At 32.5% G+C, this 72,089-nt stretch overlaps 1 protein-coding gene across 1 annotated transcript; it reads right to left on the minus strand.

The window, feature by feature from the left end:
- Window positions 1-26,731: 26,731 nt before the first annotated feature.
- On the minus strand, window positions 26,732-50,329 carry hbn (aristaless related homeobox homeobrain). The gene is made up of 4 exons (XM_018511087.1): window positions 49,958-50,329; window positions 40,227-40,492; window positions 30,900-30,987; window positions 26,732-27,284 (listed from the first exon to the last, which is right to left on the minus strand). Exons 1-4 carry the CDS (start codon window positions 50,028-50,030, stop codon window positions 26,818-26,820), a joined length of 894 nt encoding a protein of 297 aa, XP_018366589.1. The 5' UTR covers window positions 50,031-50,329; the 3' UTR covers window positions 26,732-26,817.
- Between the last annotated feature and the right edge of the window lie 21,760 nt (window positions 50,330-72,089).

The following is a 72,089-nucleotide window of genomic DNA, read 5'->3' on the forward strand; positions in this document are numbered from 1 at the left end:
TTATATGCAATTTAAACTAACCACTCCCTAGATAGACCAAGAAACTCAAATTATTCTTCAAGTATTCTTCTTCTCTATAAATCTTCAGAAATTTATTTAAAAAATAATAAGAATACTTTTAATAAGTTACGTGTCTATGAAAATATCTTGGAGAATTTCTTAAAACATTCATTTACAGTTATTCCATATGAACAGAAGTATTCTTTGGTATGCACGAAGAACACTTCTGCTGTTAGGCCGATATTCGTAGTCGATTCTTATATTTGAGATACTGTCTTAAGTATAATCTTAAAATGTCATAAGCCAATCAGAGGACTTAACATTTTAAGACATTACTTAAGTTGGTCTTAAAATGAGAAAAGACTATGAATATCGTCCTTAGGAATAAAAAGAAAATCACTAAACGATTATTGTTGGCAGAGTGCAAAGACCAAGAACAGGCCTGAGGGTTAATAATTTGTTTTCAGCAACACATCTTTAATAATCAATAATTCCACGAGCTAATAATACAATAGTCTTGTGCCTTGTGAGAAGTTGAACGCAACATCTGTCAAATAATACACAAGCACGTGGTTTGTCAATACGTGACGCACATCCGTGATCCGACTTATGAAATTCTTGTTTCAGAGAGATAATTAAAGCAGTAAACTTCGGAAAAACTTATGATCAGTAACAAAATCATCAGCAAATCGATCTACCGATTTGAATTCAATATTCAAGCTTATTATCTATTTTTAAACTAATTGTTTCGCAATTCGTGTCCGACTGTGTTTTATTTTCCGCCTAAGGACTATTCTATATGTTTACGTATAATCTGATTGCGTATTTTTGTATCACTACAAATATCCAGATCGGGAAGCGGTAAAATCGCACACATATTTATAAATTTTTCTTAATTTTTCTTAATTTACACTTTTTTAACATTTCTAGCCGCAGCATCGTTTTATCGAAAAAAATTTTTTTTACCAATTTTATTTAAAAATGTGTAATTATATTTCACCGACAAGATTATACTTGCGATTTTATGAAATGTATTATTTAATCATATTCATTTTTATTTAAAATGTTGTAACTGTAATTGAAGATTGAGGATAATTTTTTATATAATAAGGACAAGAATTTGCTGGTAATTTAACGAATTGTTATAGTTATGATCTTTTCATTTACTTAACATTGTATAGTTGTACTTGTATTTATGATTTACCTTTGTAATATTGAAAATGACCTGATCGAAGTCGAAACGTTTGTAACTTTATGATTCTAATTTAATTTGATTCTAATTAAATTTGTTTGTTTAAATATTAGTTCTATGCCCTTTTTAATTATCATATTGTTTTATACATACGGGGAACCTTATAATTACTTATTTTATTTAAAAATATCTTATAAATAAAGAATCTCTTAATATGTGTATCAATATATGATACCAATATATTCATGCATACTCCTTTTGGCGGTTAGAAGTATTATATTATGTACAGTGTCAAAGCTATTATATAGGGTAACGCTAATATTAATTTATGCCGTGCGGGATTTACGCCGCAGAAGTAAAAAAAAATAGAAAAAGTGGGGGCAACCATTTTGTTATATGTATTTATATTATATTAATATTGTGTTAAGATTCAAGTTTTTTTACTATTAATATTAATAAAATCGCTGTCAGTTGAATCGATTTGTCAATGTAATAAGAAACGCAATTATATTATGAAATAATTATTACAGGGAGAGCAAAAGACTTAATAGTTGTTTGGTAATGACACAAAAGTGTAGAGAGATAGTAAAAAATGGAGAATAGCAAAAAGCTCAGCCCTTGTATTCTTTGTTCAGCTTGATGTGTATCTCCCTTTTTTGACATATATATGTCATTTTTAGCGAGCGAGATTTAAGCCCAAAGCACAAAGTATGCAGATTAGATTCATTGCATTAAATGCAGTAGATGTATTACATGAAACACACGTATCTAATATTATAATACTTGCAATATATGCGAAAGATTAGAATTATTATCTATTACTTTATACACATTTATCCTTATTTCTTAATAAAACTTAGCAAACGCATTTTGTAAATTATTGTGTCATTTTACGTATTATTTCTAAACATTATTTGTAAATTTTTCCTAACCGTACATCCCTCCTATGAGTATATTTTAGCCCTATAGGATATGCGGCAAAAATAAGTAATAATAAAAGTACAAAATATTTATTAGTATTTAGTAGTTTGTTTACGTTAAATATAGTAAATAACACTTGATAAATTAAATTTTTTTAGCTGAGACGTATATACCGGGGAGTTACTCTACATACAATGTATTTTCACCATCAGTTCTGAACCCTAATTAGTATTCGCGAGTCCAGTAAACATAAACATTTCTTTCAATTACGTCACAAAAAATAGTTTCAAACTTTACATTAAAAAAAACTTTTTAAAATTATATAAACTTATTCCTCAAATTTTGACTTTCGAAATAAAAAAATTTGTTCAATTTCGTTAACTTTAAGCAAAGATACATTAATTTGAAATACAGTAGACTCGCGAATAATAGTTAAGGAAATTTTGAAGTAAATATCGGTTAGGATTAAGTGCAAGATAAAAAAAAAATGCATAGATCCCAAATTTTTAATTTAATTTTAAAGTGAACATTGCAAATATACAGAATGAGAAAAAAGTATGGACCAGTAAAATATCTTGAAAACACAAGACATTGAAGAGAAAAATGTTTTGTACAAAAGTGGTAGAATTTTAACAAATGCATTAAATAGCGATATTTATTTGACCTTGAGTGTAAATACGGACGATGTCAATTTTAAAATTTTAAATGAAAACTCCCACCCCAGTATGCAAGAAACTTTTTGGAATATTTCAACAACATTGTAGCAACGTTATAACATTGCTACAATGTTGTTGAAATGTTCCAAAATGTTTTTTGCTCACATAGATATTTTTTATTTAATATTCTTGTATAGGGTAATTCCGGTATATATGCCGCACCTATCAAAAATTTAATTTAGTTAATTTTTTCAGTATTATTTACTGTGTTTATATTAAACGAACTATATCAGTAAAAAACTTTATATTGTCTACTACTATGAAAAAAATATTAGAGAAATCCGAAATATTTATTGTTCATATTAAAAAATAAACTTTTTGAAACCCTTGCATTTTTGCCATATGTCCCATGGGGGTGGGATATATGGCTACTCATAGGGGGAGGGGGGAGGGGGAGGGGTATGGCTCATGACAAATTTACAAATAATGCATATAAATAAGACGTATGACATAATAACTTATAAAATGTGTTTATAAAGTTTTATTAAGGAATAAGAATGATAAATATGTATATGAAGTAATAAATAATAATTACAATCTTCCTACATATATTACAAGTGTTATGACATGAGGTACATATTTCATATAATGCGTTTATTGTAATTAGTGCACTGAATTCAATCTGCGCTTTGTATGTTTTGGGCATAAATCCCGTTCGCTAAAAATGCCGTATATCCCAAACAGGTGGGATATATAAGACAACAAACTAAACAAAGAATACGAAAGCAAAGCACTTGTATTTTGCTGCACAACATGCTTTACTATTCCACCACACGTATGTATCACGAAATAATCATTGAGTCTTTTACACGCCCTACAATAATCATTTTATGTAGATTATAATTTATGATGGCGTTACTTATTACAGTAACAAATCCATTTAACTCACAATAATTTCATTAATATTAACAGTAAGAAGCTGAAATCATAACACAAAACTAATATAACATAAAGGCATGTAACAGAGTAGTTGCGAGAAAATTACCCCCACTCCTTCTATTTTTTCTGACTTCTGCGGCGTAAATCCCAGCGCGACGTACTATTTGCCAGAGTTACCCTATAGTGAATATTTTATTCAATATTCTTGTGGATCTTTCCAAAATACTACAACAAAATTTTTTTTGGTTAAATGAGTTGACAATTTTCAAGTACCACTTACATTAACATTATCTGAGGTATTTAATCAACGACTAAAACCTCTTAAATATTGTTCAGGATCATGACTTTGATAACATTTGTCAAGATCAAGGCTATTGAAAGTCATTCATCTTATTTTTATTTGTAACATAAAAATGTAAGGTAAGAACAACCTTAATAGCCTTGACCCTAAAAAATCAAGGTTATGATCTTGAACAACATTCAAAAGTTTTTAAACGTTGATCGGACATCTTGGATAATATTAATACCGACAGTATACTTAAGCTTTGTCAATTCAAATCCCGAAAAACACTTAACCGTAAGGAATTGTAATGTTTTGAAAAGGTCATGACATCAGTTAAAAGAATATTAAATAAAAAGTGGGAGTTTTCATTAAAAATGTTAAAGTTGACATTGAGAGCTCCTCCATACTTATATTTAAAATCAAATATGTAACGCTGTTTAATGTATTTATTGAAACTCTACAACTTGTGTATAAAATATTTTTCTCTCTAATGCCTCGTTTTCAAATAATTTACCGGTTCTATATTTTTTCCTTATCCTGTATATTACTCACCGTTGGAAGATTAATTTTAGAGATTAAGGCTGGATTGTTCCACTTTTCGGCAAACTTCAGCTCACTGTCTCACTCGCTTACTCTCTTATGCGTTGTTTACAATACACGGAGTAAGAAATAAAAGTAAGAAATTGACCACAGTCGATTATTCTTCTCACATTCGACTGTGATCGGTCAATTTCTTACTCTTACTTCTTACTCTTTATATTGCAAACAACACATTATACTTTTACTCTGTTACTCTTTTGTTTATCCAAACTAAGTAAATTACCACATAGTTTATCTGAAAATGGAATAATCAGCCCTAAAAGACTGATTTTAAATCTGTTAAGAAGATATAACGTATTCTGAAAATTGTAATTAAATTATATAGAAAAAATTAAAGACAGGAACAAAAAAATATAAAGTAATGCAGCTATTCAGAACAGACTCATTGTTCAATAAAATATTTTAAAAAATACGTATGAACCTAATTGTTACTATTAAGTATTAAAACACACGAAATCTGATGAATATTCTAACCGTATTCGATCTTCTATAAATCATATAAAATATGAATTATAATAAATTTTTGAAGAATACTCCAATATAAATTTAATTATGAATTATCCATTGAGAACTCTTTAGATATTTATTTTTCTAATTATGTACGTATACCGAGAAAAAAAGTCGCTGTTCAAAAAACTATTAGTTCAAAACTATTAGTTCAATTAAATGTAGCGGTCACGGGCGCTATCAAGCAAATATTTGTTAATTCAACCAAATATTATTAAATGTGTGTGTGTGTGTGTTAATTCGAACAAATAACATGTTTTGAATTACAAGATTTTGTTAACCTAAATATATAAATATTTAAACTAAATAATCACTACGAACTAAATGCATTTAGTCAAGTTAGCAACTTCTTTTTCAGTGCAGTAAAAAACACTCTTGTGTTGAAACTGGTCCTTGTTAAAATTTCTTGTTGAATTTTGAATATATTCGAGTATTAATTTTATACAACGTGACTGTGTTATTTGAATATTTTGTACTAAATTGACATTCAACATTAGCATTAAAATAACACAATTTCTTAATAAATAAACAATTAACATAAAAATATATCGTATCTTAAAACGTAAATTTTTAAATAAATAAAATATGTTAATTCAATATATTATATATGTTAATTTCCCGAACCGTGTTAATTTAACATGTTATAAATATTAATTTTACTGAAGAAATATTATTTATATTGCTTACTAATTGCATTTTTTGTGCTCACTTTTTACATAATTTGCGTTATTTTCTAACATATTCATCATGCATTAACACAATCTTAACTTAACACATAAAGTTAGGTGGATCACGTGAAACATATAAAATGTATAAAATTTAACACAAATTTCCCAACTGTGTGTAAATAGTCTTTAAAATGATTTCTCCTCGAAATTTTATTTACCTATGTGCTATCTAGGCAGTTTAAGATCTCGCTCGCTTTTCAATTAACGGATGAAATCTCCAGCATATTAATTAGATCGAAGAAAGCGAAACAGCTTCTCTTTTCCTCGCAGTTTGTAGACGAACAATCGGTAACTTCGTAATTTAATCAAGACGACGAGCCGACTAAGATTTGACCAAACATAGAGCGGCGACAGAGCCGTGCCATCGGTGACAGATATATTAGGTACGATTCAATAGAGACGTCTGCATTACATTATTCGACGGGTAGATCTGTACGACAAACACAAGATCAACTTTTCCCATGCCGTCCACGACAGGGGTTCTCATTGTCAATGAGACGAACGGAAGCGCGCGAGGGGTGGGCACGGCATCGTGTTTGTCTCTCGCAACCCCGCGGATCGTTCCCTTTAAATAAACCAACCGCGTCGTAAGAGAAATCGTTGACTCCCGCGCGCCGAGTCTTATAGTAGGGCATTTGGGCTTCTGATAAGCTCCCGTTATTGAATTTCGCGAGCATTGAGTTTGCGAGCGATCCCGCGGAAGCGTCTTTGCTAACTGGCAGGCACTGTTATGAGAAGGAATGGAAATTCACAAGAGACTTTTACCATTCGGTTACCGCGGTCACTGCGATTATTGCTTGCAAATCCCAGAAATTTTCTCGTGACTCTCAGAGATTTCGCTTACAATTACATACTTAAAAGATAGAAAATAAACTATAATACAGAATTTTATTTATCTCAGCAATAAGATTTATATTTTTCGGTGATACATGACGTTTTCCTTTAAACGTACAGGTTCTTCACGATGTAATCCTCGAAGGGGGCGGCAAATCCTGCAAGTAAGATAAATTTGCATGGGAAAACGCAAAGCGGCATGTATGCATATCTCTCTCGCAAATTGTACGCGTACGTAGTGTATCCGGCGTAAGTGAAAACACGACGAAAATGGGAAGCGCTGAACTGGTATAAACAAGGGTCGCATGCAATATTAGGGGCATTAAGTCGCCATAAAGAGCGCATTAGGGGCGCGCCCCGTGCCCTCGAGGGGTAGTTTAGCGTTTAATTGTCCCACTCCGTGTATCAAAGGTTTCGATTTCTGCTTGACTACGCGCGTTATAAATCCACGTACGCTCATACGTTTCGCACGTTTATACGCATCTCGCCGTTATTGTACACGGCGAGTACTTACGTTCGAGCGGACGTTAATACACCCATCGTTAATGAGATGAGATCGTTAAATGGTTAATTCATTCTACGTACGAGGCCCGAATTGCGCGTGGGTTTTGTAACGCGCATCAAACGGCCGGATAATACGCTGAATTATCCTTCATTGTTACAGATTGTTCCCTTAAACAATTACTAATGTTGAACGATCCATTATTGAAGCATCTCGGTTCTTATTAGCGATGAGAGTTACCGTTTATTCGATAATTTATTCATCTATTCATATCCTTCATAATTTTATATGTATATCTAAAATAAACAATTACAAAACCAGCTGTTAAAAGTCAGCGCAATAAACAGGGCGCAATATTAGAAATAAAATCTAATTTAACCTTTATTACATACGATTAGGTTATTCGTGTCCTGCATACATTTATTTCCTTTCTTTTTAAATACTAGAAGCACCTATAGCGAGATGCTAACTCTATTTATAACTTTATTTTAAATACAACTGAGCTCTGCTATACTTTAATATTTTTAGAGAATATTTATAAAATTGTATACCAAACAAAAAAAAAAGAATAGAGACCACACACATTATTTATCAGTAGTGGGATTCTCTAACGTCTTATTGACAATGTCGCTATCGTTAATTAGCGACAGTCAATGTCGAGAATTGTCCTTTTTTTTCTAACTTCGTCCTTGCCATTGTCTGTCACTATCCAGATAGACTTGTATGATGATCACGATATGCACAAATTAATTTACTGAAAATTTAGAACAATTTTATGATTATTTATGACATTATAAAAGCAAAAACGTTTATATTAAAGTAAATATAAAATTTAGATTATTCGAATGATTAAATTTTTTGTTATAAAATTACAGAAACATATGTATGAAAATATATCTTCAGATTTATAATATTCTTTCTTCGATTTCACTATATGAAATATTTACATCATACATAATTAAATAAAATACATCATATAATAATGCACATTTACAATTATCATGTGATGCTACAGAAAGCTTAAATAATTTTTAAATTTGTCTTTATTTTATGCCGCATAAAGTACGGTAAATATACTGTAAAATTTGGGTAAACAAATGTCGATTTTGATGTATCGAATTTTGTTGAAAGGATTCGTAATCCTGATGTGATGTCATAGTAAGCATAAATGATTTGTAAATTTTCCTTATTTTACCAACATGAGAAGATACGGTACTAAAATATTCTGAAAAAAATCTAAAAAAATTCTCACAATTCTATAAAAAGAAAATAAACAATTTTTGTCTCTTACTATTTTTTCGTAAAGTTAATAGTACTTGAGTAAAAAGTTATTGAAAACCAGCATTCGTTGATTTTTAATAATTAATATTTTGTTAACTTCTCTATTGCGAAAATTGTAAAATAGTACAGGACTTTTCGTCTCAGTTTAGTCCGCTCTACCTGCTTACGCGTGTTGTCAGGAGTTATCAGACACCCTATATATACATACATGTTTATTACATACATATATGATCGGTACGAATGTCAAAATAAAATTCAATATATGCCAAATTTAAAAGTATTCAGACAAGCGTGCGATTAGCTCAACGTTAGTGTAGGTAGGCTACCACACCCCAAAGAGATCTTAGGTTCAAATCCCGTCGATATTCCATGCGTTTTCAAGAATATTTATAATTGCGTTAATTATAAGAATTTGTATATACATAAAAATAATTAATAAACTTAATTAATAAATATATATTCTGAAAATAAAAAAACAAATTAAATTATAATTAAATTTTTTTTTCGTTAAAATATTCCCAGTAGACAAATGTACATATACTTTATAGCAACTTCACGTTTATCTTAGAATAATCCAATGCTTCATAGATGAGCCGATTATGATTCGAAATATTGCAGCAACATTTAGTAGACGATATATCATGATGCAAATATGAGACACTAAGAATCAGATTTTTGTTTCTCATATTTACATCATATTTGCATCATGGTATTTCATTTTCTGATCTACTAAATACGATTGCAATATTTGGAATCACAATCGGCTCATCTATGAAGCATTTGATGATCGAATACAACGTAAAGTTGCAGTAAAATTGATGTACATCTGTCTATCTGGGTAGTTAACGATGATTATTTTGAGATAATTTCTTACGCGAAAATCTTAATACAGAAAAATGTCCAGGTTACAATACTTTTTAAATTAATAGCGTCACAGAATTGATCTTTTTCGTATTAAAATTTTAAATTCAAAATTATATCTCAGGGACATATTCCTAAAAGGTAATGCGATAGTTACAGGACACCCTGTATTGATATATTTATTTATTACATATTTTACTAATAAAAGACAAGTATAAAACTAGATAATTTTACTTAACGTAATAAAGTTCCAGTTTGCATCATTTTATCTGGGGGCTTTCATGTTTGCTACGATAGAAGAAGAAGAAGAAGAAGAAGAAGGTGAAGGAAGGCGAGGACTTAAAGCATTAACATATTTAGAGCTTAAACTCGCCAGGCAATTTCTAATTACACGAAAGCGATTTCGATCTCCGAGGACTTTTCGCGTGAAGGATATTCAGTGACTTCCCACAAGCCCTCGGCGAGACACATGGCTCAAGATTCGCGCGGTTTGCGGTGATGACGAAGCGTGCACACACACACACACACGCGCGCGCGCGCACACATGCATATCAAACGAGCATACATACGCATCACCATGTAGATACAACTATCTACAACTACACACGCTCGCGTGTATATATTATACGACAGGGGTAGCCGAAACGTATAAGAGGAACAGGCGAATACCCAAGTTGCTATTGAACCGATTTTGAGCAAATATCACTCGGGGAGATTCGCGATGCCGGGTGGTGAGGGTGGTGCAAGTGGAGGACGAGAGAGGAGGACGAGGAGAGAGAGCCAGGACGAAGAGGTAAAGGAGCAACGTGGGGTTTGAGCGGGCGGAAGAAGAGGAATGGGACGCGAAGTGTGGTGGGAAAAGGACGGGCAGAGGGGGAGAGGGAGAGATCGGGACCGAGAGAGGCGGAGACAGGAGAGCCCGAGAGCTCGCAAGCCCTTCGGCAAATTTCATAACCGAACTTGTCGTATTTGCCCAGATTATTTCAATATATTCGACTCAAGCCGGGAATCTGTTTGCGAGCGAGTGTATGCGTGAATGGAACTTGCCGCCGCGGTCGCGGCTCGCCCGCGCGCGCTCGCGCTCGCGCTCACGCTCGCGCATATGTGCGCTGATGTGCGCTGATGTGCGCCCCGTGCTGCTGTCGCATGTCGCCGCGGCTCCACGGACGGGTGAATCAGGGTGGATCAGGGTGGATGATGGAAATGGGCGCGCGAGGATGCCCCCGTGCACACACGGCCGTGTAAACGCGCACGGTCCGCTCCTCGCCGCTCGCTTTTTCCGCGGGTAAGCGCAAAGTGACACGAGGACGCGTAAAAAGCGCGCGTACTCGCGCCAGTGTCGGCCCCGTCGGCCCCGTCGGCCCGCTCGCTTTCGTTTCGGCAAGTCGGGATGAAAAATCTCGCAGCGATGCTCTCAACGGACAGATTTCATACTCCACCCCTCTCCCTCATCCCTCCGGCCAGCCCGTGGTTATCGTGATTGCAAACATCGCGGTACCTTTTGATTACTGAAATAGCAAACATGATACTTACAATCGCGCAATGGTAAATCAGGAAGAGTACGTCGGAGATATTGAAACATAATTGTAATTAACATTAAAATAGTAATTGCAATTGTTATGTTAAACATTGATTTTTAAATCAAATAACACAATATCTTTTGACAATCCGAAAAGATTTGCCCAAATCCAATCCTATTACTCTCTGATCTATCATAAAATATGATGGGATATGAGAATACAGTGACGGATTAATATATAGGCAAACAAGGCACTTGCCTAAGGCGGCAAATTTTTGAAGACAAAATCTTCACACAGTTGAGATAAATTTTTAATTTGTTAACCTAACGTTTTTGCATAAATTACACCGAGCATATTTTATCAGAAACGATATCTTAAATATACAGTTAAAAATGTATTATATTTATATTATTTATTAAAGATTATTAAATATTTTTATCAGCTAATGCGGGTGTATAAACCTTTTTTTTTTATCCATCTTCCCTTTTATCAAATTTATAAATTATTGAAGCCACCTGGGGACGGATAGATATTGGTGCCTAGGGGTAGCAAAATGATTAATCTGTCACTGTTTATTAAGGTTTGTTGAATGTTTTTACCAGCTAATGCGGGGATATAAATCATTTTTTTAAATCCATTTTCCCTTTTATCAAATTTATAAATTAATGAAGCCACGTGAGGGAGACTAGATGTTGGTACCTAGGGGCGGCAAAATGCTTAATTCGTCATTGAAGGAATAATCATATTTATTATTAACATAGAAATATTACACTCTTAAATAAAAAATTCTGAAATGTAGAATAAATTGATGTCATTTCGTGCTAAATATACTGTGACATCAAGCATTGTGCTAAATATATACTATGACTAGCACTGTGCGTTGTATATATATATAATATCAAAAAAGGATTTATTCTTAACATAAGAATATGTAAACCTAAATTTATATGTTATTTATAAATTTGCAGGGATGAGAAGGTTACTTTGTAAAAGTAATTAATTACAATTGCAGTTTTTTTCTCTCAAAAAGTAACTAATTACCGTTACACATTATTGACTTTGAAAAGTAATTCGTTACAGTTACAGTTATTGAAAAAGTAACTTTCAGTTACTTTTAAGTTACTTTTAAGTTTTTTTTTCATCAGAATTTTCAACAGAACATCACGAGTAACATCGGTACCATTAGGATTGCGTTCAGAAACGTACCGTTCCTCGACTGTCTCCATATATCGTTTTATCCTTGTTATTCACGTAAACAAGGACGTAAACAAGGATACATAGGGTCATTTGAATGACGTAGTCTAGGACAATTAAAGAAAAAGACTGGTTTACGTTTACATTATATAATTTTATATAATTTTATTTAAAAAAAATAAAAAATATGAATATGAAGCAATAAACACATATGAATATGATTATGAAACAGCACACATATACAATTTTATGTTATTTTTACAAAAAGAATTTTTCATTTTATATTTGGATAAAAGTTGCAAATAAATTCCAGCAATGATCCAAAGTATTAATAAAAATTCTTATTAATTTTTAACAAAATTTGATTTTCGATTCTACCATCGTGTAAATTCCCTCTCTGTGGCGTTACTACGGGACTACCAATGCCGAAGAGTTTATTGAGCACTTTAGTTAAATTTCTTTCTTCTGATCGTAATCAATCAAATGTTTCAAAGCATTTGGAGCGCCAAGTGGACACTACCGCACACTAAATTGACAAGTAAGTTTGAAATATATAAAGTAAACTATAAAAGTAACTATTAAATTAGTTACTAGTTAGTTAAAAGATGTAACTTAAGTTAAGTTATAGTTACAGACGGGAAATAAATAACTAAATTAAGTTACAGTTATTGAAAAAAGTAACTCTAACTAACTTCATTACAAATAACGAGTTACTTCCATCCCTGTAAATTTGTATACCATATGTTACTCTTGTCTCAAGTCAATTATTATGTTATTTGTGATAGGAGAAATTATCGATCTAATCTTAACATTGTTTTATTTTTATGCTGTATAAGATTGCGATAACATTAAATATATGTCAAGATTCTTTTTTCTTGTTATCAGAAATTCTTTCTGAAAAGGTATATTGCATATAAAGCTGCATAAAGCTACATGCACAGACGATTACATTTTTCACTTAGCTACACTAGAATAATTGCTGTTTATCCGTTTGTATGTTTGTTTTTAGTCAGTGCGTAATAGAGAATTGTGTTTCGCGGATTAAAGAAGAATATTTTTTTGTAATTATTCACGATGCGTGAATAAATCGATTCCTCTAATGAACCGTTTCCACGGGGACGAACCGCTCCCCCGAGCTCGTGAATCAGGGCGATAGATTTCACTCGTTCGCGCGCGCGCGCGCGCGCGTCAAATTGGCAGGAAACGGAGCGTCGGCTAATATGCGAGGCGCCTCATAAAGTCGTGCTAATTAAATAAAAGGAGGAGGCCGACGAAAAGCGACGGTCCGCAGAGTCACGTGTCGCCACGTGCGCTCGTCTTTCGCCGGTCCAGCCCATCCTCTGACGACAGTTTATCATAATGTATTATTAGTTCGCGGAGAGCGGTCATATTAGTCCGATGCCGTGAACCGATTCGAGAATCAATTAAATAACAATACTAGCTCGTTAATCCATCCGCGAGACCGCAGACTGCGGCTCGGAGCGATCCGACCAATTCTCGCTGGGTGTTTTCCGACGGGTGTTGCGTGATGTGACTATACTTTGAAGATCTAACTACAGAAATCACTTACAATTACATAATTACATACAGGGATATTTTAGACAGAATTTACAAGATTTAAAAATTTAAAGCACAAATGTACAAAATATATAATATTAAAAAAATTTTTTGTACTATTTTATTATGTATATTATATATTTATATACAGATGTTTTTAAGCATCAATTCTATTCTTTTATTCTTCTAAAGTTTTACTACACTGTACAATGTGCCATTCATGAGCGCGGGAATTTTAGACACACAGTTTAATCGGCTAACTTTCAAAATCTCTCTTATATTTAAAAACTATTGTTAGAGCCTTAATATTTTGGTATTAGAATTTTCGTCCTAAAATAATCTCAAGAATCTGCGATTAACGATGCCACGTAAAGTCAGAGATACCTTGATATGTGTATTATATTTATATATTATAATAACGTTTTAGATATTTGTGTGTTAATACATTAATTCTTGAATTAATCTCTAACTATTTTGAATTTTGTAAATTTTATTCATTTAAAATATCTTCAATACAATTGTAAGTCATATCTGCAATTAAATCTCCGAAGTATAAACGTATAAATAATTATTTTAACTATTTGTTTCAGTAATGTGTGAATTTTAAAAACATTTATTATGAAAGACACAAATAAATTAGCTGTATTATTTATTATATTCATAAGACAAATGCATGTATATGGATGGACAGATGGGGACGAATATCTAGTATATAAAACGAATAATTATATTAAATTAGATTAAATTAATTAAATTTAATTATATTTTAAATCAATTGCTTTCTATATTTTGTCTAATTTAGTTTTGTAAAAATATTCATCGGGATCGGATAATGTATACGAGAACCAATCGCTATTCTGGACAGAGTAGTTCCGACAGATGTAGAAAAACAGATGTAAGAGAGATAATAATTGCTGACAGACCGGCGCGATTCGAGTTAAAATTAAATTCCCTCTCTCGACGACACGTTAGGCGGATAAGCAGGATTCGAGGATCGTAGTAGACAGAAGCCTCCATTGTTTCATTCGATTTACACCCGTGCTCTATACCCGTAATACAGAACCTGCAATTTACAGGAGAATGAAAAGTTAAGCCTGTGCAGGAAGCTCAGGGGTGGCGTGCAGACAATAGGCCCTAGCTTTAAAATCTCTACGGCAAACAAATGGGAAAGCCCGGCTCAAAACGTAATTGAGATATTGAGATCTGATTAAGATGAAATCAATAACACATTCTGATATACCGTCATGCCTCTTGCTTCGTTCTATATTTGATACAATAGAGATTCGCGTTAAAAACTGTCAAAATGCAATTATAATTTGAACGAATTCCAAGAAATATCATGGGAGAGTGGCAACAATAATAAATAAAAATTGCAAGAATTTATTATTAAAAATTACGTTTATTGCAAGCATAGTGTGATAGTCTATACGTGTATTACAATTATAATTGTCAAACATATTATTTGTTTAATATCCAACATAATTGAGATATAAATTCTAATCAACTTGTTACTCGGTTAGATAAAATTTCATTTGTCATTTAAGTAGATAAAATAATAATTCGTAGTTATTATTTTATTGCTAAATTTTAATCCTAATAGTTGATTAAATGTCTACCCTTTTAGAGATAAAGGAATTTAGTGTATGATTCTATATATATATATATATATAAAAGAAAAAACGTCAATAATAAATTTGATCACTATTTTGCTTTTCACACTACAGAGCCTGCCATAATATATCCGAGCTAATTTCTATTTTCACACTTCGGATCAAATACGTCGATGTTCATAGGGACCGTGTCAGAGATAGACCGGTAGCGTGTGCTCACAAACTAGAAACAGCCCCATAAACTTGTAAGCTTACACCTCTTTCTATCGTGGAATACCCGCCCTCCTTGGAAGATCCGAAGGGAGAAAAATCACAATAAAAGATACTTCTGTGGCCAAACATGGCCACGAGATTATTATTCGGTGCGGTTCTATACACGGTGTAATGTGTCCGCATCTGCCTGCATTCGCCGCGGGAGGTCGGCGGGGAGCATTCGATAGAAAGAAGCCCTCGAGAGAATCTCTCTCCAGAGCGGGGTCTCGCCGCTTCCGTACGGCTAGTCTCGTATCCGGGACGCGGTCGCGGATCAAGTCCTGGGCCGAAGCCAATGGACGATCCTGGTTCGCTCGTAGACGACCAATCGGCGGTCGGGTTGTCGGTGTACCGCGCATATTCTACCGTGTAATCGTGTAACCGACCCTCTTTGTCGCGGCTTTTCGAGAGGTGCGTACACCAGCGTACCCGCCGTGTCATAGCGCGGCGGCGCGGCGGCGACACTTCTCCTTTTTTTCCCATACCGCCGCTAATTATCCACCGAAATCCCCTTAAACGGCCATTAAATCCAACCCTCGAACACCGACCGTGAAAGCACTTTAGGGCTAAACGGATACAGCGGCTGGATTGCGAGAGCGGTTTCAATAATAACCGAGCCTTTCGGCGAGAGACTCTTTTGTAGCATCGCGACGGTTCTTGGGTATGAAATCAATGACCGAATAATTTGTTACGCGGACGCAAATGCGGCAATCTTGAGAGAGAGAGAGAGAGAGTAGAGCTGCAAATTTGGGACTGTCGTATTAACTCTAGATTGTAGAAAAGAAATATATAATGTAAAATACAATTTTTATATTTAAAATGCAATGTTATATGTATGTAAAATACAATTTCTTAAATATTACAAAATTAATATTAATTAATTAATCTCTCTAACCTCAATTAAATCTTAATTAAAACCAGGAGCTTTCCTTATATATTTTAATGTAAAATATAGATGATTATCAGAAAATTATTGTTTGCAATTCAAGAGACAAATGTGGTAAATTTACTTGGAATTATTTAAAGCACTTAAGATCCAGATTTGACGGGTATAATAGGCATTATTTCCAATTTATTTTGTATTATATATTGTCTATAATTAACTGAATGTTAGTAAATAGAAAGCACTTTATGCGATCAGAGCTGGATTTCATAATTAATGTTCAATAACATCTTGTGCATAAATTTATATATATTTTCCATTTTTTTCAAACTAGCATCGAGGTCGAGGACAGTCGAGATCTGTTTTTCTTCGAAGAAAGTTTTGAATTGGTGTACATACACTGATGCAATAAGTTAGAACAAAACAGATATAGTTTGTTTTCGCTCTAATTTATTGCACTAGTTTAGAATTAGTTGAAAACTAAGAAAAAGAGCAGATTTTTGGTCTTGAAATACAGTCAAACTGACGCTAGAATAGTAATATCATAAATTGATAATGAATTTAATAATAATAATGTTAATAAGCATCTATAAACTATTACAAAGAATTTATTCACCTCGATCAGGGTTCAAAGAACCTAGACTTTCTTACTAAGGCCGCGTCTAGCGTAAAAGACAAGTGTCTTTATAAATTTGACGCATATGATGATATTTATCATAGTTTGAAGATCTGAAAAATGTACATAAATTTACACAAATATTATTAAGGACTTTAAGGACCAGTTTCAACTGGTATACTACTCTTTCTCTCTCTATTTATTTGTGTTATTCACATATCGATCTAAGTTTCACATATAGCTGAATGTCCAGCCTAATAAAATAAATTTTTTTTAATGACATCTTTCTTCTCCTTCCCTTCTCTCTCTCTCTCTCTCTCTCTCTCTCTCTCTCTCTCTTTCTTTTTCTTTCTGAACTTTTTCTAGATTATTATGAAGATATATACAGGTGTCTAGTTTCCAGAATGCCCCTGAATGAAAAATATATATATACAAGCGCGCGAGATAGATAATCAGCTTAATGTAATGCGGTATAGTAAAGGATGGAAATGGGCCGGCTGGCCATTTTATCAAAGAGCAGTCGCAGCCTTTCGTGTCTCACGCTTTATTAGATTGTACATCGACAGAACGGAATTAACTGTGCGATTAATTTACGACCGATACGTCGAGATAAAGCTGATCGTGAACCGGAACGATCAATTTTCGCTTAAACAGAAAAAAACAAAGTGTCTGCCTACAATGACATTTAGGATAATTTTCCTTGTTTTTGATATCATCACTTGATATCATTTTAAAATATAAACATACATATATAAATGCAGGGTTGGCAAATAATACGTTACTTGTAACGTCGTTACCGTTACAAGTTACTTTTTTTGGTAACGAATTGGTAACGACGTTACATTTTCTTCTGAGTAACGTTCATAATAACGTAATTACATTTTTCAGGAAATGGTAACGATTTTACCAGTTGTTTTTATCGTTACTTTATATCTAGCCACGTAAAAGTTTTAATCCTAACTAGACTGTGGATATACGTATATAAGCAGACTTTTGCGGTAAAGAATATTTACCTCAAAAATCTGCATATAATAGCGTTTTTTATTAGCAGAAGTAATGTCAGTACACTTTTAAACAGTCGTACACAAATTGACGTAAATCTGTATGTTTAATATAAAAATATAGAAACGAGTTAAACCGCAAAATCCTCAATACATTTTATTATGCTATTTATAAAATATATTTTGTGCATTTCATTAATTGAGAAATCGTATTTTTACATTCAGATTAGACTAGCGTACAATAGCTATAACGTACACTGAGTTCTGCTAATGAAAAACGCTATAATATTCTACTAGTGTCAAGAAAAAAAGGAACGACTTGCTACATTTTGAGTGATACTAAAAACTAACAAGTTACTTTTGTAAATCAATAACGAGTAACGATAAATAAATTACTTTTTGGAAAAAGAAAGGTAACAATAACGAGTTATTTTTATGTACGTAACGTTGTTGGTAACGTTGCCAACCTCTAATACATATAATCTATCTATTCTTTATATGAATATTGATACCATTATTAAATACAATTACAATTGAAAATATAATTAAAATTGATATGGTAAAATTATTTTACAAATGTAATTTTTGTGAAATGTATATTTTATACAGAAAAACTGAGATTTATCGTCCAATGTTCGAATGTGAATACAAATTACTAAACGAAGACAAAAAGATTCAGTATACCAGTTAAACAATGATATAAGTACGTATAGTAACTTTGTTAATTGTTAAAAAAATTATCAGTGTAAAAAATATTTTAGACAATATGTTACATATATGTATATATAATATATATATATTGTATGTAAATTATATATAATTTATGTATTTTATAATATTTTATATACACTGAGAAAAAAATGCTGTTGATTCAATTAAAATCTATATTACGTGCTGTCACTGACATAAGTAATTAATTCATACATATTTTTTATTGACATAAAAGCCTTATTATTGAAATAATAATTTATGCCTTTATATCAATAAAATATACGCATGAATTAATCACTTATGTTAGTGACAGCCCATAATACAGACTTTAATTGAATCAACAGCATCTTTTTCTCAGTGTATGTATATAATTCAGATAATATTTTTCATTTTGAGTCTATAGCACACACTGATTACAGAAATAAAAATAAAAAATGCTCTTAAAGTGCAAAAACTGACGATGTATCATATAATTCTTCTCTCAGTATGTTCAATTTTCCAAGTAATGCACAATAACTATCTCATGTAAGAAATACTGCATTTCGCTTTATTAGACGAATACTTATTCCTGAAGGAATTGAGGGAGATATCAGCCTTTATTCTGCGTTTACACGCTAAATTTTCTCCTTCCGAGGGGGAGGGGGTACTCTTGACCCCGCGCAAGATCGCACTCCGGCACGGACTCCCGATACCCGTCACATGCGAGCACGCCTTAATGCATCTTTTATTCCGCGAAAACCGCTTCATTCGAGAAAATTGATCGAGTGTGAAAGGCCTCGTTCCACGACCCATTAGAATTCCATGCGCTTTGATCTTTTCAACGAGCCGGAGTGTATCCGATCGCGCTCTGTCGTTCCACCCCTCTCCATCCTTTTTTATGAAAAGCGCTTTTCGCGGGAATCAAGCGCGAGAGTGCAATGAAATTAAATTTCAAACCAAACAACAGTCTGACACGGTCTATCATTCTTTCAAACTCCTCTCTAAATTAATTCGCGTGCAATATTACGATGTCAATTTATAAAGCGTTGCTCTGTTCATGAAAAACTGCGATAACACTTGATGTTGTGTTTTAAACTGTTGCAATATTTTACAAATTAATCTTCAATTGTTTTAATAATCTAGGCTAATAGACGATATAAATGGTAGCTAACGTTTGCACGAATTTATTTGGGCGGTTTGAAATAATTTGTGCCTCGACGAAGATTCAATATTTCGGAATCATGTTGTTTTGTTATTCAGCGATGGCTACGTCGTAAAATAACTAAAGTACGAATACGACCAAATCGGTAAGCTGCAGGTATATCACTTTTCAAGACAGCTTCAGGCTCGGGAAGGGCCTACGATTTCTGAGCGTAAGCCTATCAGCGTAGAAGCCATTATTGTTGGTCACCCCTCGTGCGGGGGGTTGAAAAGACGACGAGGGCTAGAAAGAGATCGTTTTTGAGACCGCCGATCGTCGCCTTGCTGGGTACACCCTGGATGGTCTGATGCCCTCTAATGGCCTTAATGAAGTGTGTACACCTAATGTGTACGTAGAGTCGGGCGCGGCGTCATAACGACACTAATTTTTAAGCATAACCATACACCCAGTTTCACATCGTGTGAACAAGAGTGGTTGCCAGAACTTTCGTCAGCAAGAATCGCGGGACGTACCTTCACGCAGAACCCCTTCTGCAGTAGGGGAGTTTCGCGGTTTTTCGTTACAAATTAGGGCGATTTTGACATTGGAAATGTCCGAACCAGTTAATTTCGAACAGTTCAATTCTTGACATGCTTTATAAACGCACAAATAAAAAAATTGTACTTCTTATGTCAATTATTATATTATTACAAGAATAATATAATTTGTTGAACGTAACATTTGTCAATTATAGTGTTGTTATTATAAAGCAAAGTTTCACAAAAAACTGTTATCAAATCAACGATTATAGAAACATTGTACTCCAAAACAATACCTACCGTGCGGCCTGAACAGGACATTCCCGCACGGAAGCAATAGTTTTGCTGAATCTAGATTCAAAAATTTAGATTCAAATCTGAAAATAATTTTGTTAGAAAAACAAAATAATTATGTAGAACGCTCGAAATGATTGCTAGAATGTCAAAATTTTTTATTGTACAACGTTGCTTAAACTGTGCTTAAACGTCCTATAATTATTTTGATAGTCCGACAAAATTATTTTTAAAACTGTATCTAACTAAAAATTGTCAAATACTCTAGCAAAACTGTTCTTTCTATAGGCGGAAGTAAAAACACTGGACTTGTGATTAAAGAAATTTAATACATTAAACACAAACATCAAACTCAGGGAACATAGAACGCTAATACACAATAGTATTACACAGTAGGACAATAAATTAGAACTATATTGAGTTGGAACGAAAGTTTCGTAACGCTACTTTATTTGTATCCTATCTACATGTTTTTTAAAAAATTAGAAAAAAAATTTCTTTAATTTCCCACATAGCACATTTTATTTTAGAAATCCTTCTGGGAACGTTCTCAGATTGCTGAGACGCTTTCAAGAAGTCCTTCAGAACTTGCAAATCCATGCTATATGGGTTTTGACATTAATATTCGATAGAGCAAAGTTTCAGCTTTAAGCTATAATCTATTTTTAAATCATATTAATCTATTTTTAAATCATACTATGATGATTTTTAACAGAGTTATGAGAAATCAAAGTCAAAAGGCTCCTATTCTTTAGTTTACGATAACTCAGTAACAAAAAAATTTTTTAAACATGAAAAAAAAATTTACAGGGAAAACTTTAAGCTTTTACGCTAGAAAGTCGAAAATTTTTTTTAGTTTTGAGCACATAACAGACCCACAAAGTAACAAGAAAATTGTCTATTTTGCCCAGCTTGTGGTTTTTCATATGTAAAAATTACTCAAAAGACAGTAATTTTTCGAAAGTAGAGATTTTAAGCTTTAAAATTTAAATTTTACTCATTTTTAACGAAGTTACAATTGCTTGAATTTTTAAATTCGTAGCGCGCGCGCTACAAACCCAGTTAGTCCCTTTAATTCTAACCAATATAAGCTCGTAATACGAGACGTGAGTCGAATTCTGAAGTCTGCTTTTGTACTTAAGATATCGACTCGTTAATCGCGTCTTGGAAACGATCTTTGATTTTCTTCCCGTCGGCAGTCTCGTAACGATCTGCCACAGCTGTGCGCGATATCGATCGGATTCATTATCAGCTGACCGGCAGAACGTAGGCGACGAAATTAAAGGACGTTACAATACGATTTGAATGGAATTATTTGTTGTGAAGTACACACTTATCGATTAATTACATCGTGAATTAACGGAACATTAAACAGATAAACATTGGCACGATAATAAAAGCGGAAATTCACTTGTATATGCTTTAATATTTCAAATTTCAAATGAATTCTGCTACATCAGATCGAGCGTACTCGCATGAGAGTGATTATTATTTCGTGGAGGCAACGTTAATTCCGGATAATGACACTCGACGAATTATTAGCGCCGAAAAAAATCACAACGTTTCCGTGTGCGATATTCTAAGCATTATATCTCCACCTACACAAAACCATCGCGGTAAGCATCAGCTATTGCGAATGTATCATATACGTGCTTAGGAATATTATTTCGACTTTACACCCAAATTAGTCAGTGGTTTTGCACGAGTCATTTATATGAAGTTTATGTAGAAACCATAATAATGTTTGCTGCAATGTTTACATGGACAAAATATCAAATGGAAAGATATCGAGTTATTACGCGTTAAATTCTACAAATTAATACGTAAAATTGTAGCTTTATTAAATAAAGTTGTCTGCATACATAATTTTATTACAAATATTACATTAAATTGGAAATAAGTTTGAAAAAGTTTTATTATTTATAAATCGTCATATATATACATTTTAATTAGAAAATAATGTATAGTTATTATTAATCAAAAATCTTTCTATTATATTTTATCTTGAATGTCACAGTCTTGGAATAGTTGCTTTAAATTTTATGCTTTAGAAGGATTTTATAATTCTAATCCTTCTCTCCAATTTTTATTATGTAATTTTATTGCGCAATCATATATAATTGTATGAAAAAAATAAAAAATTTTAATAATATTTAGTTAATAAACACGTAATTGTAATGATAGATTCAAAGAAAAAATTAATATATCAATGATTACGATGTTGGTTTTTATCACGACAGATTTACTAATAATAATCGAAATTATTTAGGCTGCATTAACGTCGAGTTTTCGCGATAATTTTTGCAAGATGGCAAAATCTTTTCAAACGGCATCGCTATCGGCAATTTTTACTGCCGTCAAGAAATGCAGAAGAAGAACGAAAAGAAGGAGACTCCGTTAGGAGACAGAAGCGTTGAAGGACAAAGAGGTAGAAATATGAAGTGAGCATATTACTATTGAGAATAAGTACCTGGCTTCGAGACGGGTGCTCTGTTCCGGAGAGAAGGGCATGGAGCAATAGGGGATGGACGGTGGGGGTGTAAATGGGGTGGCACAATGGGCACTAATGGATCTCAAGCCGCCGCGAGAGGCGCTGCTTTTAATCTAATTGTCCTTCGTAACAACCGCGATCGCGATCAGTGGTATTCAGTTGTAATTCTTCATCTATACTGAAACATTTTGTAAAAAAAGTGAGAAACGCGATTAGTGGAAATCTATTGAAACAAGCGCACAAGTCTTAAAGCAGGAGATATTTTTCTTCTATCTCTGTTAAAAGGTGATTACAATTATATGTATCTTGTATGTACATATAACACGTTTCTAAAGAAATATTAATTTATAATTTATTTTAATCTTATTAAAATAAGAATGTGAAACCTATTAATACTTGGAATTTATAAATTATATTAAAAATATTTTGAGATTATATAAGTTATAACGTGAAATAAAAAGATGAAATGTAAAAGGTATTAGATTTTGTTCTTTAAACATGCTTATTTATTGTAGAGTTATCAGTATATTTTCTAATACATTATTTCTCTGTAAAGAAGGTTAACGTATTTATGCCGAATATCTCAAAGACACCGGGAAATTGTAGGATCAAAACCGAAATTCAGCGATACCATCTAACGGACGAAATCGGGGCGAAGTGGACCTCGAGCGTTTCTTTCTCCTGCTTCTAGTGGTTCCATTTAGCGGAACTTTGCGGCATTATGCGACGCGGTCGTTGAGCTAAAACGCAAGCGGAGCATTTCGAAAGCGTACGCGTACTTCACCTAATGTGACAATATAAAATGTCTGCGCTGTTTCTCGAGTACGCCATCCTGAGTTTCTTCGCCTAAAAATCTACGAAGGTGGACCTACTCATCGCGACAAAATCTGTGTTGCCATTTATGTTTTTGTCGATATTGTACACACACATATGTATATAAAACATATTATAATATTTATAAATATTATATTATTATGTATATACAATATGCATTTTTTCTAAAAATTATTAAGAAGCAACAATCAAATAGTCATCAGAAAACTATCTCTTATAAGGCTCGATATAAAATCCTTCAAAATGAAATATCATTCACCCAGCCGCGCTATCTGTGTACTCTATCGAGTCCATGCGGATCGCGCGTCCCAAGCAGGTGGTGCAATAATTACCTTCCCGGTGCGATAACGCCAGGTGATAACGTTAACTCTCGCATTCGTCGTGCTGCCTTCGCCCTTAGCGACAGATGAATTTCTGATAACGCGGATAAATTGGCCGGATTGTAATTGCCGTTGTGCGTGTTACCGGCATTCACGTCGGGATGCGCCCGTTCCCGCCCACGAATGAAATTCACTTTCAACGGCGGAAAATGCGGAGCTCGGGTTGGAACGGGGCGTGCGAGCAGAGAGGGGAAACAGGGTACGAGAGGCGGGGGTGCGCGATTATACGCACGCGGCGCGGCGCGGCGCGACACAGTCAGCTCTGTCAGCTCGGGGCCCGTGGGAATTCGGGGGTCCGTGCGGGGATACCGCCAGCTGCGCGGAATTCAGGAAATCGTCGTAATGACGCGGCCAATATGCCAAATCTTTTCATGATTAATGACGCGGAAGCGATTTTGTAGCTCACCCCCGTGTGAATTGCTCTCGGACAGGACGAATAGTTAGGATAGTTGAAGCCCGAATCGACGGGTGCGTCGTGGCACCTGCGGCTTATTAATCGCGATACTCTAGTAAAGACTATTATAATAGTATGTGTACCGCAACACTTGAAAATATATAAATGAAAAATGATCGAGTGTGCAGTTGCAGGCGCTTTTGATGTTTCCAAGCACTTTATTTGTAAGTGTGTGTGCTTCTCCTCTCTCTCTCTCTCTCTCTCTCTCTCTCTCTCTCTCTCTCTCACTAATCCTTAAATCCATTATCTTTATTTAACTAAATATATATACTTTTTATTTTTTCTTAATTTATTAAAAACTACACCCATTCTGATTATTTAAGAAATAAATAATATTTAAGATTTATTTAATTAATTACTCATCTCAAATTTTACATCTACTTTTTCTTTCATCTTTTGAGAAAGGATTGATTTCGAGATCGGCTGTCAATTTGTGTTGAGAAACAATGTTAGTTTCGAAATAAATACAATTCTGCAGGGTTCTTTGTAAGTTTAATATATTTCTTTAACTTAATGAGTAAACCTACATATTTACACAAAGTCTATATTGATATATATATTACATATGTATACATGATATTATATATATCTAATGTCCATATGATACATATATTTTACAAAACTCTCTCTCTCTCTCTCTCTCTCTCTTTCATTCTCACTCTCTTTCTTCACTTAATACGTACTCCGGCGATCCTGTATGGCACTTGATCTTTTGGAAGAAATTTTACGCAGCTGCACTCATCTGTCTTTTTTACATACGGGATAAGGCAGTTGTGACACAGGATGAATATGATATATCGCAATTTTTGTAAATTTTTTTAAAGAATTAAAACATAATTAAATCCAATTTATAAATTATTAAACAATGGTCCAATAACATAATTAACAACAATTAGTCCAATCAGGCCTTACATGTTGATTTATTTAGGAATTTGAGAGACAAATAATCAATCTCTGATATGGATGAAGTAGATCGTTACGTATCGTCAAATAAAAACGTAGTATAATGCTAAATAATAATTACAACGCAAATAATAGTGCATAACTTTATATATAATGATATCTGGTTGCACTATGTATATTGCTATCCGTTAAATCTTATATTTCGATGTTTTTTCCCTGAATCGCGAATAAAAATAAACAATCAAATTTCTCCTCATAAACTGCTAGCTGTAGTTTTCCGAAATATTGTACTTGTGTGTATATATATATATATATATATATATAATTGAAAAAAATTCATGAATGGAACATTTAATTTCTATTTATAAAAAAAATAATAAATTATTCTGTTATTTTTGTTGAATATCTCTGGAGAAATTCAGTTATTTTCACTAAAAGTCTTTATTAATTCAAAATCATGTATTTGTATTTTTGCCTTGAGTCTTTTTTAATTAAGAACGTAATTGAATAAATTAATTCTCACGATTTTAAAGTCTCTATGACTAAATCAAAAAGATTGCGTATATTCAATCAGCAACTAATTATTATTGCTTTATAACTGATAAACTTATTATTGCGTCTTATGTGAATGTCTAATTAGCGCTGAAGTTGTGTAAGTCATTGAACAATTTATCGATTGGACTAAGCTGCTGATCGAATATGTTCAAAATTAATAACATTAACCGATATATCATAACAAATATCCAAATGTATCAAATGTAGTCTGTTTTCTATTAGAATACAGTGAATACACGTTACTCGAATCTTAAGTTCAGATTCTACAGTGTCCCGGAAGAAAACACGAAAATAAAAGGATTATTTGTTGTAATGGAAAGCCTTTATCTAATTTTTCTTTTTTTTTAACTTTAGAATACATTGGCAAAAGCGTTTTCTCCCGGGATACATCGCATATTAAAATGCCTATCGAACTGTATGATTGACACGACTCCATACTCTTGCAGCTCTGACAAACGAAATAATTTTCTGACTCATACAGGATACTATAGGTTCGTGGATGTTTACGCCCGAAATGTTTACGTTAGTATCAAACGGGTTTTGGATGACCCGAAGAGGTCTTTACAAAGGTATTTACAAAAATTCGTAAGCTCTCACAGTTAATTGTCCGCCTTGCGTAGCGCTTCTTCCGCCTTTACTCTCAGCACTTCCGCGCTTTGCTTCCTGATCTCGTCGTCGGACGACGCCGAGTCCTCCTCCCTGTCATTCTTCGAACTTAGGTTTTGTGGTATGCTCTGCACTCCGAGATTCAAGGGATGACCATGTAAATGGCCGCCCAAGGAGTGTCCGTTCACGCTGCTGTGATTTAGCGACGAGCTCGGATTCAGGCCGACCGGAAGCATCGTGCCGAGTGACGCCAGGTTTTGCGGCAAAGGCAGACCGATGTATTGCGACAGGAGCGCGTGCAATGGCGGCAACTTGGGTGCGCTCGGTGGCCAGGGCGACGGGAAAACCGGAGGTATGAACCAGGGAAACGCGCCTGTCCCGGGTGGACCCGAGGAATCCGTGCCGGGAACGCCACTCGCCGTTTGCAACAGCCGTGCGTGAAGGGACAACTCGTTAACACCTGTAAACACAAAATTCCGATGGGCTTGCTTACTCCTTTCATGTTACTCCAAATTCTTTCTCGGACAAAACCAGATCGACTTTTCGTTTCCGTACAATTTATATTATTTTAACCCAGAATGATCCGAGGTGTTTCTTACACCCCAGCGGTAAAAAAATATAATTTGTTATAAAATATTATTTTATATCAATATTGTTCGATATATCACTCTTATTTTTAAAAAATAATACAACTCAAGGACATGAATAAATTAAGTAAACCTTATTAATTATCAAAGGTGAACTAACTTAATTTCATAAATCATCACAATTCTGAAAAAAATATTTCTTAAGAAAAAAATCGTCCAAATAATCATAATTTAAAAAGAGTGGTTTTTTAAGAATTGTGAAGCAAAAGTGACATTTAATCAGAATATAATCGTTTTGCCAATATTATTTGATTAATCAATAACTTTCTGTCAATTCGAAAAATAGTTTTCTTCTTTCTCTGATAATTTTTAATTTTTTTGTGTCAATTTTAAAGCAAGAAAACAATATTTTCGTTTTTTAAGTAATTATTCTTCACAAACCTTTAAATATGCATTTAAAAGTTTAATTATACTGATTTACCTCTTAACCGACACAGTCGCAATAATTTCTCATTGATTTGTATTCACCAAAGTCACAATAATTTTTTTTAGAATGTCAAATTGGCGTTACACTACTTGGCGTTACACTAAAAATGATTGGCGTTTATACATTGATTTATTTGTCATTTGATACACTGATAAACTGTCACGCAACACCTTGCTTTTAGAAAATTTCTAGGAACTTACACTATATTGCAATAACAAGGTGATCATTCTATACAAGTTTCTGTGCACGTTTAACGCGTGATTATGACTCAACAATATTTATATATATTCTAGTAATGCGTTTAAATTGTATTATGAGTTAACAAAATTATTTTATATTTGTTTTTACATTGGGAGAAACCGAAAAAACGTTGGTCAAAATGTCTGCACAGTAAACATTTTTTAATATTATATATTTAATAAATATGATTTACGCACTGACGACTGCGCGGTGAACTCTTCATTGGCTTTTTATTATTACTTATTTCTTTAGATGTATTTTTAAAAACTATATATGTATATCTTTGTTTATAGGGTAACTCTGGTATATACGCCGCACCTATCAAAAATTTAATTTATTAAGAATTATTTACTATGTTTAAAATAAACGAACTATCAGTAAAAACTTTGTACTGTCTACTACTATGAAAAAAATATTAGAAATCCGAAATATTTAGTTTTCGTATTAAAAAATAAACTTTTTAAATCTTGCATTTTTGCTATAGGGTAACTCCGGTATATACGCCGCGCTGGGATTTACGCCGCGGAAGTCAGAAAAAATAGAAGGAGTGGGGGCAACTACTCTGTTACATGTCTTTACGTTATATTAGTATTGAGTTATAATTTCAGCTTCTTACTGTTAATATTAATGAAATTATTGTGAGTTGAATCGATTTGTCACCGTGTGTGTAACAAGTAGCATCATCATAAATTATTATCTAATAAAATGATTATCTAATAAAATGATTACTGTAAGGCGTGTAAAAGACCTAGTGGTTATTTCGTGATACGTACGTGTAGAGGAATAGTAAAGCATGTTGTATAGAGCAAAATACAAATGCTTTGCTTTCGTATTCTCTACTGTCACTAACATAAGTGATTAATTCATGCGTATATTTTATTGATATAAAGACTTGATTATTGAAATAATAATTTATGCCTTTTTGTGTCAATAAAAATGTACATGAATTAATTACTTATGTTAGTGACAGCCCGTAATATAGACTTTAATTGAATCAACAGCATTTTTTTCTCAGTGTATATACCGGAGTTACCCTATATAGATAATGGGTGGGATATATGGCAAAAATGCAAGGGTTTCAACAAACTAAACAAAGAATATGAAAGCAAAGCACTTGTATTTTGCTCTATACAACATGCTTTACTATTCCTCTACACGTATATATCAAGAAATAACCACTAGGTCTTTTACACGCCTTATATAGTGATCATTTTATGTAGATTATAATTTATGATGATGCTACTTGTTACACACATAGTAACAAATCGATTCAACTCGCAATAATTTTATTAATATTAACACAGTAAGAAGCTGAAATTATAATTCAGTGCTAATAAAGGCATGTAACGGAGTAGTTGCGAGAGAAAATTACCCCTACTCCTTCTATTTTTTTTTACTTCCGCGGCGTAAATCCCAGCGCGGCGTATGTACCGGAGTTACCCTATATTGTTTAAATAAGCAATTTCTGTCGAAAACTCACAATAAAAAACGTATATTAGTTAAAATTATATTAATTGAAATTATTATTTTTTTAATGCTGTTATAATAAGCCATTTAATTACTTATTCCGTTTAATATTTACTCGATTTTTACTAATTTTTTTCAGAAAATTATAATTAAATCCATATCCATAATGTTTTCGAATACCAATATAAACTGGAAAACATTTAATTGATTTAATCATATATGTATAACATGATGTCAATAATAATAACTTTAATTGTGATATAAAACATCCTAAATGATAGTTTAAAATTAGGTGATTATTGAATTGGGATAAGCAATCTTCGTTTTTCTTTTCTTTATTATTATTTTTTTTTTTCATTAGAAAATATGAAAGGGATTTGTTATAGTTATTTTTCAGAAAGCAAAGCATAATTAAATAAGCATTTTGTATATTTATATGTTGATATATTAAAGAATAATACATGAATAAAATATTTATTTATTTTTTGCTTATTAGAAAATAATATAAATTTTTCTGTTACTTTTGCTGAATATTTCTGAGTAAAATCTATATTCATTATTCTGAATTCGAAATACGAAAAGAAGAAATTGAGAAGATCTCCCATTATATGCGGTTAATAAACTATATTTAACTAATCATCATTATATGATATAGGAATACTGCAGGGTTAAAAAGTCATTAGACTATTTTTACTGCTAACATTACCCATTCGATGTACAAGCTTTATTCAGAATGTTTCATGAAAAAATAATTGCGACCAGATTTCTATTCTATATTATTTGCACGTGATAGCTGCGACAGCCAACACTAAAATTAGACGTAATTGTCGCCGATTGCATCTACCCTTCGTAACTTGCGCCCTATCGTCCTCTCATGTACATATTAGCAAGCGTAACGCACACGTTACTATGTTACTATAAAGCGAGGGAGCAACGATAGACGAAAATGAGCTTTCACGATTATTTAATTATTAAAAAAAAGAAAAGCGAAGAAAAAAGGAAAAGGCAGCGAAAAAATTTACTATTGTGAAAAAGAACGGAAAAATGACCTAATTTTTTATTTAAAAAACATTATTTATCTAAAGAAACTTGAGGGTAACACAAATTATGCGACACGGAGAAACATTTAAATCATATTATGTTTCAAATAATTTTGTAAAATTAAATGTCTAATAATTAACAATCACACAAGAGTGCTTTTTTAAAAGTTTTTAAATTAAAAGTTTCCATTTTTATTTCCGTTAGACATCGTATTGTTTCAGAGATCAATTTAAATTATTATCTTTCAACTCACCGCCTTGTTCAACGTGCATAAAACTCGTATCTCTGCCTAAAGCTTTTTCCTTCTTGCGCCACTTTGCACGCCGATTTTGAAACCACACCTAAAGCAAAAGAAGAATACTTTGTAAGATAAACATTCAACGCAATCTCAAATAATTAGCAATAAAACTATTGTATAATCATTGCGAAATAATTTATTACGACCTTTAAAAATTTAAACATTATTATAGTTTCAATTTGTTTTCAATTCAACTGTTAAAAAATAATTCTTGATCACTATTGATTACGAATTATCAGAACATTAAAATATTCGTCATACAGATCCAAAATTGGCAGGAAATGGAAGCCCATGAGAACCCCAAACGCACGTATTAGAGCAGCCAACAACAAAAGCTTGCTCTCGAGGTTGATTAAGCTAATTGTTAACAATTATCCTGATTTCCTTCGTATCCCTGAGTGCTAGCAACCCCTGCCTCCGACTCTATTCTCGTCTGACGATATACCCCTGACGACCGTATCGTTGGTCCGATTGCCGTATAAATACTTTCGCTTTCCACCCGAGCTGTTACGAATTTTCGTGAGTACCAGAAGTGACAGCGGAAAAGAAAACAGAAAAAAAGGAGAAAGATTTTATTAGACTTTTAGTCTGAGAAAAAGAAAACTGTGTAACGTATATAGTAAAATATATAAAAATATGTGAATATATATTTAAACATATAAAAAAAGCCTAGATAGATATAGATAAATTGACGATAAATACTTAAGCATATAATAATATTAATATTTAGCAGTTTTATATAATTAGTATTATAATTATTATGAATAATACCTATATAAGAGATTAAATTTCTTAAGGGGATTCTAAACCAACAGGAATTACCGACAATTGCAGATTGCCAATTTCTCCGAATTATGGTTTTATAGATCACCAAATCCTTTTACACAATAAAGATACACACAAAAAGAAACACCGGCCACACTAAATTTAACGAGAAAATAAAGGAAAAAATAAAAAATTCACTTTATTTCAGCTCTTACAGCTGTCACCTCAGGTTATAATTCCCTTAGTGCAGAAATTCTATAGGTCGTACGTACCAAATGATATCTTTCTCGGAAGCGTATGACATGCACAAACAATCTTGAGCTTGCAAAATTATAATCAAAGGCCTAATAAAAAAAATTTTCCAAAACTAAAGTCGTCTTTTTTGTATAACAATTATCTTTTTCCTCTTTTACACATTCGAAAATCTTTTTCCAGGATTAAAGTATACGCATTAATACGTGTCTGGGAGGTGGAGTTTATTATGCCGAGAACGATAAAAAATTTCGAAATTAAAATCTTAAGAAAAATTTTTTGTCGTTCTCGGCATAAACTCCACTTCATAAACACGTATTAATGCGTATACGTTAATTCTGAGAAAGGATTTTCAAATCTGTAAAAGAAGAAAAAAAATTGTTATATACAAAAATTTGTTCGGTAACAAACAGCTTTACGATTCCTTTAATAATAAAATTAAAGTCGAATACTCTTTCGCATCAGAATAATTCTTTTCTTCGTAAATGAATTTATTAGATCGCTAAAAAATTAAATCCATAAGAATAAATCAAATAAAACGAAGAATTATATTTTTGATCGAAATAGATCTTGATATTTAATAATATATTTATATTTACAAATACATTTTCTCAATTCTATAAAGTGCGCACTAATTCGATTGGTCGAATTTAAAGTGCAATAATAAACTGAAACCGAAAATAATAATCACCTTGATTGTCAATTTATCATCAATTTATCACAAATTGATATATTGATCGTCTTTTCTTTGAAAAAGGCATGCATCTAAAACACTACAAAGGTATAAAATTTATTAAAAGTGTAATTTAAGGGTTTTGCAAGAGATGGCATTAATGTCAGTGTTGTCGAAGACATTTCAATCGCAGCTATTATTTCTTAATGCTTTAATATTACTCCATGATATTTAGTCGTTTACTAACAATAAACGCAGTCAACATCGTGTTTATACCATTAAAAAAATGGAGTTTCCTAAAAAGCATTTTTTATATGCGTTGCTTTTGTTTTTTTAATCGGAAGAAAACGTTGGCTGAAGGTCATAGAATTCTAATAAAAACTTATGGTGATGTTGCTCCATCAATTAAGACATGTGAATATTGGTTCTGTTGATTCAAATGTGGTGATTTCAATGTTAACGACAAAAGCTAGAAAATGCAGATTTGCAAGCATTATTGAGCGAAAATTCAGCACAATCCACTTTCAGAACTTATCAGAGAATTAAATATTGATCGTATAATAGTTATTAAACGTTTACGTAATATATTGTTTAAATAAATCAGTTTTTAAGAAAAAAAAACCCTTAAAACTAAATCACACTCCTAATATCATGTACAGTCGTGGACAAAACGGTTGAGATTTTTCGATGAGTTTCAAAACTCAGCCTTGCTCCTGTAGAAAAGTTAAATGTAAATGATTAGATCTTTAAGATGGTTCTTTAGTAAAGTGCCGAAAATTTGGGATGCCTCATCAGGGCCGACCCAAAATTACAAATATCTACATAATTTAGATAAAATATTAAAATTACGTGTATATCTAATGAAACAGTATGGAATATACGATAGTAAATTAAGAGCTGCATCTTCATCGAACGAAAACAAGATGAGATTATGTTAACTTTTCAAGGTTAAATATATATGCAAGCTTATGCACGTAAATATCTTTCCGGAATGTCCGGTGACCTATTACTTTTTTGTGACTATTAAAATCGTAATTTTTTAAACTATTATAATTTCATTTTTGAGAAAAGTCTATGGTAATATTTGTGTGTAGTTAATCAAAGAAGCGTTTGCGAGCATTATCTGTCACTAATTGTAAATTATACGTGAAAGGTTACATTTTCAATATTTTTTTCTCTCTTATTTCGTCGTTAACCTACCGAAGAATTCTGCATATATCAATTTCGGTACTTTAACTTCATTATATAAAAAAATTATATATTTCTATAGTAACTCGATTTATTAAAGAATCACCTTAAATAAGAACCAATCGTTCGGTGAGTAAGCTACGTTCCGAAACTCATCGAAAAAAAGATGTTGCAACCATTCTATCCACGACTGTACAACATTGATTTGAAATCTGAATAACATGACGACTTGCAATAACTCCTTGGATCGAGACAAATTAGCAAGTTTGTTCGACAGATTGCAGAATAAAATTAAGGTAACGTGATAAAATCAAGGATGCACCGAGAGAAGGGGGTGGCATCAAGGAAGAGAAAAGAGGAATAATGTTGAAGTTCGGGAAAGAGGTCAACGTTGCGTGACACGAGGAGGAGGGGCAGGAAATTCAATTGCCTAATTGCTGTTAATTATTTAATCGCTCCTGAATAGCCTCTAACGTTTAAGTGCTCGCAAACCTTGCGTCATTTAAGCGACCCACCACGAACTCGAAAGTTTGCAACACCAACGCGTTTCCATAACTCTACAGTATTAAACTCTCGAACAATTTACCATAGAAATCGGCAATATTTCTGCCGACTGTACATCGATCTACGTCACATTTATAATAAAACTCTTAAATAACGCTTTGTCAGTTTAATCTCTAAATATATTCCTTCTATTAAACTTTTAAGTTTCTTTTATAAATTAGCATAATGCTGCCCTTTCAAAAAGGGCCTCTATAAACTTTTTCACTATAAATAATATTGTTTATTAAAAGAAATGTTTATTATTGGTTTATTCCATTAAAAACCATTAATTAAAAAATATTAAGAAGAATATATTTCCTGAAACTTAAGTTGTGATAATTCAATGTACTTATAATATATAACTCATCAATTAAATCTTCGATATATACCTTCTACCAAATTATTAAGTTTTATCTAAATTAATTTAATGCTATCCTTTTAAAAAAAATCTTTACAAACTCTCTCACTACAAATAATATTGTTTACTAAAAGAAATTTTCATTCTATTAAAAACCATTTAACAATATTTAAAATAATATGTTTCTCAAGGCTTTCTCGTGACGTTGAATGCACTTACACAATTTGGAAATCGTTATTATCATGATATTTGTTTTAAATAAAAGGTAATCAGAAAGATAAAGAAAATAAGAAAAAAAGAATGTTAAAAGAAGACATGTTTCTTTTTAACGCAGATTTAACATAAATAAATTCATAAGAAGTCGTTTGGCAACGTCCATAGTAACTCATAAAAATTCCATCAGAATGTCCGATGATGACAAATCATTTGTCGAGGCGTAGGAAACGTCAGAAATGACTCGCGATTGCATTATTACCATACGCGCCCGATCGTCGATACATCGGCCAGCCGTTAATACTGAAAAATGGGATAATTTCACATCTGGAATCGGCGCGTGAGTGGAGGAATGGAAAGGGGTATACGGAGGATTTCCTAGATTGAAATAAAGTGGCCGTAGCACCACCGTGCGCCGCGGCGGATCATTTAGCGGTTTTGTCGAGCGACGGCCAATTGCCGGCATTGTCGCTCCGCTGTACCACAATGGGCCAATCGGAATGCTCTCTGTCTCTTTTCAACATCATCGTCACCCTTCCGCCAGTGGCCCCATGCAACCCCTCGTACTCATCCATGGTTACGTACGTATAGAAAATGCATGCGTATAAGTGTGCGTTCCTCCTCTAAATATATAGTTTCTTTGTCGCATACGTTAAAATCAAACAATCGAATCGGATGATTCTAAAAACGCAATGACTTGAGAATATTTTTAAGAAAATCGATAAAATATTCTTTTTTTATTTGATATTTGTTAAAAATAATTGCTATAGTATTCTTTCTGCACTCATTTACGTCTAATATACACATATATAGATACCACTTATATACCCATTAATTTCATCACACTCAAACGAATTATCGTTATCAATTTACGAATAATTGGGGTTACCGATATAATTTAATTATTTACTCTGTACACAGCGACATTTAATTGCAAACTGGAATATTTCTTGCATTCTACGAAAATTAATTTGTGTTTCATATAATACGTATTAAAAGGAGAGATAAAAGGAAAGTACATACAAATGATCGCGTACGAAACGATCCATTCCGTTCTGTGAATTGAATTACACCCCAATGCTGCAACGTACTCGAATTTTCAAGGACGCCGGTTTAAAATCTAAAGCAGATTATTACTCTACACGAGGTATAGTTCTTCTTCTGTGAAATTAACTATTGACGAATTCGAAGCGTAGTGTGTGTTTCACAAAATTACAAATGGAAAACGGCGGCACGATATTTCACGAAACAATAGTCTCTAATTAGTTAAGTGACTTGCGCCTTAAGGCTGAGTCGCCAAAGCGTAATCCTGCAAGCGCTCAAGGATGCTTACGATATTCCTCAAATTTCGCACAACCTACGTATAAATCGATTCTCGTGAAAATTGTTGCATGTGAAAATTAGTCGACGCTATTGTACATTAATCACTTTATAATTCCATATAACCATTTTATCAAGACAAAAAATGTAAAAAATTAATTCTTTGTAAGTAACAAAATAAATTTGTTAACTAAGTTCTCTTTCTGCGGTTTTAAGGTGCTAGTAGCATTATTATCAAACGACGATCAATTTAACTGTGATATTATTTTAGCTTTAATTTATATATGATTGCGTTTCAAGTTCAACAATAAACGGTGCACAGTTTATATAATTGAAAGATGTAGAATTTACAAATATAAAATATTATTTATTTATTAGATACTAAGATCTATCGACCGTATATTGATCCTTTCCTTACTCATTTAAAATAAATTTTGATTCATAATTATATAAACAGAAAAGTATTATAATAATTATTCAAGCATGTTTTGTTACAAACGTTATTTATACAGCATTTTTTGTTTACATGACTTATCGCCATGTAAGCAAAAAATTATTGTGCCACGAATTTTTTTAATAATCCTCATATTTAACATCAAATTACGCGCGAGCTCCGAGTTAGCCTTTTAAATTTTTGTCCTGCTTACCGAATCTAAAACTCGTCATTAAAACTACTTACGAAACTTGCCACTATCAAATGCGCGAAACTCAACGACACTCGCGTGCCTCACGGGCTTTGTGAATTCGTCCAGTCAAAGCGACGAAAGGTTAATTATACTTCTGCAACTGTCTGGCAAAATCTGGCCTGACTTCTTTCCCTCCATTCTCTTCAAGCCGCATTTATGGAATATTTGAATCAGTCATTGTGAAAAGAGTATGAACTAATATCACTTGAAAGTATATGGTAATCGAAGTGTCGCGACTGTATTTTATTCTTCTGAAACACGATATTTAATAACGGTAAGAACATGAGACACTCATCGTTATTTGAGCTACATTAGACATTTGCTACATATACATTCGTCCCATTTATATACCTCTTATATTTTTATATCTGCAATATAGACAAGAATTGTACAGATTTCAAAGTTATATAAATTTCCATTTAGGTAGATTAAAAATCTTCCATATCTAACACTCTCATATCTTTCTTTCTCAAATCAAGAGCCATTGTGCCTGAAATTTTCAGGGGTTACTTTGTATTCTTACTTTATATTTCTGTATAAATTACTGAAAATCCTTCCATATTTAACACATTCATATTTTTCTTTTGTCAAATTGAAAGCCATATCATGGCTATCTAATCTAGTGCTGTTAATTTCCCGGGAAATTTAAATCGTCGGGAAAGAACCTATATTTCCCGGAATTTTTCCGAGAAAAGAACCTGGAACTGGGAAAAACCGGTTTTTTAATGTAAGTAATTATAAAAATATTAAATCCTTAGCACACACAAAATAAATCTATACTTTAACCTTGGAAGATGGCATCTGATATTAATTTCTTGAATGGAATGTTAAAAAATACAAAATATAACAGCTTACAATAAAAAGGAGACACAAATAATAATAATAACAACAGTGGCGATTTTATAGCTAGGACATAGAACATTACACTATGTTTCACTGTGTATAAGACTTGTTGAACGCAGTTTAGTTTCATAGTGTAACACCAGAATGCATTGTAGTCTTTCATTGTTATTCTTATAATTATATTTAGCGTCATCAATAATAAATTTATGATTTTTATTTAGACTTAAGTTATAATTTTTTCAGAATTGACGATTTTTGAAAGTTTTGTTGCAAAATAAGTACGGCTACCAAAGAACTTTTTTGAAAAGTTGGTAACATATTTTACACGCTTGCTACTTAGCTTTTTACAGTGTCGAGCAGTATAACACTGTGTCATAGTTGAAACACTTTGCGTAAGACACAGTGTTACACTGTGTCACCTGTATACATTGTTGGAAAACACCCAGTATATGCTTTTACAGTATAAGTTAATTAATTAAGTTAAAGAAACAAGTTACTATATTAAATAAAATTGTAAAAAACTTTTTCTTAACATAGTATGTACATACATATATCAAGTTTGTGTAGAACAAAGAGCAACATAAAATAAACGAGAAAAATACAATTTTAGTAGTTATATAAACACTTGAAGATATGTTACGACCATAGGCCATAGATATAAATATTATAGATACTATAGATAGTTAAGATAACTGATACGCGTTGATTCATATTAACTGATAGTATCGCCATTGTCGCCAATGTCGCCATATGTAAAAAAAAAATACGGTGGCCATGGGTTCTTTCCCTCAAAGCGTGAAAAGAAATGTTTTTCGTTCCCGTTCTTTCCCGGGTTTTGTCCCCTCCTGGTTCTTTTCCGGTTCTTTCCCTCCCTCGCAACACTAATCTAATCATGATTGAACTTCCTAACTTACTTTGTATTCCTACCTTCTTATCTAAATATTTGTAAGAATTTCCCTTATTACTGTAATTTTTTTCATTTATATGCATATACCTCCTGTATTTTTATTCCCATAATATAGAAAAGAATTATACAGATCTCAAAATTATATGGATTTCTGTTTATATACAATAGATTAATTCTCATATTTTACATCATATTTAAAGTTAAACGGTTTTCTTTATCTAATATATTCGAGTATATTAATATACTCTTTTTCCAAATTAAGAGCCGTCTCATGAATCATGACTGTAGAGTTATCAATTTAAGGCGGACTGGCCCACCGGGCAACCGGGCAAATATCCGATGAGCTCCCAAAACAAAGATCTAGAAAAGAAATTGAAAACGCTTTTCTTGGAGTCCATTACATATGGATTATTCTACTGACAGGTACCTTTTTGATGTCCTGGTTAATTTTGTCGACACTATTTAATTTCAATTGTTGAAGATGTGACGTTATGTTTGAATATTTTTTTAAATAAATTGCTATTTATTAATACTTAAGTAAATAAATAAATAAATATACAAATAAATGTAAAAATATATAAATACACAAATAAATATATAAATGAACAAACAAACATTTAATTAAACAAATAAATAGCTATTTATTTGTTCATTTGATTATATGCGTGGCACATCTAAAACTTACTACTTAAAATACGGGGCTCCTACTATCACTTGCCCTGTAACATTTTTGGTCCCGGTCCGCCCCTGACCAGCCGTATTTTTTTAAGAGAGTACATATTGGCTCTTTTTAAAGTCGTAAAACTTTTGATCGTTAGTTAAAATTGTACATTTATAAAATTATATTAATAAGAATTGTCAATAAAAATAATGTTCTATAAATTTTATTTTATTAAGCATATAATTTCTTATGCATATAACGCTTAAAAACTTATATCCCCTCTTCTATTCCATCTTTGGATCATTATCTTTCTTAAAAAGTGTACTTTTTTCTTGTAATCCAGATATGTGATAACCCTAGTGGTGACCTAAACTTTTCAACTTATTTTATATTTTTACCTTTCCATCTAAATATTTGCAAAAATTTTTCTTATTACCACAATATTTTTCATTTATACATCTCTATTTTTATTCCCGCAATATAGACAAGAATTATACAGATTTCCACATTATATAGATTTCTGTTTATGTAAATTAAAATCCTCTCTCATATTTAACATCATATTTAACTTTCATATCTACACTCATAGGTATACCTTTTTCTTTCCATATTAAAAACCGTATAACGTTATACCTGCCAGCTCGTTTGGTATCTTATTGCATTCCTACATAGATTACTTAAAATCCTTTCTATCTAACACACTCATGTATCCTTCTTTTCTCAAATTAAGAGTCGTCGTGTACTTTCCAGCTTATTTTGTATTACCATCGTCCTATCTAAATATTTGAAGGAATTTCTCTCATTACCGCAATATTTTTCTTCTCGTGCGGCTTATGTTCTTTCTGCAATGATTGAATTGTTAGTGAAGAATACCTGTACTCTAGCTTCCGAAAGGTCCAGCCTCATCGCCAGCTCTTCCCTGGTGAACACATCCGGATACTGCGTGTTCCCGAAGGCCTTCTCAAGCTCGTGCAGCTGATAGGTCGTAAAAGTTGTACGCGATCTTCGCACCTTGCGTGGTCGGTCGGACTCACCCAGATTCAAGGGATCGTGCAGCGCGTCGTTGATCTGATGATCGCTCAGATGACCGAGCTCCATATCGCCACCATCAACCACAGCATCAGACGATGTCGCGTGGTCTGAAATCAGTGATACGTAAACTCTAAAGCGCACGTTGATCTCATCTTGATTTCCTCAAAGAATACTTTTTAACGAAACCTTTCGAATTCTTCGAAAAGAGAATATTGTTGATTATCTAATATTAATCTTTAGTATACGTAACGATTTTCCGATCCTTTACTTTTACGAAAAGAACGATTTTACTAAAATATCTAAAAGTATTTAGAAATAGGTAAAGTCTTCCGGATAATTCCCCATAACGTATATTTTGTTTTCATAAAACAGAAAATATAATTTGATATTTTTACTACGAGTTGATAGGCCGTAAAAAATTCACAGGGCTGCAGATGCATATTATCATGTTCACCATCCAAATAATTATTATGTAGAATGTTTAGGCTAATTGTTAGAATGTCAAAACTTTTTATAGCCTCGCTATTCTACTTGAGCGTCCTACACAATTATTTTGACAATTCAATAAAATTATTTTCATATCTGTTTCTGGTTAAATTTTTAAAAACATTTTAACAAAATATTTCTTTTCATCTACACACGATGAGTCATTCGTATCTGAATTAATGTTCATCACTTATACAAATATATAAAAATTGTTAAATGATTTTTACGTATACTTTAACATCTTTAGAAAGTATTTAGGTAAGGTTGTTGTGTTGTGTTTTTAAAAAAAGAAAGGATAGAGTCCATTATTTTTAGCCAGGTGCTCTTTGTTAGTATTTCAAAGAAGAGAAATACACAAGATGCAAACGCACTATTGTGTGTGTGTGCACTAAGGATTAATAAAACCAATAATAAAAAATGCACTAAATGAATTAATGTATTTAACACAAAATTTCTTAACATACGTTTACTTTATTTAGAGCCACATGTCAGATATAACGTGCTGCAATGTGACATCAAAACAAAGGAACTTTTATAACTAATCGAAAGGAAGATTATGTTCCGTAAGACGCGAGAATTTGTAATCCTCGAAATTTATTTGGCGCATCCTCGCCTGTTAAACGCGCGTATATGTCAAACACGGTACGTCCGATACTTGAGCGCGGGAAGCGATCGGGAGGCGATTAAGCCATATCGCTCGCGTTGCCAAAACGAAATTGTCGTTTTGCCTGATATGCCAACTCTGGCGGCGGTGGCGGCGGCGGGGAGATACGGGCGCAATTTCATTTTTAAGCCGCACAACGACCGGTACCGATATAACCGATACGCCGATGACGTCCGATCGGCGGATTTGCCAATTTTTAAGCCTCACCCGACGCTTCATTCTCTCTTTTTTTTTTTGCACCGCTCCATACATCCGGCGGCGCTCGCGTGTACACGCCCGCGAAATACCCTACAAATGTAAGTGCGCACATTATACGTATGTGTTCGACAGTACTTAAAAGCCGTCGCTGTCAGTGATTAGCAAATATCACGAGTGCATACACCCTTCCATCTCCTTCTCCTCTCCCTCTCGCGATACAGCAACAAGCCTTGCAACCTCCCCTCCCCTCCCCTCCCGTGCAACGCATACCCTTCCAGGCTTTCTGCGATCGCATCCCTCCGCCTCGTACCCCAGTCATATTTCCTACCATGATCACTCGTTTCGTCTTTGCGCAAGCATTAACGAGAGGGCTTAAAGCCCTATTAAAGTAAACTACACATAGACGTAGTAGTCGGATATATAGATTGTCGATTCGTTTCAGGTGAGAAATCGAATCGCGTGATATGTTGATTTTAAAATAAATGTTTCTTGCGATCATCATAGGATAATCACGCATGAAAGGTAAAAGTTTATGAGTGAAAGGTAAAAAGTTTATGATAAAGTAGTAGAATCTTTTCGAAAGTTTTGAGGCAATTAATTTATCAATAAACTAAAGAATCTTATTTATATTATTATAATTTATATTAATAAATAGAAAAAAAATTATTTATATATTCTATTTCTCGTATTAAAAAAAAAATTTAGATAATTGACGATTATCAACGACGATTATATTTCAACGACTTTGCCATAAAACTTGCAACTCTACAACGGTCAAATCGATACGCAAAAAAACGTTTGAAAAACGCTCGTGCAATGCGCTTGATATTGCACGAACGCTCAAATAATGACAAATCGGTTGATCTGCGTATAATTTCAAAAGGCACTTGACGGCGTTAAAAATAAATTCATCGTAACGAGTTTTAAAAACGAAGCTTGCAGAGAGAACGAGCCGAGCCATCGGCATGTGATATCATACCGCGAAGATATCATACCGAGCGCGGTATTCGCGTGAGCAGAAAAGTGTGGAAATATCTCACGGATTCTCTTCATAAAAATACATGGTGGTAATGTCGCGGCGAAAGCAATGTAGCCGGTAAAAATCGAGCATTGCAATAAACCTTGTTACCTCTTTGACACTTGTAAGAAGCGATATATTGTGTGCATGTATATACACACGCGCGCGCGCGCGTCACAAATTGCCACGCGATTTATTATTCCTCTTTGAACTTTCCCTTGTCGGTAATCTTGATAATAATACACACGCGATCTTTCTCTGACTTTCCCGTCTTTTGCGAGACAAGCCTCTTTCTATAGGTCCCTTACAAAATATCGAGATGCTTTTCATGCGGTCAAACTTTTTTGCGAAGAATTTCGAATGGCACGCAGCCGCTGCACGTTCTTTTTTTTTAAATATAATGTCACGAAAGTTCATCAGTTATCAGAAAATAATTAATTTAATTTTTTGTTTTATCTTGTGTAGCCGTGATATTTTATATAAGAGAAATACAGTATTTTACATAAATGGAATACTGTTAAGTCTGCATGCTGTAAACGACTCGAACATTCGATCTATTGATGAAACCGACATGGATTGCGCCCTCATTACTACCGCGAACTAGGCTAATTAATAATTAGCTGACTACATATAGCTCTTTAGATTAATATACCTATTATAATTGGATAACGATCTGAGACCGAAGCGGCAACTACAAAGCTACAACTTCGTCTATATCCGCTTACGTGCACATACCTCGACTAGGTTCACATTAAATTATAATCTGCTTCGTAAACGTTTCCCTCGAAATCAGTTCACATTACGCTGTGCCACATCTTCGAAATATATAATACTCAGTTTAATAAATAAAATCTATCTCACTGAATGTTAAATCGAATTAATTTTTATCATAAAAATTAGCTGACTCTTACCATTCCTCCTTAATTAACTGCTAAGTTGTTTAGTCAAATATTTTTAATAAAACTATTTCCGTACTATGCAGAACTATGTCTGTTATCTTAAATGTATAAAATATCCTATAACACGAATGAATTGTATCGAGAGAACTGCTTATGCTAGATACTTTGATTTTTCTTCTGGCCCCTTATTAATTTAGTTGGCTTATAACCTGGATTTGTTATTTTGAGCAGTTCAATTTAACAAATTTGGTCGGCAACCAAAATCTTTTGTAATCTTTTCGAATGACCGTGAGATCATACGAAGAACCCCGGCAACACGCATGCACATCCTTTTGCATGCGTCTCCGCTCGGACTAATTAGACAAGCATTTACTACTCATGCGTAATAATGCTAATCCTACTTTTCGGTGTCAATACATAGCCGGCAGTTGTGATAGGATGAATCGGGATACGATCGAAAACGTATGTACGCCGCCGGCGCGGCGGCACAAGTACGCACGCACGCACTCACGCACGCACACACATACGCACAGAGAGAGGCATCGTCGTACTAATCCAAGCTGAATAGAGAGATTTCAATGTTTTTATGCTGGGGCACAATGGAGTACCCACTTGATGCTTAGCTCTCCACTGCTTTTTATTAAATCTACGGTGCGCCGACGCCTGATGTGGACCAGGAGACTCGGGCAGAGTAGGGATAGTCGAGAGGGTGAGGCTTGCAGAGCGAAATTAAAAATTTATTTACCGTGTCGATCGGGCACATGTCGCGAATCATTACGTCGTGAGGCGCCAAAGAAATCGCCTACAGGCATAAAGTCATCGATAAAAACGTCTGCATAATCATTGAGATGATGAGGGGAATCGCAACGATTCACACATAAATTCACAAATTAATAATTTTATAACAATTGATGAAAAATATTAATAAAAAGAATAATAATAGTCGTGATATAATCAGTGAACGCAATTTATAATATTTCAGTTTTTGATCTTATGTTGTTTTGTGTACCTAAACGCGTATATTATTCAGCCTTTTGAATGTTCTCGACCATATGAGCTTTTTCCTAGAAAATTCTATTATCTTAAAGTGTTATTCTTGGTATCACGTTTATAAACGGACCTTAAACTTTTCATTATATGCAACAATTTCAAATATATATAGTAAAACATCTTTGAAAAAAAAATCATAATGTATTATTATAATAAATATACAATAATAGATGGGAGAAATCGTTTCTTCTTGTTCATGTTTATATCTATTGTGTATAACGAAAATTTAGAAATATAATATCCCAGTAAGTAAGAAGCATTTTGGAACATTTCAATAACATTGTAGTAATGTTACAACGTTGCTACAATGTTGTTGAAATGTTCCAAAATGTTTCTTGCTTACTGGGATATTATGTTCCTAAAAATGTTGAGAAACAGAACTCATCATTGTCACGTTAAAATTCCCTGAAGGCCCTCGATGATCAACATTTTATAACTCTGGTATTTAGCTCAATCATCATTTCTCAAATTGCAAAAATTTGAAGAAGAAAAAAGAATCGAAGTTTTAAGCCGAATGTATAAATCAATTAAATTTATCTTATTTTTACAACTTGTCTTTAACAATAATTGGAGAAGAATGGAAAATATTTTGGTATGACTAGACCAATTTGGAATCATTGTCCTCGCAATAGACGCCCATGCGCCTATGCGTCTATGCGGATTATACGCCTAAGCGTTAAGCGTTAAAAGGGATTTGCGATCCGTTCAGTCGACGAAATATACTTTCGTGAGACAGGAGCGGATTATAAGTGGCCGAGGACTTTACGCTGAAAATCTAATAAAATCCTTTAGAAGACTTACGTTAATACGCCGGCCACGAGTGTTCCGCGAGATAAAATGCGACGAGACTATGTTTTCAAAAAAAATATTGTGAAATGCGCGTTTATAAAAATTTATAAAATACAAGCCCCTTAGGATTCCTATATGAAAACGCATACATTTAGAGAGAAGATATTTGTCTTGAATACACTGGAATAATGTGAATAAATAGACACGTCATTATTTAAATAATATATGCATATTCATTTTTCAAAAATGAAAAGTATAGATAATCGTATAAAGTATGTTACATTATTAATACTTGATAATGGTCCCTGTTGACTCAAATAAAGATTCGATTCGTGATTTTATAATCTGATTTAATAATTTCAGCAATAAAGCTGTTTACTGACGTTTTCAAATTATTACAGAATTCTATCGTGCATTTTTATTTTATATTAAATTTTATTTCATACAAAATTCCTGATTCGTATATCTTTTTGTTCTCTTTTTCTCTTTTCCTTTTGTAAATATATAATAGTAATAAAATAATAATGTAACAATAAGTGTAAAAATATCCATGGCCAAAAAATATCTACAAATGTAATAGATATAAAACGATTCGTCTGAGAATATACAAACGTTGCAAGCATACATAAATTGCGTTTCTGGTAATTTATACATTTATTATAATATCCAGAACATTGTTCGTATGATTATTTTGTGCTTGCACGTTACGTGTAGCATTTCTGTATTTGTATACTGCACAGAGACAATATACTTCTAGTATACATGTACATATGTTTGCGTGCCTAACGCCGTGCTGTAAATTCGCGTTACAACAGTTATCATTGATCGCATATAAATAAAACAATAAGTAAATTCTCCATATATAAATAAAATATTAAGTAAAATATATCCTTCATAAGGGATAAAAAATCCAAGATAAAACTATTATCAAGCCAACTATTTTAGATTGTAACATTGAAAGTAATGTTATCGTTCAATCATTACAATTATTAGATACAATCTGAAAATCAGGATGCGTTCGCATGATCTCTTCATTTTGTATTTTGTCATTCTTTCAAAAATGACTTTTTGTTAATAAAAAAAATGTTAAAAAAGAACATTATTTATTACAATTGTTTATTCTCAATACCTTCCTGAATCATAATTTTATTTAATTTAAAAATTAAAAAAAAAGAAAGTTAAGGAGAAGAGTAATAAAAAAAGAAGATCCACAAAACAGCAAGCAATAGAAAGAATCATAAATAAAAATATCATATAAAAATAAACACAAATTTTATTTTTAAACGTACCTAATAGTAATGAGACAGTTTTGTCTGACCGAGTTTTCTTCAGCTAAACCAAAATAAATAAATCATAAAGTATAAAATTAAGTCATAAAGTCATTACGTTTTAAAATAAAACATGTTTACTTCCATTTGACACCTTTTTATTGATTATCTTGGCCTTGTATCTTTCTTTTAATAATGCTTTGCAAAAATAAACTTTGTATCTATATATATTCATAAAAAATCTAGTTTTGAAATTAAATATTTAAGTTAATTGCAGGTGTTATTAAGTTATTAAAATAATTATATAATTCTAATTATTTCTCTGAAGCTTAAAAGCCAGAAATAGCCTCATTTACAACAGTTTATAAAGTAAGTTATTGATCGCAATATTCTTCTTTTATTAAGACAATATTATTATATAAAAAAAAATAACTCGAGCGATAAAAGGCAAAAGCGTGTTCGTGCATTTAATAAAAACGTGGGGTACAACGATCGCCGTTTGTTTTGTTTGCCCATAAGCCACGGTTGTAGTTCAACCTGTACACGTAACAATGTAGTTCTTTAAACTTGATAACACGATTCATCACGCCATGACGATTCTGCAAAAGTGAACGCATCGAAACAATCCGCCGTTCGTGCGCCTCTCCGCAATCTAATCACGCGCATGCAATTTACTCTACTTGCGTGTCGCAACAGCGTGTAGTAAATTCACGTTACACCGATCGTCGCCACAGATTCTATAACCCGCGACGACCTAATTACGTTACGTTGCTTTTAATCGCACAATCCTAAGGTTAGCGGTGTATTCTATGAGATTCGTATCTTCCCTTATCGGACCAAAGTTTACAATTCTTTCAATCTGCGGTTGAAGTTAAATTTCTCAACTCTCTTTCTCCCTCTTTTGAGATTAAAGTAAATTTCCGTATTTTTCTTTCACTTATTATTTGCACACACACTTGTACATTCCCTTTTACAAACAATAAAATTCTGGAAAAATAACGACAAAAATATTATAATTCTTTGTAAATTTTTTTTTCGAGGAAAATAAAATAGATCATTAACATTAAAGGTTCAAAATTGCTATTAAAAATGACCTTATTATAACCCTTATCGTACCATCTACAATTTGGTGCCTCATCCATACCATCAAGAGTCACTTCAAATCTCTTCGTTTTTTCACCTATTTAAAATAATTTTAAAAATCTCTAAAAATTTTCACCAACATACTTTCAACTTTCTAGAATAAATATGGACTCTTTACTTTGGAAAATATTGAAATGTATAATTTATAATTACCGAAAGACTCAAAGAAACTTGCACGAACAGGAATCGCTCGGTCACTAGTTACCCATATTAGTACGGTAAGGGTTAATATTTGTATATATAAGATTCTTTACAGATACATATTTTAATAGGACTTTATGTAGTATTTTTTCGAAAGTATATATTAACAGAAATTAATTACAAAATATAAATGATAATACTGAAACAAATATATTTATTTTTATTTTTATATAAACTATAAATATTTATCTTTATACTAATAATTTATACTAAATTTATAATTAATTTTTGTTAATATATACTTTTGAAAAGAGAGAATAAATAAATCTATATTAAAATATACCTATAAAGAATCTGTCTACTTACACATACATATATCAAAACGAGGCCATCTTTAGTAACTTCAAGAACGAGTTAATTGTCATTTGAATAATTACTGCATAGTGCACTCTTATCAAATAAGAAGCCTATTTTTTATGGCTGAACTAGTATACACTCGTTGTATTTAAAATGAAATAAATAAGTATACATATATTTAAAATTTGACGAAAGCGAGATAAAAAAATTTTTAATATAGTCCAGGTGCAGTGATAAAAAGCAGATATAATAATCGCAATTTTCCAGAATGTGTCACCTTAAGATAGATATATAAGCTAAATGAATGAAGAATATCTATATTTTAAATCGTATATGTGAGAAACACAATCAATAGAAATTTAAAAATGCCTATTAAATGAATGAGCAACGAAGGAATGTGAAAATTGTATCAAAAGCTCTTTTTAATATAACTCCTATCTCTTAAACAAATTGAAAGTTAATAAGTCTTCTGTTTACATCTTATATGGTGTAAATATCTTCCGAACTTTAAATGAAAGTTTGTATTCTCTATGTTAATTCGTTATTTATTCGATCAGTGTTTGCTCACCTCTAGATAACCTACTTTGTTACAGTGAAAAAAAAGCGTGCCCGCTCTTTTTCACGTGTGGTATCGAGGTAATAAAATCTGTAACGGACTTCCTTGTTAACGAGTCAAGTATTCCGAAAGCGAGTGAAGTTTATCGATCTTACGGTCATTACGATCGTACACATTCGTTATGTGAACGAAGACGTGATTGTTTTATCATAGTAAACGTGTTGTAAATTTCAATCTAAATATATAATTAGCCAGTTAACAGATAATTAAAAAGAAAAATACTTATATATATAATTAAAATCTGTATAATAATAGAAACAGTAGAGAGAGAAATAAAAAAATTAAATAAACAAAATAATTAAAGGGGTCATGTAATGAATTAAATATGTTTTTCGATTTTGAAGTATTATTTTTCTATGTAAATAATATTTTATATAATGTGAAATGATAAACAATTGGTTCGAGAAAGGCTAGAATAATTTATCGATAATAAATGTTTACGATTAAAATCATAATCAATTATTGCTGTAATTCTTAGAAACGATTTTTTTATAATTAAACTTTGTCAGAACAAAGTTAGAAAATTAATGTCTCTGATTAAAATCATCATTATTTATATAGCAATAATGCTTACAAATGACTTTTACAATAAAACTTTGTCAATGAAAACATTGAAGTTATGCTATTACATTGTAGATATTCACATTTAATCTTACTTCAATAATTTTTTTTTGTTTCTTAAAATTTCATTATAATTACACATAATGATGTAGATGAGCAGTAACAGAGTATTATATATATGGAATTTCAATATTTTGATTTAATGGAAATGAAATGTATATTTATTTGTTTGTTATTCTATTAATAAAAAAACGTTTCATAATTGAAAAATTTATTTTAGTCAACATAGAGCATACAGAATTCTGTGAATGGTTCAAATTCACTCATACAAATAACTTGCGCGTATTTCTTTGATAGAAAAAAGAAAGATACTTTACCGTACCTCCATCTTTGTCATGACCCAAAATTTGGTCGATGCTATACACATTTTTCTTCTGATTATAAGTCTGGGCCATATCTGAAGTAAATGTCGTTCTTCTTTGGAAATCACTGACGTAAGCTCCCGCGATTTGCAAATAAATCGCACTACTAAATGACAGTCCTTGACCCACGAAAATCACTGGCAAATCATAGATTCTCCCGTATGACACGCGCGCAAATTGAATCTGCCGCCGAGTCGCGTGTGCCTCCGTCGAATGCGTTTCAGGCGGAAGAGCATACGCAAAAGGAAACGAGCAAACGAAAGAAAGAAAGATAGGGAATGAGGAGAGACAGGAGGATATGCCGAACGTCGTTCTCCACCTTTACGACTCAAAATGCGTCAATCGACGGCGCACCACGCACTGGCTCGTCGGACATGAAAGCAGCCCTTAATATCGCGTACATCAGCCCCACCTTGCAACCCCTAACACCGCCATATTAGCCCCTCGGCCAATGGGAACGCGTGCTTTTCACCCAAAGCCACCCCATAATCGGAGGCTGAATGAAGCCTGGGCGGGGAATATTTTGCCCTTTCCGCGTAAATCCCCGGATTTTTTCTGGTTCCCCTACCCGTCTCACCCTCCCTCCTTGTCCGTCCGCCCTCTTGCCGTCTCTTCTCACTCTTTCAACCCTTTCCTCTCCTTCTACGTTCGATCCATCGGCCGATGTTCATCTTCTTCGTTCCTTCTGTCTTCTTCCTTTGCCCCTGCGTTCTCCACATCACTTTCTTTCTCCGTTCCTCGTTCTTTCCATTCTTCCTATCATTTTCTTACATGATTTTTTTCATCCTTTTTCCTTTTTCAAAAATGCTCAATTTTGTCGATTATGGATAATTCAATGACAATATGTCGCTACATAATTTTATTTTCAACTAAGAATCTTATATTTCGATTTTATTTATGCTGCTATGTAAAATTGTTACATGTAAAAAAATAAAATGTTACATATAACACTATTTGTTTAAAGACAGAAAGTAAGTAATGAGCAATGTAATAAAAGTGATAAAGAGAAACGATAACTTTGAAAACAAAAACTACGTTATACACTGACAAACAGATAAATATTACATAATGGTATAAATATAATAAATTTTACTACCAAGTCTTTAATTGTTGAAAAAGAAATTCGTATCTTTCACAGATTATTTCTACGTTGCTCAAGACAATAGGTATTCTTGGAAAAATTGTCGAAAAGATCCTCTAAGAGGTCCTTCAAGTATTCTTCTGAACTCAACCTGTTTTTACTTTCGTTTGACTTGTTTCTAATTGTGCACCATGATACAACTCGAAACTCTTTCAGATATTTTTGTTGCTTTTAGCGTAAAACACACACGCGCACAATCTCAAGTATAAAATTTATGAAATATTTCTAAAAATATTACACTCTTCTAGATTTTATCTTACATTATAAGTTGTTTTTGAGATAAAAAATGGATAACGCATCATTAGTGATAAAAATACCTGGAAGCATTTCGAATTATCGTGTATGCACAACAGATAGGCATATAAAGCCCAGACTACAATCTATGTACACCGATCCGACTGTCTCTATACTCTGCCGACTTATAATGGACCAATAACAATGAAGTTGATTCATTATGATTAGTTTATTATACATTAACAATCAAAATTGGTAGTTGGATCGGTCTGTAAAATCAGTAGTTTGATATGAGCTTAACAGACACGATTCCAAGAAATATTTTGTAAGGTTCGTCTCAGATCAGAGAAAAAAACATATAACGATGGCAAAAAAAAATATAAAGTTAACAACTATGTTGTATAAAATTAATGTACATAAGTAAATAAATTATTTTATAGTTATTGGAACAATAAAGTAGTTTAACTATGTACGATAGACAAGTTAATAAATAATCTTAATTTTACTCTCAACAGTTAAAATATTTCTTAATTATTTTTATTAAGGTGAAGAGGGGTTTAAGGGGGGGCCTTTAATTCTTTTTCCTTTGATTTTTTGACAGAAGGTATCTAAAACAAAATTCTCAACTTATAATCTAAAACTTAATATAATTTAGCACTGGGTGTTTCCTATTTTCTGTTATTATTTCTCTGATGCTCTTAAATACATTTAAAATGCAATATGTTAAGAATTACTTGAAAAAATCACAGACTATTCTAAATTGCATTTAACAATAATACAAAAAAAAATAGAAACAATTGACCATTTAGATCAAAAGTTATTTAAATAAGTAGTAATATTTTTTTAATTTGTACTCTAATTTAAATATATGAAAATATATTATAAAATAATGATAAAAATCTCAATTTTTTTGTATAAATATTTTATGAATTCAACAATATTTATGTAAAGTTACCTTGAGATGCAAGCATTAATTGTTTAGTAAATAAATAAAATTTGTTATTTGTTATAAACTAATGATGAATCTCAATGAAACTTTGCATAAGTCATGTTTAGTACTTAATATATTATAAAAACATTTAGATTTTTCTTATTATTTTAAGAATTTTTGTTTATAACAATAAAACTAATAACAAATAAAATAAATAATCTATAAAATTGTGCGTTACTCAATAAAACCAGAATGTTACGAACACAATTTACTTTCACATTTATGTAGTTTGTTTAAAGCGTAAATATTAATATATGTATTTTATGCCCTTACAACCTCCTTAAATGCACGATTTAAACTCAGCAATAACTTTGAAAAATTGAAAATAAATTAATCAATACGAGGATTCTTGATGTCAAATAAACAATATATATAATGAAAAGGGCATGTAAGACTCAGTTATAAAGAGATTATACATATAAATAACAGTTATAAAGTTAAGATATAAAATTCGGCTATAATTTAATTAAGTTAGAACAATAATTGTAACATAACATGTTTCGATGGTTAATTTGAGCCATCTTCAAATGCTCATAAGAGAGCATAGGTATTATATATCGAGAAACAAGTAGTAATAGAAATGTGGAAAATGCGTAAAAAATCGCGTTGTGCGATGCACGATGAGTGCTTTACCGAGTATACGAAATTGCTCGCAAACGATTGGAAGATCGATTGTTGGTGAATTTAATAATCTGATGAGAATGATAGATATGATTAATTTGTAATATAATACAGAGTACAAGTAGAATTGTCACTTCAATAAAAAAAACTCACCAAGCAGGCACTCCGATTGTGTTTCACATGATGTAAACCAGATGTTTAACAATTAAATGAAATAGTCAGTGTGTATATGTATAAATATAAGAAGCTACTGGTGTCATCAAAGTTAAAAATTGGAATCGAAACGATAGTAAAAAAGCAATAAATGGTCAAATGATAAGAGTAAAGATGCTTAAATGTCTCGACTTTCAAAAACTTTCAATATCCGGCTCGAAGCAAAAATATGTTCATCTCAACCAAGCCATCCATAGAGACTAACAATCAAGATGGTAAAGATTAAATTGCTTATTGACTCATTGACGTACATAAATTTATTCAACTATGTACTTTAATTCTACATATAACACTTGTATAGTTGTCACCTGTACTCTCTAAATTCTCTGGAGTAAAATCTCATTCTAAAGAGTGAAAATTAAGCCAGTTTTGGAAAAGAGTGGCTCAATTTTTTATTTTTTTAAGAGTAAGATTTCACTCTTTAGAGTGAAATTCGCTTTAAAACTTTTAGAAAGTTTATAGTTGTTAAAAGATTAAAAAAGCTTTTATAATTGTTTATGTTTTTCTCTGAGTGTAAATCTATGAAAAGTAAACATAGACAGAGACTTCTTTATGGAGGGTATGGAGCTTTCCACACCCAGAGCTCCTGTGAGTGTTGAATTTCACATCCAGAATTCGGGATATTTAAAAAAAAAATAGTTTATTCTTAACAAATTAAAAAAAAATTTTAAGTGATTTGACAAAAAACAGTACTTGGCAAACGTATATATATAGAAATACACTTTGTACATACAACAAAAGAGATAAAATATTTATATTATTTTAAAATTACCCCTCCCTCCGTTTGGATGGGGCACTCCACATTCAGAAAAGTCAAAGATCTTTGTCTCTGAAAATGAGATTGTTCGGTATTTCATTAGTTCATTAATTCATTTGACCGACACATTTTTGAATGAAAGCTATTCTAAATCAATAATAGTCTAAAACCATTTCATTGTGGCAGTGAGAATTTGCTTTTTCTAAACCAATTAGATAATATCTAATATTATATAAGATTAATTTTAAAAAAGAAGTAATTAAATTCCATATATTACCATAAATTATGAATTGTGTAAAATTTTTAATTTTGTGAAAAACACAATCAATACTAGAAATTTAAAATGTCAATTACGGTCGAAGCTGGATCTTCGTTGCTTTAAATAATTCAATCTTGAATTACTAATATATACTTGCATATATACTATATTGTAGTCTTTTTCAAACTGCGCGCCGAATTATTTTTCCGGACTAAATAAACGCAATTAAAACTACTCTAGTAATCGCGAATTAAATTGACAAGCAAATAATAATTTGATGCTACCATCAAGCATCATATATTATAAAGATGTTAATATATTAAAACTGTTAATAAATTTATTGCAAAAAATATTACCTCGGCCGCGACTTGAACCCGAATCTCTTGTATTCCGTACGAGCGTCCTAAGCCATTAGACCACCGAGGCCTTAAGTCCCGGCCGAGGTAATATTTTTTGCAATAAATTTATTAACAGTTTTAATATATTAACATCTTTATAATATATGATGCTTGATGGTAGCATCAAATTATTATTTGCTTGTCAATTTAATTCGCGATTACTAGAGTAGTTTTAATTGCGTTTATTTAGTCCGGAAAAATAATTCGGCGCGCAGTTTGAAAAAGACTACAATATAGTATATATGCAAGTATATATATAATATATATTAGTAATTCAAGATTGAATTATTTAAAGCAACGAAGATCCAGCTTCGACCGTAATAGGCATTTTAAATTTCTAGTATTGATTGTGTTTCTCACATATACGGTCTTAAATAAAGATATTGTTTAAATTTTGTATCGCAAATTCTTTAGTGCCATGCATTTCATGTCAACAGCGTTCAAGAAATAGCCTAATATTCTGCGGAAGAAATCGTCGAATATTGAAAATTATTTAAAGAACATAATACTAATTTCTTTATTGAAGATTTATCAATACAGTTTGTCTTGTAGCGAATCCGTGCAACTTGGTAGTTCGATAAAACGAAGTATCGGATCTCCGCATTGATTTGGTCGTACAGAATGTTTGTCGCCATCTGTATAAAGGCGTGGGTGTTCGATCTCGTCTCTGCTTGCCTCATAGGCGGCTTTATCATGCAAATATGGTATCGATACTCGGTTGTTGTGACGATAAAAAATAGATTTCTCAAAGTGCTACTCCGACATGACTAATAAAGCCTTCAAATAAAATCACGGAAGTACATGATATTTATATCATCAAGTTATCATAATATGCATGTATAAATATTTAAAATACAATTTATTTTATATATTGTATATGAATACAAATCCGACTATATATTTCTTAAGACATTTATGCTAATCATTATAAAGAAACATTTTTAATTTATCACAATAAACTATTTTCATTAAAATAAACATTAACCAAAAACCAAACTTAAAACAACATACAATATACAATAGTTTATTATTTGAAAATGCAAGGTTTTTTTTTGAAATATAGAACAATATTGACAAACTAAATAACAAAATATCTGTGGAAATCTATAGAAATATCGTACAAAAAAAAAACAATTTTATTAATCCCTTACAACCGTTGTCGGCAATCTGCAATTAATAGTTTCGAAAAATTCAAAGAATTAATAAAAAAAATTCCGGTTTTTGGTGTTCCAATGTTAAGATTATTCGTATGACTTCGTTAGTTTAACATAGAAATGTGTATTAACAGAACCTCCAAAATTAGATTTTCTCAAGTAGAACTGGACTAAAAAATTTTTCTAAGATCTTAAAATTTTCGACTTGCATGTTCCTAAAGATTTTGAATTCATATACATATTATAGTTTTGCAAGTTAGAAGGAAGTTAATGATTTAAAAATCAATAAATATATTTATCATAATAGCTCTGCAGATTTGTTATTTTTCTGAAATATGTATTACTGTATTGCAAATCGTTAAGATACAATTGCAAAATATAATTTTTTTTCAAATTGTTTTATTTTCTACATTTGGATTTCAAAGAAATTTACTCACTGCAATGTCTACTAAATAAATTAAGTGTATATACATTTATTCATATCGCACGAATACGATTCATGACTGTTTTTTCAGCAATTTGCAGTAACGAACACGTTGAAAAACCATACTTATAGAATCATAAAGATTTACATAATTACAGCATGGGAATGCATTATACAGATTTTTAATGTGCACTCATCGTAAGCTTATCTCTTTTTGAAAAACTTTAATCCTTATAGTGCACGATTTCTCTGCAACTCCTATCGTAAATAAAGACACGGAGTCATTTTCCGCGAATTAAGTGAGCAAAAATTAAATGACCTCATACGTTTGCATATCTGGACTGATTACGACACCGTTCGGCTCCTCGTTTGCACGGATTCATGCCGAGATGTATAAAACGTTGCCGTATACATTTGCGCGCGTGAAACAGTTTCTCTCTATCTTTCTCTTTACTCCGTTTATCCTACAAAAGTCAGCAATTCTTGGGGCTCGGTTTATCCGACGAGCAGCGTGCCAGCCGACAAAGCCCGGTTGCGCCTCGGGGGCCAATAACGCGACGCCCCTGATATACAATCACGAAAGAGCGGCGCAAACCCCTTCGCCACCCCTTGTCGCCGTCGCGTGGCGACCTTCCCGTGTCTGCTAAATCGCGTTGTTGTCATCTCCGAAAGTGATCCACTTCCTTGACAACGAAAAAAAAGAGGCAATGTTCTTCTGCTGAAAATATCGCAAAAAGCGTTTTCGTTAAAAAACAAGAAAAAATGTACACAGTGATTCCCAGTTACGTTCGTATAATCTGCTATAGAAGTTTTTAAAATATTTCGATAATAATAATTTGATATTGACTGGTCTAATTAACAATCATAGATTAGATAATTGAAATTTCAAATTTAATCATTAATTTTATACGACAAAAGCCTAATAAAGAAAGAATTTATTATTTTATAACGTAAACGTAAACAATAATACTAGTGATGTAATTTGATTGTTATTGGTATATTTTAACTCAAGCGATCAAACTCTTATTTTTAATTTAATTTAATTTCAAGAATATTTTCTATGCAAATTTATTAGGTGTATTTTATAGAGTAATACAATATAATATAAATATTATATAATATTATTTAATACAAATATACATATTATATTATGTTATGTTATGTTATATTATGTTATATAATAGAATTATAAGTAAATAATTAGTCTCTTTATTTCCGTTTCAACACGTGCTTACGTACAATTTTTTAAGCTCTTTATTCCCTTTGATCAGTGAAATCTGAACTATATGCATTACTTATCCACACGGTCTCTTCGCCTCGTTTATCTCATAAAATTGAGTGATTCTTCGTTTCATCCGGTGACAACAATACGCGGCATGGCCTCGGGGGCCAATAACGATTTCCTTGATACCCTGTCCTCCCTTAGAGAATCAGCGTTTAGTTTCATTCCCCTTTATGTTGTTAAAAGAAAACTTGCGTCAATTTGGGACATTATCTCATCGCGTTACACTGTTGAAGATTAATTTTACCATTTGACTATACGTATGTCTACTAATAAATGGATCTTATAATTTCAAAAGTGTGCATAAGAACAATTAACAGAACGATGCGAAAAATAGTCATGTCAAAGTATAACTTTTCGCGATAATATATTCATCTAAACTATAATATTTGTAATTTAAATAACTGCAGTTTCACCCTCGTGTACTGCCAAACTGTTTTTATTTAACTATTACTATAGTTTTAAGTTACAGATCGGGAAAGAAGGCAGTAATACAAGATCTTATAACATATATTGTATAAAAGAAGCTCAACACTGATACCAACATATCACTTTGTTTTTGAACAATATTTCTTAAACAAAAACTAAAAATAAAATTTTAGAAACATAAATAACATTATCGTATTCAGGAGGTCAAAATTTATTTAAAAAATGCTATTTCTTTTACACCTTTGTGGGCAAAAATCTCGGTCTCTTTTTAACATCCTCCTTTGCGCGTTACATATTTGCGTCTTACAAACAGCATAAAGTATGTATATAAATCAATAAAAAGTATTTTATATCAAAGTAAAAAGATTTCAGTAAATCTTGTATATATTCTTCTGCAAGTATTTTGTATAGATGACTTCTGTGAAAGAAAAAGAATAGGAATATATAGCATTACTGCCTATTGTGTCAGGTTTGGGGTCCATTTTGTCAGACGCTCATTTTTGTTCTTATTTTACAAAAAAATTAATTATTGCAAAATTGCAAATAGTATTACAAAAACTGCGTCTGACAAAATGGACCCCAAAACTGACACAATAGATAGTAATGCTATATATTCCTATTCTTTTTCTTTCACAGAAGTCATCTATACAAAATATTTGCAGGTGAATATATACAAGATTTACTGAAATCTTTTTACTTTGAAGTAAAATACTTTTTATTGATTTAAATACATATTTTATGCTGGTTTTTTACAAACTAGAAAGTGTCTTCTATTAAATAATGTAGCAGCTTTTGTAATACTGTTTGCAATTTTGCAATAATTAATTTTTTTGTAAAATAAGAACAAAAATGAGCGTCTGACAAAATGGACCCCAAAACTGACACAATAGACAGTAATGCTATATATTCCTATTCTTTTTCTTTTACAGAAGTAATCTATACAAAATGCTTGCAGATGAATATATACAAGATTTACTGAAATCTTTTTACTTTGATATAAAATACTTTTTATTGATTTATGTACATACTTTATGCTGTTTTTGCAAGACGCAAATATGTAACGCTCAAAGGAGGATGTTAAAAAAAGGCCGATTTTTGCCCACAAAGGTGTAAGTAAAACGAACGGTTTTTTTTTATAAATTTTGACCTCCTGAATACGATAATGTTAATAAAAAGTTCGGGATCGATAGGGAACATCTTAAAATTTGGGCATAAACATGATATATTTAAAGAAATTTCAATATTCTTGTTTACTTTTCAAGGTGTCCCCTAGATGCCACAAACTTTTTAATAATTTTATAATATTCAGGAAATCAAAATCTACAAAAAATACTATTTCTTTTACTTATATCTTTTTAAGCAAAAATCTGCCCTTTTTGAAGGATATATTAAAAAAGGACTAATTTTTACCCAAAAGAATATAAGTAAAAGAAATAGTGCAATGAGAAAAATGTCCGTTCAAAAAGTAACAAGCAGATATTTCCGATTGATTTTAATCGGATTTATAAGACTATCCGATCAAATTTTAGGACTACTCGATCAAATTTATCTGATTTATAGGACTATCCGATAAATTTAATCGGATAGTCTTATAAACCTGATTAAAATCAATCGGAAATATCTGTTTGTTACTTTTCGAACGGATAAAGCCCGAAAATTTTTCTCAGTGTGTTTTTATAGATTTTGACCTCCTAAATATGATAAAATTATTAAAAAATTCGTGGCATTTGGGAAACCCCTTGAAAAGTAAACAAGAATATTGACATTTCTTTAAATATATATGTTCATGTTTAATTTTCAAGGTGTTTCCTATCAATATATCCCGAAATCATTATTAATATTATCGTATTCAGGAGGTGAAAATCTATAAAAAAAAAAAGAGCTATTTTTTTGTTTTATTTACACTTTTGTGAGTAAAAATCGACCTTTTTTTAACATCCTCCTTTCTTCATTTAAAAGTTTTCGCATAAATACACAGTTGTCTTCAGTTCTGATAGGACTATTTGATATTATAACATAACACTATAAAGATTAAGTTAGCTTATAGTTTGTCTTACAGATAGATGTATCGGTTTACACTGCAATCCAACTTTATATTGAAAACTATATTATGCAATAAATAAAAAAGAAAAAAGTATAAATAAAATTGATTTAGGGAATTTACAAATTTATAAAACAATGTAATATTATCAATAATACAGCTCTTATAAAAAAAAACTCAAAATAAGTGTTTATACTCAAATTGAGTGTTAACATCAAATTTTGAGAGTTTACACTCAAATTTGGATATATACGCTTAAATAGTGAGTGTTTACACTGCAGATTAAGTTATGTTTACACCGGTTTACATTCAACCATATTGCGTATGTACATCCAAAGATCGAACGTTTACATTTAAAATTAAGTGTATATTAAAAGATCAAGAATGTGTGTACATCCAATAACTGAGTGTTCACACTTAAGGTTGAATGTACTCGCTATAAATATTTAAAAGTTTACTCTCAACACGTATATTAGATGAATGTAAACATTAAACATTTTAAACCTTTGAGTATCATTAAGTATTAATCTTTATGATTGAATATTAACGCTAAAATGTTGAATATGGACCCAGCAGAATTATTTATGAAAGAAATATTTTAATTAAACATGAAACTTTTGTTGAAAATATCTATTGGCCATACATGTTACAGCTATGTATCAATTAACGTTAAGAATTCATGGATCATCGAAATAGCAGTTTCCGTACGATTGCAGAGATTCAGCACCGTTGGATGGTGAGGTACAAGATTGGATGGATGACCATGTAGGGATATAAGGAAATTAATTTCCTTGAATGAGGGAGTAAAGCGGTTTTTTTCAATTATAATTTTGTCGTGTATATTCCAAAATATGATGCAGACCAATAATACGTATTTTAGCAAGGAAACTGAATTAAATAATTGTATAGAGTAAATAACACTCATAATTTTAAGAGTAACACTCAAGTTAACTCTCAAGTTGAGAATAACGCTCAAGTTCAGAGTCTGAAATAACTCTAAATTGAATGTAAAAACATTGAGTTTTTTTTCATAAACATAGCTATTATTGTTTAACCTTCCAGTGGATATGTACGGGATATTTGAGCATCCCAGGCATCGTTTTTCTTAAATATTTCATACTTTTAGATTGATAACAGAGCTCTATTTAATATCTTTCTATTATTGATTGCTTGATAAATTGAAATGAAACAGAGGCTCATTGATGTTGGAGCATTAAACAGTGACAGAGTGTTAAACTAAGGAGGGTGCTATAAATACCCCATCTACTCACTTGTGTTTTCTTTTTATACTGTACCTACCCTGATAAAAAAATCCGATAAGAATTTATAAGAAACAATTAAATTCTTATAAGACTTTATCGTTATTTATAAAGCCTATCGTAGGTATTTTTGAAGTTACATACAATTGCTATCGTTTTGAATCGATTTTTATAATATCTGGTTTTAATCGTTCTAGATCAATAGAAATTCTTTAGGTATGTATCGTATTTATATACATATTCGTTGCTTATATGGCTTTGACGATAGAAAATCACTCGGGACTTATTTGACATTTCACACAAACATCTTGTGTGAGTTACTCATAGGAACTGATAAAATTTCTATCATATATTCCACGTAGAATCTGATAGAAGATGTTCGCGTGAAATGTCAAATAAGTCCCGAGTGATTTTCTATCGTTAAAGCCATATAAGCAACGAATATGTGAATTACTCAAAGGAAGTGATAAAATTTCTATCACATATAATATTCCACATAGAATCTGATAGAAGATGTTCGTGTGAAATGTCAAATAAGTCCCAAGTTTCTATCATCAAAGCCATATAAGCAATAAATATATGTATAAATACGATACGTACTTAAAGAATTTCTATTGATCTAGGACGATTAAAACTAGATATTAATATTATAAAAGTCGATTTGAAACGATAGCAATATTGTATCTAACTTCAAAAATACCTACGACAGACATTATAAATAACGATAAAGTCTTATAAGAATTTAATCGTTTCTTATAAATTTTTATCGGATTCTTTTATCACAATGATAGAAAAATCCTATCGTTTTAAATATGGAATTTGGTTCGTGAATTCATTAATTTGAATCAAGTATCTTATAGGAATCTTATACATATCTTATAGAACCCGATAAAATATGATAGGATTCATATCTGATCTATCGTGATGTTCGCGAGGTTGACGATAGAAAATGATATAAACTTATAAAAAACGGTACAAATTGATAGAAATCCAATCGTTCTCAATCGTTTTTTATCGACTTTTTTTATCGAGGTTCCTAACCTCAATAGTCAACTTTAATGTTATTAATATCTCGATTTCCTAGGCAGAGCGACGCTTATCTCTGCCAGATTCTTTCGTTTTATGCAAAAACGCGTTGAATAAGCCTAAGTTTACTGATTTTTGAGGTGATGGAACTGAACTGTATAATTACTAAAAAAATCAAGTGTGGAGAAATGTAAAAAAATAACTCGTATATATTCATGTATAACGTATACAATTCCACATGACAGAACACTATATATTGGTAGCCTATCAGGAAATTCATCATAAATCGCTTATACAAGGAAAATTACTGAAATACATATTGGCCAGCCGAAGGCCGTAGTAAAGAATTATTTCCCACACAGAATATTTCGATTTTTGTTGTTTAAAACCGTAGACACCTATAAGCCAGTAGACACCATAAAAGCTCAGATTAATTTTACGGTGAATTTCCTATTAGCAATAATAAACCTTTCGATGCATGTAATTCCGTATAGAACACTATTCAACAGCTATAATAAATTTACTATAAAAATTTATACGAGGAGTCGAATAACAGTCAAGAGAGAGAATGTCAAATCATTCTGAAAAGCGTGCGATTAGTTCAGCGTGTTAGGTGTTAGCTTACCGTTCCGTAGCTCTTAGGTTCGAATCCCGTCGATACCGCGTAATGCGTTTTTAAATATTACAAATTATATATCCGATGCGTAATTGTAATGCGTAATTAATATTGTATGTGAAACAACACTTATACCTTAATTCTGATTAATTAAAAATGAAAATTAATGTATTTTTTTTTAATAGTGTATGAAAAAAAATGTATTTTATCGTTTTAAAAATAGAACTTTTGTTCGTGATTTCATGAAATGCTACATAATATTTTATATTGGAATGCTATGTAACATTCGATAACATCCGATAACTAAAATCTTAAAGAGTACGATAATATTCCAATATAAAATGCTATATAGCATATGATAATATCTGATAAGTAAAGTCTTATAGAGTATGATAAGGTTCCAATATAAAATATTATATAACATTTCGTGAAATCACGAATCAAAATCCATATTCAAAATGATAAAATCGTTTTCTTTCGTTTTCTATCGGATTTTTGTATCAGGGTACTTTCTTCTGAGTTTTTGTATAGCCAAAGTTTTTTTCTCTGGTAGAATTGTTAGATCGCAGACAGAATAACTTACAGCTACATAACAATAGCGTATGGCAGTTAAGATTGGCGAAAATACGTTGATAACCCTTACGGAAAAAACTCTTAAAAGTTGAGTGTTTACACTTTAAAAAATCCTGAAAAAATACACTCAAGGTAACACTCAATTAATAATTATTTTGAACGCTCAACCTGAGTATAACTCTCAACTTGAGTGTTATTGATGACTTGAATGTTGAGTGTTAATCTCAACTTGATAGTTAACTTAAGTGTCAGGGTGAAATCACACGGTGCGGAAAATGATTGCGGAACAAAGGATGCGTCATTCAACAGTTGAGTGAGCACTCGCTGTTATTGGTATATTCTTCTAGATCTAAAATTCTGATTGGATGAGCTAAAAGAATACACCAATAACAGCGAGCATGGCATTCGCACTCAACTGAATGCGCCCAATGAAACAACCAATTAGCGCTATTCGGAATAACGCAGAATAAAGCTGATTGGTTGCTTTTGTGACATATTTTCTTTTCCGCACCGTGTGATTTCACCTTTAGACCCTACGTACAATGAAGGAAGTATTATTATAGGAATAGAAATAAATATTAAAATTTCAAAACAAATAAAAATTTCAGAAAAACAAATAAAAATTTCAAAACAAATTAAAATTTCAGAATAAATATTAAATTGTAAACGCCATTATTTTGAAGTACTCAAATATTTGCGGGCGTCTACATTCAATATTTTGGCATTTATCTTAATCATGGAAATTAGAACTCAAATAACTGTTAAGTTTATATACTCAATTTTGAAGACACTCAAAGGTTTAGGATTTACGCTCATTTATTGCATGTCATACCCAAGTGTTGAGGGTAACCTTTAGATGTTTAGTGCGTAAACTCAAACTTGAGTGTGAACGTTGTAAACGCTCAATCTTTGAGTGTATATACTTAATGTCTGAGTATAAACACTCACAATTTAAGTGTAAACACACAAATTTCAGACTGAACTCCCAAAATTTGGGGTTTACATTCAAATTTGAGTATAAACACTGAAATTTTCAGAGTTTTTTCCGTAAGGGAAACGCTGCCAACATATGCTAAGCAATGCCGCTGCCAGATCGCAAACGCTGTCAACACATGGCAGCATATTTCTTCCAATCCTGAACACACACTGTTGGTAGATTGTTTGATTTGTGATCTGGCAGCAACGCTGTTTATCATATGTTGGCAACGCTTATCAACGTATACGAAAATCCATTACTAAAAACATTATTTTCGGAAAGAAAAATAAAAAATGTAACACAAAGATGTTAAAGTTCTTATTTATATTATTATTACATTTGTCTATCATATTCCCTAATAACACAGGGACATCCTATGGACATCCTATGGACATCCTGTGGACGTCCTGTCGGCTAAACGGGACGTCCACAGGATGTCCTATTGTAGTCCAAAGGACGTCCTATGGACTATGACATGAGCGCCTCATTATGTATCTTACATACATCCGCTGGACGTCCATTGTGATATTATCGGAGATTAATTTAGGATATATTCAGGACTATTTTAGCACTTTCAGGACGATTTCAGGACTATTTCAGGATGTATCAAAAGTAAAATAAAATGACCACATTCACTCATAGAAACTGATGCCTAGAAAGTATTTTCCACTGTTCAAGCGTTGTGAATAGGTGGTCAATTGTAAACGTGGTCAAATTACTGTAAGAAATAAGCAACAACACGAGAAAAATATCAGGGCGCTCCGAGGCCTGGTCTCTCCTCTGAGTTAATAGAATTACTACACTCTTAATTTTTAGATAATAAAACTAACTTAATTAATGTATATATAAATGTACTTAATATATTTTGTTGTTAGCACATAATCACGTTAGTATCAAAGAAAAGGACACGTAAATTCTATTGAAATATTTAAAACGGATTCTTTCAATTAATGTAAATATTAAGTTGTATATAGTTTTGTAAGATACATATATAATACATTATTTGTATATAAAAAATTTTTACCGAAGTCTTTTCCGAAGGACGTTCTGAGGACGTTCTGAGACTGTCCCACAAGGACGTCCTAAGAAAGTCTCATAAGGACGTCCTAAGACTACCCTAAGGACGTTTTGGGGCTATCCCCACGATGTCTTGAAGCTGTCCCAAGAATGTCCTGAGGCTATTCCCATGACGTCCTGAAGATGTTCAAAGGACGTTGCTGAGGGTGTCCTAAAGATAATGCCCTAAGAATGTCCTCAGAACGTCCTGTGGAGATATGCATATCCACAAAATGTCCAGGATGTCCTGGGACATATTCAGAATAATCCTGAGAGCGTTTTGTGCTGTTAGGGTTAGGATGTGACTATTGTAAATTTAACTATTAAAAGTAAATAACCTTGTTTTTATTTCAGTTTTGTTGATATATTTTAATTTTATACAACAAAATTTAATTTTATATTTTTGTAATTGAAACATTGACTGTTTTATATATTTTTGTCATTAGAATATTAATTTCTTCAATTTCTTGTAAAAAAATACTAATTTGAAATAATTTTGTATCTTTTATTTTGCTACTTACCCTATTTTCAATATTTTTCTACGTTATAATTACAATTTTGTAAGATTTATGTTTTAAGGTACTATTTGGTATCAGAATATTTGTATTTTAACCCTTTTTTCGTCTGTCGTTTTTTAATAATAAATAGTGTCAAGAAATAAAACGTGAAAATTCATGACTAAAAACGCTGTTCTAGAAAAAAAAATTAAAAAGTATAGTCCAGAAGTATTAAAATTTATTATTTTGACATTTCTCGTTAGGGTATAACATTAATGTAAATTTAACTAAAACATAATAATCTAATAAAAAATATAATTATAAAAACAAAAACTTTTTGAGATATCTCAGCACTCTATCTGTTTAGTTATGTTTCCAAAATCCTATACTCAAAGATTAAATTACGAAATTTACAAAAAAGAATCGTTAGAATTTTATTTTCGCATTTGTAGAAATCATTTTATATAAAAACTGCAAATATATAAATTAAAAGTTTCTACTTTTTTAATTATCTTAACAAATCATGTTCTTACCAATATTAATAAAGTGCAATAAGTACACTCACAATTAGTCGTACCATTTTTAAATATATAACATTTGTTTGTAACAAAATTGATACAAAATTGATATAAAGAGAATTGATTACTAAAATCTCAAAATTTGATGAAATGATATATTTTATGTGTCACCATGTATATACTTACAATTACATATAATTATAGAAACAACGCACAAGTTATATCTATTGTAAATTGATTTCTACGCCACTTTTATATTCCACTATAAATTTGAATAAAAATTTTTTGTTCTCTAAATATTACGAGACAAGTGGACACGGGACATAACCGAGACAGCAAAATCATCTCGTGGCACGTGTTTCGATAGCGACGCGACGAGCGCATCAAATGCACGAAGCGATCTAACTCTTAACACTCGTCGTTTCACGTCAGTTATGGACGTCGGTAATTCCCGTTGGAGTGGCGTTTGATCTTCGCGCCGGTTCGCCGAGTCTATTGTGAATTGTATCTGCTTCCTTTGCGCCTCGATTCCGCTTCACTCGTCGTTTTCCGCGCCGCGAGCAGCGAGCCACCTCTCTTTTGCAGATTTAATGCCGCCTATTGTAGGGCCTCGGTGGTACCTTGCATACCTTCCTCGTCTCTTTCCTGCCTCACGCTCTTCTCCTTCGAACGTCACCGTTTCGTGGAGCAGCCGTTTATTCGTCCTCCGCGGATCCATGATGTAACAATTACGCCCACGAGTTATCATCTCCGAGCGTCAAAAGAACACCTTCCCTTACCATTCGCTCACGCCTACACGGATAAGTAAATGAAAGCTCAGTGAAATTTCTCTATGTATAGAACAACGTTCTTAAATACAAAAATAATTATTAATAAGGTGCACGAGAATAGAATACGACTCGATATGAAAGGACATGTGAAGAGCCTTAATAATAAAATGATAAAAAGCCGATATTTTATTTAAATAAGATCAAAGGAATATCATTCACTTATCTTTAACTATTCGAAAGTGTCTCTAATTAATTACTTCTCTCTCATCCATTTAGATCAATGCTTATGATGATTTACTTTTAAGAAAATTATTACCAATAACAGTATAAAAATTATTGTATTATCTATAACAAAATAAAAGTAGGTACTAAATAGGATAGAAAATGCGAGGAATTAAATAAAAAGAAACAAATATAAAGGAACGGTAATAATGACACATTGAGTCCGTCTGAAAAATAGAAAATGTAGATTCGCACGCGGAACGGTGAGTTCGAAGGAAACACGCGGACAGATATATACAGGAGGATCGACAAAGAGGAGAGATTGGATGCAACGAACGGCGACTACGCCGCTGCTAAATAAACTGAAGCCTTCTCTCTATACAGCAGTCCGGGGAGGAGGGGAGGAGGAGGGGGGGGTGAGGGAGGAAGGGAAGAGAAGGAGGGTAGTTGGAAAAGGGGTCGCAGGAGGGGGTTACTGCACACCCCGGCGTGACTGCGGGGATTTTATTAACTTCTGCACAACGGCGGCGCGCCGCACGTCTCTCGCTCGAAGCAGAGAGAAAACGGAGCAGACCTCGACCCCGACACAAACAGCCAAATAAAGAGATAGTAATTATTGTGTTTGTGCCCGGTTTATTTCTTCGCCGCTGGTTCGTCCCTCGAAACGATCCCTCACCTCACCCCACTCTCTCCTACCTCTCTCCTATCTCTCTCCTCACCTTTATCAGACCACTGTGCCATCACCTCTCGAAACGTCGGGGAGTAATTCTTCCATCTTTTATCCGTTTAACTTCAGACGGGATTCGTCTCGACCGGATCCGAAGCTCGGCGTTATCAAGACAAAAATTCGATGTCGAAATTGAAGAGGTTATCGAAAACGGAAAATGATGTCGTATCGAATCCCGCTTGAGAGAAGCTGGACCGTAAATAAATTCAACTTGAAATTTCTGTGACTAAGAGAAACTTGCATTTATCAAAATTACATGCCGAATCGTCAACCGTGCAAGATTAGAAGTATCGGACACCGGCGGAACATTCGGAAGTCCGATCAGAGCCATCGGCTTTGATCCGTTGCGTTGTGCGGATCCAGCATCTCGCACGTGGCTGAACGCTCCCCATCCTCGGGACCGCCCACGCCGTCGTCCTCTTCGCCTCTCTACGTAGCCACTGCTCTCTTCGCCGTCTTCCCCTTCGTCATATTCACGGGGAATTCCAAATGATCGCGAAATAACTGCTCACTTATATCAATTCACCGACTGTTCTTTATAAAGACGCATTCACGCGTGCCATCCGCGATCCTACCCCTACGCACATCAAGGACTTGCTCTTCTCACCCTCCCGTGTACAGTGGCGGATTATCTAACAAGCACGTACGGAGCCCGCCTGAGATTTCGCAAGGACTTAAAATTAACGAAACAATAATGTCGACCATTAGTTTCTGAAACTATATTAATTGTTAGAAAGTAATAATATTTAGCAAACTTTCTTTTATTCTAAACTTCCTGCAATTTCTTCAATGGAGGTGCCAAAAATTAAATTGCACCTTGGGCCTCTAAATGCCTCAATCCGTGACTGCCTATACACTCACTTTTTTCTGCTCTTTTGGTGGACGATGAAGAGTGTAGACGATCCTTCTCTCTTCTTTCAGCGCGTAATCCCCGAAATGATCAAACTCTCTCGACGACCATCATCCACTCCAATGCTTCTCCCTTTCTTTCTGTTCTCGTTCGATCTCCTTTCAGCCGCATGGAGTAACAACGAATCATCCTAGTCAATTATCTCGAACGCAACGGTGTTTCCCCCATTGTCGCGCACTAATTGCCCTTTGGAACATACAAAATTGCCTCGATGAGCTCTATTAAATTACGAGTATAACGCGACGGACGATTTACGTCGATCGCATAATTCGATGTTCATAAATTCACAAGTGAGACAATAGCAATTGATGTACAAAGTAGTATTAAAAATTGCAAAGCTGTGAAATTTTTAACCTTTAGGGAACAAAGGTCTATTTTTATTTAAATTTTACAGCTTTTCCTTGAGTAACATTTGTCATAATTCATCACATTTCATTATATTCTTTTTCTCAAAAATGATATCGTTTCAGCGCCATTGTAATTGCTTTTCTATCTGTTTAATAAATGAAAATGGCACATTGAAAATTGCTGAAAAAAATGTATCGCGTTAATAAAGATTCTTTTCACACAAAAGTGCGCCTTATTTTATATTTATCTTATATTTGCAAAAAATAAAATATACCTTTTTATAGAAATGTCAGAAATTGTATCAATATTAGATTAATATGATAGTGATATAAAATTGCATTAAAATCTTAGTCTTTAAAATGAGATGCATTCTTTCATAGTATTATGAGGATCTCCTGTTACTCTACGACAGAGCGGGGCGTTCTATAAAATTGCTCAATATCTTTTAGCAACTTAATCGAACAGGATAGAAGCAAAATCCGCAGACACCGATTATGTATTTGAGGGCTGGCCAATAGAGAAAGCAGAAGACAGAGGATCGGCCTCCCGAAGAGAGGAGACGATCGTTCTCGAAGGGATTTCTCCGGTGGATAACGCCGCGTGCGATTCAGGAGACAATGGCCAGAAGAACGGAGAGGAAATATAATTGAGCGATTTGAGACGCCGCCTTAGGAGAGGATAAAGATAGGCGGGGACAGGAACAGAGACAGATCTGGCCCGATAAAGTATAATTATTTTCCGATAGAGTGGAAATTATTCGGGAACGAGCCATCAAGCTATTGACGATATTCATACTTTTATTAAATGATTCTCTGATCGTCCCCCCCCCTCTCTCTCTCTCTCTCTCTCTCTCTCTCGCGCGCGCGCGCGCGCGCCACTCGCCCAACGTCCTCAAATATCTTTCTGTTCCGACACTTACCTTGAAATGCGATATTACACACGATACAAAGAACTTTAGGATATACCATTTCGATAGGCGGATAACTAGCAGATACTTGAAATTCACGTATTTATGGAAGTTTATATAAAATATATTTACATCATATAATATAATAAATACTTATTATTTTATTGCAATGACTATTTATAACTTCTATATATAGCTTTTTTCATAGCTTTTGTGTGTATAACTAATTAAGCATTTTGTATCGATAATTGCGTAAAGTTTCCGATCTAGAAGAGATCTTTTCTTGGTAACTAAACTAGTAGACACTAGAAATCCTTTAATCAGAGTCTAGCCACCTGAAGTGGCCGCCATTTTTCATCGAAATTGTGCGAAAGAGAAAAATCGTGCTATCTCACTTTATCCCACTCTACACGGCGCTGTAAGTTGCAGCTCTATAGAGACGCTCTATAAGCTTCATAATTTTTGACGAACATTCTGGCACGTTCAAGCGACTAGCTGGTGATTAAAATTTAACAAAACCTAAAAATTTAGTAGTGTTTAATCATAAATATTACGACAGCAAGTCCATGACCATACATCATGTATTTAAAGTAAAAGCATAATGTATTTTCATTATATGCATTTAAATGGAATGAATGAATAATGTTGGACCAATCACAAACCGGGGAGAAGGTGGCCAGACTCTGATTAGAGGGTCTCTATAGTAGAAACTTAATTGTATTTAAAATAAAGTAAATATACTAAAATTTATTTAAATTTGGCAAAAGCAAGATAAAAGTATTAATGCAGTCTAATGTAATCAAAGAACAGATCTAATAAATATACAGGTCTAATAACATCCTATACAACACAATTCTTAATCGACGCGTGTTAAGGAATTGCTCGAAAAAATTGTTACGGAATGGAAGAGAATAATTTTCAAGGTAACAACGAAATACAGCGAATACATTGGAGAGATTTTTCCTCAAAGCGGCGATAATGTCTCGCGAGAATGCGCCTCGCATTAGTTTTGTAGTATCTTACTTTATGAAGGTAGGAAGACCCCGCCCTGCTGATGACACGTTGATAATGATACTCCGCAGCTATTCACGAGCGAGTAACATTGTTAACTTTGCAATACGGGAGAGGGGTAATCGCGGAGGTGGGCGAGGTAGGACGACGCGGACAGAGAATGGTAGGAAGGGGGATAAAGCGACGCAGAGAAAGCGAGATCTCACCCATTGTAAGGCAGGGGATGATAATAGGTTGACATCTGCACTCAGCAGCTCCGGTTCCAGCAGCTCGTTGGAAACGCAATTAATATTCGTAATTATGCCACATCCCCACCTACCGCCTTTAGTCGCCTCTCTCCTCCCTCGTTCCTCTTTCCCGCCTCTAGCGAGGCATGTTTCTTACTCCTTCGTTATCTTCCTCCTGTCGAAGAACGAGATTTAACGAGATAAGTTGTCATCGCGATATCTTCCTTTCTTTTCCTTTCTTTTTTGTTTTGTCAGCTGTTAAGGAAAATCCGGCGACGATATCGTCTCAACTTTCGCGACGATGCGATGCCCGACGGTGGTTGCTTCAGGGTTTATCTTTAGCCCCTAGCAGTAATTAAATTAATTACAGGCAAAAATAAACAGAAAATTTATTAAAATAAAATGTATTAATATCTGATTCGTTAATCAACTAACAATAAGATAAGAAAAAAACAAACGATACCCTAGATATTAATTCTCGTTCTTCGGAGATGGCACTAAAATC

The sequence above is a fragment of the Trachymyrmex cornetzi genome, unplaced genomic scaffold (assembly GCF_001594075.2).
Source record: "Trachymyrmex cornetzi isolate Tcor2-1 unplaced genomic scaffold, Tcor1.1 scaffold359, whole genome shotgun sequence".
Classification (NCBI taxonomy): Eukaryota; Metazoa; Arthropoda; class Insecta; order Hymenoptera; family Formicidae; genus Trachymyrmex; species Trachymyrmex cornetzi.

What these genes read in the sequence shown, in the direction of transcription:
- hbn (XM_018511087.1), bottom strand. Translation starts at nt 50,030, where the DNA reads ATGGCCCAGACTTATAATCAGAAGAAAAATGTGTATAGCATCGACCAA. An exon ending in TTTCGGAAGCTAGAGTACAG is followed by an intron (nt 30,988 to 40,226) that starts GTATTCTTCACT and finishes CTTTTGCTTTAG; the next exon opens with GTGTGGTTTCAAAATCGGCG. An exon ending in TATGCACGTTGAACAAGGCG is followed by an intron (nt 27,285 to 30,899) that starts GTGAGTTGAAAG and finishes TTGTGTTTACAG; the next exon opens with GTGTTAACGAGTTGTCCCTT.